We start from the raw sequence: 64,596 nt of genomic DNA, 5'->3' as shown, positions 1-64,596 counted from the left end.
CAACCGCACCACAAAAGGACCATTTGTGTCCAAGAGAGATTTTTCATTTTGTAGTGTCTTATATCTGTCTGACACCTGGAAAATATTTACTGTTAACTAGCTTTATTTGTCACCGACAGGAAAAGCAAAGCGAAAACACATTTATCATCCGCAGAAAGCAAAGTTCCATTGAGAACAAAACACTGGATATAAAAAGACAAACACTTTCAAACTGATAACTTTTAGATAGAGTGGACAAGTTTCGTGTGTGTGTGTGTGTGTGTGTGTGTGTGTGTGTGTGCATGTCAGTGTGAGTGTGATCCATATCCTGAAACAGAATTTAACTACTTCCTCATTTATTGTACATCCAAGAGTTTTCAACTATATAGTGTGGTATGCTGGTGATATATTTTTCTCATTGTCCACAAATTCCAAGACTAAAACCAACAATGAATTAATCCTTCTAACAAGTGTTGTATATAGCTTTCTCATCTGTGCCATAGACCTCCATTGTTATCCAACAACTATTAAAACCACATTAATGAGCCACATCACTGCACTGGCTCACATATTCCCTCATAACAATGAACACAGCCATTACAGTTTATTTTTAGGGAGAGGCTGCTTTGTTATCCCACATACATACATGGTGCTGCTGTTGTAAATACTCACTAAAGCATACATCAAATGTGTATTCATATACTGTTGAAAATAGTCCCTGACTAATGTACTATTTACTTCTGTTTGAGTAATTTTTGGTGAAAACTACAGTGCCCAGCTGTTTTAGGAAGCTACTTTTAAACCTTTAGCCTTTTTTTTTGTTCAGAAGTTTCACTTCTTTAAACCCCATTTTAAAGATTTACATCTTCAATATGAACAAATGGGCTTGCAGCTGAGTGCCACTGACAGGTTATAGGAAACAGTAAAGTATTGAAAGATGGACTAACACATTGTCATTTTGGCCATTTTATGGGATCTGTTCACTATAAGAAAAACATAGAATAATGTGAGGCTAATCCTCTCAGTACCTAAATGGCTAAGTGAGAGCTACATTTGCACTAAACAACATTTATACTATTGTGAAAGTTTCAGTCAAAAACTCTTGTTGTCAAGGCTGTTGCAGTATATAAACCTTTAACCTGGGTTAGTTAACACTGTATTTAAACAGTATACAATATTACAATATAATGTTGGCGTTGATGATGTAATGTGAATGTTGTTGTATGAAGAAGCAGCTAAATCCTTGATAGAAAGACTTGCACATCTATTGATTTGTGACATGAACTTTCCACTTACTACGGCATCAATAAAGGCCGTCACATGCATGGATTAATATGATACCCTGCATACAGGGGCATGTTAATCCGTTTTCTTATCAGTAATTATAGTTGAAAGTAATGAATGTTTGCTCAGTTTTCTCTCTGCACAGCACTTTAAACATGAAAAAGTGAAAGCCCCATTCAACATTCAATTATAAGATATGACACCCACTATAAGAAATGCAATGCTGAAAACAAACCTCACCCCTACGCACCTCATGCACGTGAAAACAAACCTCACTACTACTATAAAACATGTGGTACATTTCTCTTTTCACCAGTTGTTCATTCACTTCATCTCTCAGTGAGCACAGTTCAACTTTTCCAAATTCCAAGTCCAGACTTCTAGAGAGTGACTCCAGATAAATGAATAAAACAAGGCTCCAGAAAGTTGCATTGGTTTTTAGTAGATCATTGGAGCCCTTTCTTTTTGCAACATCAAAGGCAGCCGCAGCTCTTTGATGTGGCAGCATGCTGTTTAAGGTACAGAGTGAATGGAGAGATGTCAAGCTGCAAGGTGCCTCTGTAGTTTACGTTGAGTGCTGCAGAGAGCTGCAGATGAAAGGAGCAAACAGAGTTTGATAATGAATGTCCAACAAGTAGGACCCATCTCAGACAGCGCACACTCAGCGGGGTGCCCGCGCTAACCTTGAGCGCAGCACCCCAAACCTCGGGCAGACGCTGGAGACCAGACTCCTTCAACTTGGCTGCCCCTGAAAAAAGGAGGGCTCTCAGATGTGAGCTTTAATCTTCCTGTCAATTAAATCCTGATTGACACACACACCCATACACACATGGTCATGCACACGTGCTCCTCTCAACCAATTACCTCTAAAAGAGATGCCATGCACTTCCTCTCTTGAATACCTCTCTTTTTGGCTTGGAGAGGCCTTTTTAAATTATACACTGATCCCTCCAATGTATGAGTCAATTTGTGGTTTGAACATGTGCATAGCTATTGCTATATATAATAATCCTCTTACAGTTAATGTCTCCATTAATGAAATGAGGTAATATACCTTTATTTGTCAGCTTCTCATTACAGGTTGTTGATAATGTATAATTTACAGCTTATTTACTTGACACCATTAATAAAGTGCTTGTCATTGCTCTTTGAATTTTATAACCCACTGGTAATAAACATAAGATCCTTGCTTGTGATAAAGGCCTATATAAATAAATACACTGGTCAGAGAAATATTTCTTGCATTATATGTTAGGAGACTCTTGCTAAGTGTAAGTTTTGTTTAAATGTTCTTTATTCAAAAGATGAATGTATAGTCGTACCGACTGCAAAAGACTACACTCTATCACAGCACCACTCAAAACATGTTAAATCTTGAGTTTATTCCTTTTCTCTAGCTTACCACAAACACTGTATGAATCCCCTTCTTGACGCACTCTACATCTCTGACATCCAAATGTATTATTTTTTCCCAAAATTTCAACAATCTTGTGTTTTGCTTTGAAGATATGCAAATTCTTTTCTCTGAAAGCAATAAAAACACAATTTAAATCTATGAAATTTCTGGGTTACATTTCATATACTGTATGTGCAACAAAAACAAAAATCTATACCTAAACTAATACATAAAGTACAATAATGTCTCATTTGGATTAAATGATTATTTGTTTTGTTTATTATTACTTGTTGAAAGATAGATAAATTGACATGGGATGATTGGTTGTAAATCCTTATATACAGTTATTGTGTCTTATCAGATTTTTATGGTGTGCTGTGACTGTATGTGTTGTTGTGGGTTGTCATGTGCAATTTCCGTTGCAGGGGTAAAACAGTTGCTTTTGCTTTGTTTGATGGATATTGATGGGTGGATTCAGTGACATTTTACTCTGTGTGCAGTACAATTGTGTGTTCAGTTAAATTTCACAATATAAAGAAAAAAATGATTATTTCTGAGCAACAGGAGAATTGGTTATGCGTACCATCTTGCAAAATACATAGAAGATGAGAAGATGATTTGCTTCTGGGAGTTCTGTGTCTCTGGCAAACCAATCAGTACATGTACAGTACATCAGTGCACCTGGCCTGACTCTGAGCTCAACACATGTGCTTTTGATATCTGCCAAAGAAAGAATGCACAACGATGAATTCACTGGAGCCAAAGTATTCCGTCTCTGCTATGAGGGAGGGATGGATCCAGCACTGAACTGTACTGTTATTCATTGACATACAGGTTAAACTGACTTGGTGGATGAGGTTATTTAGTGCTGTGCAGCAGTTTTAGTGGAGTATTCAGAGCTGAACTGACTCCATATGGAGCAAGACTTAACTTTCATGCCCAATAAACTGCAAGCTGAGAGGGAGGTCCTCGAGGCCAAGTTTAAGTCAACCTATCTGTGCATCTATGGTGGAAAAATGAATACTGTCTCTTAACATAATCTTCTGTAAAATAATGAAAGGACTCTGAATCAGTCCAAAAGCCTGGACTTTGAAGTCTGTGTTGAGAACATACATAAAACAGCTTTAGGCAGCAGAGGTTGATGCCTATTAAAAAGTCAGACATTGGTCCAATCGAGGTTGAGCAGTTTGACCAGTCACTTGACCTTTGACCTTTTGCTATTACAATGCAAGGCATTACTTTTTTTCCCACTCGCATTCTGCGAAGACCTGCCCTTACTCTGCCTCTGATTGGCTCTGACCCTGATATTTTTACCCTAACCCTCACCATCTCACTCCTCGTGCCTAAACCTAAACAACCTAACCAACGAAGGCAAGGAGCACTAGCCAATCAGAGGCAGGGTAGGGTGGGTCTTCGCGTAATGTGGGTAGGAAAAAAAATAAGGCCAATGCAACACATGCAACGATATGATATCCTCTCAACATACACTGGATATGTGATTTATAGTAGTCTCAAAACATCTTATTCAAACTCATTTTCTTAGTCTCTAAATACTGCAGCTGGCTCTTTGGAGAAACAAGGTTAACAGCAACAAGACAGTCTATCCAAACATGTGTGTGAGTTGAGAAAATAATTTAGACTTTATTCAGTACTTATTTGTTAGTAATCGAGTCGTAGCTTTAATAATTTGTATAAAGAATTGGAACCTTTGTTCGGCCACATATGTCTCTTTGCTAGTTTACAGGTCCAAAGATCTCTTCAGATGCTTATATAGTTATCTGTACTTTCACACAAGTCATTAAGAATTCTGCTGCAAGAGAGGACAGAAATTGTCAAAGATGTCATTTGGGATTATATCTGTATTTTCTTATTGTCAATTTCTTACTTTCTTTCTTATCCATCCAAACTTGTCTGGACCCCTTGCTGTGATTTGGATGACAGGACACCACTTTGGCGCATCATGTAGGATGCCTGACAGAGAAGTCCAGTACACTGCCTTACACTCCTCTTGATAGAGTTGCCTGTTTTATAGACAAGAACAAGAGAAAAGAAGAAACTCACTTTAAAAAGTTTTATTCCAGTCTGTCTTTGATTACTCCTGCCTTTGTGTGTTTGAGGATTTTCCCCCACAGTGCACAGTGAAGAAGCACAATAAACTAATCATGGCGCTCAGGAGGGAGCTATAATTGCAATAATGGTAAATCATCTGACTGTCCAAAAAGTCATTCTTGCACTTACTTTATCTTGACATCAGAAAATGCAAGGGGAGTAAAAAGCAATCACAATGTGAGCTGTTTCCAGGGCTGTGTTTTACATGAACTGTTTGATGTCCATATCAGAAACACAACATGCTGGCTGCAGGTTCTCAGTTGCTACAATAGTAATAACACTGCAAAATTATTGCCATACCAAGTAATACCACTTTCTGTTTATTTCCAACAAACAATTCAAGCCATACTCATAACAGCTTGCAATCATCAAAGTATTGCCAATTAAACTTCTAACAATCAGTGGAAACATACAATATTGCTAAATTATCACTGTGTACTCTGCACAAAGAGAGAGAGAGAGGAAGTCCGCCTTAAAGGAATAAAGAGGGAAAAGAAAGTCTAACAGAAAGGGGAATGAAGACTTAATAAATGTGTCAAAAGAGAAGAAAATAAAAAGTGAACAAAGCAGTTTTGGTTTATTTATGCAATACTTCCATCAAGTGGTTGAATGACAAAATTGCAACCAGTAAGAGACTACCAACAGGAACCTGCAGTTTCCCCCACGAGTATACTTCCCAGCATATCTTCTGAATATGCAAAATGATCCAATTCTATTCCAAAGTCCAAGAACTTCTGCTTTTTAAAAACTAAATTTCCTCTTTATGGCACTGCCCATTGCTCTGAAAACCTCAGGCAAGAGGATGTGGTAATGTCATCACATCACAGTGAACAGGTGGTCCTAGCATACAGCAAACAATAACTTCCTCTTAACTGAGCCATCTTTGAAACATTGCTTTTGTTCTATTTTGAAATAATATGGGAAGTGCAGTGAGCTGCAGGTCAGTCCTGTTGGTGTTTGAGTTTTGTTAAAGTTTAATCATATTTGCTGTCAGAGTTTGGTTTCCATTTTATAGGGGGGTGTGGTAGCAAGTAGAGCAAGTTTCGCTTTTGGCTGTGGAATGAGGAAGAGGCAGTCTGAAATAGTGCAGTCTCTGCTCAAATGAGAGATAGCGAGAAGAAAGCTTTCCGATGGAGAGGAGGCTCTAACGTGAGTGACAATGACCATGCTGTGTATTATTTAATGTGTTTGTACATGTTTTAAAATGGTCAGTGTTTATGAATCAACAACACATCATATATGGTGTTAAATGTTGAGTAACAAAATAAGAATGAAACTACTGATGACTAGTGGCAGAATGATGATGTGGGTATTCACAGGTTGTGAAACTGGCAGCGGTGTAAATACGTGTTAGATGTTGCTGAGTATGGAAGCTGGCAGTCAGAAAGCATGTTTGCCCAGGAGCTGGTGCTGAAACAACGGGCAGAGATACTGCATTCATTGTGCAGCAGCGGATCAACTGAACATCTGGAAAGGGTTCTGGACATACTGCTGGCCCAAGGGGAGCTCATATGGGAGGAGTACCAGAACATACAGGTACAGGGTAGGGCACTGTACACCAATGTCAGACAGTTGCTCGACCTGGTGTGCATGAAGGGTGAGGACACCTGTGAGTTCTTCCTTGCTGCTATCAAAGAGGTCCTGCCCGAAGCACAGCGAGCTGGCATCTCCTTTTTAGGGTGCTGTTCAAATTTAGGAAAAAGAGAAGAATCTCAAAGCACATTGACCCAGACTCTTCTGACTCAAAGACCAAGCCTGGTCAGCAAGCTACAAGGCTGCATTGATGGTGCTCTAGACGCTCTGGTTGAATCAGGACACTTTGCCTCAGCAGACTGTGATGATGTGCTGTTACCTATACACACCCCCTCACAGCAGGTACTGTATATATCCTGAGTTTTATTCACATCATTAAACTGTGGCTTGACATTTCTGTTCTTTACCTATTCAGCTGTTTTGGAATGAAGCTAATGCTATGGTCTTTTCATTCCTTATATTGACAACTTGAGATTATACAGGAACTGAAGCTGTTACTGGTTTCAAATTATTCAGTCTACCAGAAGTCTTTTTTTTTGCTTAAAATAGATTTGATATTGTAATAAAATACATTTTACCCATGTTAATTATAAAGCAATAGTTCAACTTTTTTGGAAATTGCACTTATCCGTTAGTATTAGATTAGAAGATTAATACTACACTTAGAATACTATCTTCTCATCTATGTCTAGGAAAGAAAGCAAATAAGCATATTTCCAAAAATGTCAAACTTTTCCTGTAATAATGGATTTGTTGCCATTCACGTCAAGCAGGCAAGACGTTTGCTAGACCATGTCAGATCAAAAGGCGAGTCAGCAGCAAAGGTTGTACTGCACTACATTCAGGAATCAGGGTCCTCATTGAACCAAGAGAAATGGACCCCTCCCAAAGGTATGTCATTATCATAATCATGTTGAAAACTAATATAGTATGTAATTATACAGACAACACTAGGTAACAGAAGATTGTACATGCTGAACCTGATCACATACTTGCTTGAAAAATATGGAAGTGGTACAGCTCCAAAAATGAAACTTGGTTGAAAAGTGACGTGAAGATAATTGACAACGTAAAACATTTCCAATATTACAAAACACATACAAATATACAGCACATACAATTTTGCATTTATTGTAATGTATGTCACGTGTGCACTTTCTGCCACAGAGTTCTCAAAATATCAGAAGAAGCTCAGCAGTTCTGTATCTGCCCAGTCCTGCTTTCTCAGCAACTATGGAGGAACCAGCCATATGCCTCTGGATGAGATCTACACTGAAGGCCAACTGGAACTAGCCCATGACTGTACTGATCTTAGTGGAGCTTTGGACCTGGAGGACATAGTTGGCATGGTGGGTACAGTGAACAAGGAGGCAGACACGGTGCTAGTATCCGGCGAGGCAGGCAGTGGGAAGAGCACCTTACTCCAGAGGCTGCACTTGCTTTGGGCTCAGGGGGTGGCCCTCAAGGAATTTCTCCTCCTGTTTCCATTCAGCTGTCGCAGGTTGAACTCAGAGCAGAAGGAATTGTCTGTCCAAGAACTGCTGTTTCAGCATTGCTGCTGGCCTGATAAGGAGCAGGAGGAGATTTTCCAGTTTATCCTGGACCAGCCGCATCTCATCCTCTTCAGTTTTGATGGCCTGGATGAGCTCAAGCAGGGCTTTTCAGATGAGCGCAGGGTCTGCTGCCCTACCCTGCGTGCACCTGTTCATATACTGTTGTTCAACTTACTTCAGGGTTCCTTAATGAAGGGTGTAAGGAAAGTGGTAACAAGTCGCCCAGAGGCAGTAGGCCCACTGTTGAAGAAGCACCTTCGCAAAGAGGTCCTCCTGAAAGGCTTTTCCCCTACTGGCATTGACTATTTTGTAAAGAAGCATCACAGTGACCCCACAGTGGCAACTAAGGTTTTAGAGTCCCTACAGACAAACACAGCTTTGCTTGGACTTTGTCATAGTCCAGTCCTCTGCTGGATTGTCTCAGAGTGCCATAAGGAGCTGCTGGGCTGTGGAGAGGGCAGCCCACAAACCATAACAGATCTTTACTTTATGATCTTACAGCACTTTCTTCAGCACCAAAGCCCCACGAAGAGCACCATGGGGCTACACTGGCTACAGGAGCACATAAAAGCAGTCTTGCATCTAGGGCAGCTTGCTTTTGAAGGGATAGGAACCTCCTGTTACATCTTCACAGACACAGACCTGGAGACTTGTTACGTAACTGAAAAGGATATCTGCATAGGCTTTCTCATCCTGAGCAAAGATATGTCTTCCAACCACAGTAAACGGTATGAATTCCTTCATGTGACTGTGCAGTGTTTCTTTGCTGCTCTGTACATTGTTTTGTCAAGTAACATTAACCGTTCAACCATCCATAAGCTCTTTGAGTTGGAGGATATGAGGGAGACAGGCCTGAGTAGCACATGCCTCCTAGCCTGCTTGACCTCCATTGACCAACAAGAGCAGAGTTTAGAGGGGGAATCCATAGCAGCAGAAACACCAAATCTGCAAATCACAGCCACCTTTGTGTCTGGGCTACTGTCCCAGCGGTATCAAGACCTATGGCTCCACTGCTGTCCCAGTGCTATGATAGAGAAGAAGGTCAGGCAGGTGGTTAAATGTCTCTCCAAAGGCATGCATAAACACTTCAAATCTATCCCTCAACCTGTAGAAGGGGAGAAGAAGAGCATGCATGCAATGCCAGGCTTTATCTGGCTTATCAAATGCATCTATGAGATGCAGCAGAGCAAGATTGCTAAAGATGCTATGAGTAAGCTGGAGGTGGACCATCTGAAACTGACCTATTGTAACATTGGCCCTGTAGAGTGCACTGCACTAGCCTTTGTGCTCCAGCATTTAAGGAACCCTGTAGGCCTCCAGCTGGACAACAACTCTGTAGGCGACGTGGGTGTGGAGCAGCTTCTTCCCTGCATGCATATTTGTAATTCCCTGTAGTGAGTATGAAAAAGATTTAATTTCTTCTTTTGTTTATTTGGCCATGTATTCATTATAGTGAACAGAATTTCCCAAACAGCATTTACTGTAATGCAGAAAAATCCATGATATGCTTAAGTTTCCTGTTTTTGGGGGTTTCTACCTTCATCAGCCTCAGAAATAATAACGTCACAGATGAGGGGATTCACAAACTGATTGCCAAGGGTATCCAGTGTGAAAACTTCCAGAAAATTGCGTAAGTCTTTTAAAGATGATCAATAACACTATTGTGAAGTTACAAATGACATTTGATCAGTTACCATGCATAATCATTTTGTTTCCCTTTAGGCTCTTCAACAATAAGTTAACTGATGCTTGCACACAGCACTTTTCTCTTCTTCTGAAGACCAAGCAGAATTTTCTTGCTCTGAGGTTAGCACATAATTTTAGCACTTATCAGATGTGCTGCTTATATGGAACTTTATTTATACAGTACTAAGTTTGTGTAGTTTAAAGAGAATAGCAAATGACCTTCTCTATTTTCTTTCAGGCTTGGCAACAACAATATAACAGCAGAAGGAGCAAAGCAGCTGGCAGAAGGACTGAAATTCAACCATTCACTGCAGTATTTAGGGTAAGTTAAGTGTCTTTCTGCAGAATTCCATGCAATTTATTGATTATTCATTTTCATTTACTTATCCTTCTTTTTATTCCCAGGCTTTGGGGCAATAAGATAGGTGACACAGGAGCAGAGGCCCTTGCTAGTGCCCTAGAGGGCAGCAAAACTCTTGTGTGGCTCAGGTAATATTTTCTTAAAATACATGATAGGTACACTGAGGCATTGAGGAAAATGCATTACAAATAAAATATAAAAATATATGCTGTATAATGACCACTATCGGGGTTCTGTTACTTTCTAAATGTATATTGCTGCCCCAACAGTACATCTTACTGCAGATGTTGAATACTGTACTCAACAATGTATGTGAATCTAATTTCAATGTTATATAATGGCAGCTTGGTAGGCAATGGTGTAGGGAGTGCAGGAGCTTGTGCCCTCGCCAAAATGATCAAGAACAGTACGTCACTGGAAGAGCTTTGGTAAGACTTGGATCAGACATTCACAACAGTTTGTACTTGTATTTATGATGCACATGACATTTGTATAAGTGGCTGATTTGATGTTTGAGCACATATAGTAGTACTTACATTGCTCCACCCTCTCTCCACCCTCTTATTTCCTGTAAAAGGTTGACCGAAAACTGCATAACCAGATCAGGGGTAGAAGGTCTGATTCAAGCCCTAGAACACAATACTCATGTGAAGTCAGTGTGGTACGTATTTTACAATGAGTCATACACTCACAAATACAATGGTTCTAACTGTTTCTTCTTCTTGTGGTTTTACAGTAAGTATATGTGATCGAAGGTTGTTTATGTCCAAGACTTTGGGCAATACATTGTCCTACTGCTAGTTTCAGTGTCAAGAAAAACTTTTGCTGTGGACACCAAGTCCTGTTTCGGCTTAACTACAATGTTATTTTGGCTTCAAACTTTTCAAACTTGCTTTGCATTGTCATTGACTGAGTGTTTTCCTGTTACACTGCAGGTTGAAAAAGAATGAACTCAGTTTGGAGGAGATAGAGGAGATGACACAACGTGAATCAAGACTGATGTTCTGATTTTTGCATTCAAGCTAGGGACTGTGTAATCTTTTTATTTATTATTTGAAAATATATTGAAATGTGAAATGTAAAATGTTGCTTAAGTTTATTTCAGTTTGACGCTTAGAGAAACAAAATCTCATTTGTTCAGGTTTTGTCCAAATATACAAAACATATCAACCTATGTACGTCTTGTGTTTCTTTTCAAGGTGTAGGTGGTGATGAGATCAAATAACACCACACCATATATCACCACAACCACCACAACAACTACTACTATTACTAATAACTAGTACTACTAACAATATTACAATTTATAGAAAAATAAAAATAAGCAGTCAGTGGTGTACATTCCAGAAGGAAATATTGAATGTTTTGTTGCACTACAGCTATTTGACAGCTACAGTTATTATTTTGAGATTCACATTTCCATCCAAAACATAAGATCATAGAAATTATGACACATTGTGATATATTAAACCTCCCAACAATGAGGCTGTGGTAAATAGCTCTACCTAAACCAGTTGCAACAAAAAAGTCTGCTCACAGTGCATATGAAGGCCTCATTAATAATAATCCAACATAATCAATGTAATGTATAGTAGCATTACAGTATAACTCACAAATTTTATTTGTGATTCTTAAGTACATTTTGCTCATAATAGTACTTCTCAAGTTTTAAATATGTAAACATTTTAATGTTACTTTAGTATTATTACTACTTTTATTTAAGTATAAAACAGCATCCTCTGCCTTGGAAGCTACAATCCAACCTAACTATATGCTCTGCCATTCATGGGGGAAAACCCCACAGAGTGGGACTTGGTAATAGAAACAAGGGGCAGCCAATCAACGCTTGAGAACAAAGCTATTGACCAATGCCTGACCGGGGTTGTCATGACATCATGTATTCAGTTTAGTGAGGTCGTTCTCCTGTAAATAATATATCTCATCGCTGTAGCGTTACACTGTATGATTTCACGTATTTCCCGTGGAGAACAGGTTCATCTAAATGCTGTTAGCATACCGTAGAGGGTGGCAGTCCTCTGCCGGCCTGCTTTGCAGTTCATCAGCTGGCGAGGCTAACTTTAGCGTGATACTTCGCTGGTTAGGACGCTAGCATTAGCTAGCAATTGAGCTAATCAGAGGTTATCACAGGAGGAATCGTTATTGTTTTCAGAGGCCTGTATCTAATTAAGATGGACATTTGAAATGACAGTCACCTGTGACATCTAACTGAACCAACGCGTATCAAAGGTAAAGTATTCATGTCGTTGGCATTATACGTAAATGACTTACTGGTGCATTTTAGAGCACGGTACGTTAGCTACTTCCCTCTCTTAAAGGGCCTTTGACTGACAGCTTTTTCTGGATGATGACACACTGCATGTTCATTAAGACGAGTCATGTTATTGCTCTTTAGAGACGCCGGCTGGAATAATACAAACTGTATCAACATTGTGGTTGTCACCTCCCCCCCCCAAAAAACACCCCAAAAATAAATGTCTTATCAGGTCAGCGGCTAGCCCCTGTCAGGTGGAAATTACTTTCAGTTCTCTACCTGTGTTGTCTTGACGTTAACATGTTATTACGCTGACGTAATAGAATTCATTTATAAAACCACAATATGATAGTAAGGCTAATAACTGAAAAACAACCTTTCACTGTCACGCTAAACTAATGACGGATGTAGCGTGAGTTCTTGACTGTCGGATGGTTTATCATCATATCCGAGGTGTCATCAGGGGAAGTCCACTTCTCTAGTATGCGAGTCTTACCCCTGGGTGTCAGAATAAGTCAACTGTCTGCTCAACGTCTATTTTTGGAATATTCAAATCAGCAGATATGAATAGTTTCACATGAGGTCCTGCTTAAAAAACATGGGCATTGTACAGGGATGACTGGATATGAGAGAGGAGAATACACAGCTCAGACCATCAGGATCGATTACATTTAACATTAAGAATAATTTAAGCTTATGTCTGCTTTTACACAAATGAACCAAACATTTTGCCGGGTAGCTGGTTTCAGTCTGTGCTTAGGAATGAGATGTGCACTGTTACTAGCTTCAATACTATTTTTTGTAATGAATTGTGTATTCCTCCTACTTTATTTAAGTCTTTCCCGGTGTTGTACTTGTGCTTTATTTGTTGTGGTATGGAAACACTGTATTCACGACTGTAAAATTTCAAAACAAAACATACAAACGTTTACATATGTGCAGAAACATATGTGTGTATCCCACCTGATTCAAAAACAAAAAAATTCAATGGAAAGTAATGAGAATTAATTGTGTTGTGACTTTTTCACAATACCTTTTTGAGGAATATTGTATTTTAATTTATTAATCATTCTTGCTCTTATCTTTTCAGTTGTACATGTCTTGATATGAACTGGCTTGAATACATTTAAAAAAAAAAAAAAAATCAAATGTTATTCTTTACTACAGACCACAGGTCAAACTTGCCATGACATTGGACCTCCTGTCTAGCATGCAGCCATGAGCTCTGCCCTGTGGAGCCAGGAGAAGCCCAGTGGGGGCTTCAGGGAGGACTGGCGCTTCTACATGGTGGTGAAGGAGTGTACGGTGGAGAAGTCTCCCCAAAAGACCCTGAGGATCCCCCGAGGCAGTCTCGGCCAGGCTTGCCAGGAGCGCAACAGCTTGGGGCGCACACTCCCCCCCTGCAAGGGCAAGAAAAGTCTCCGCATTCTGGACCAGACCAACGTGGTGCTGAGCCTGGACGAGCGTGATGTCCTGGAGCTGGACGAGAAGCTGGCTGAGCTGCTGTTTCCTATTACCAACTGTGAGGAGCGATATGCCCTGCTCTGCAACAAGTCTAGGCTAGAGCGCGTCCGTGATATTGACTGTGGTTCGAAGGTGCGTGTCCAGCTGCGCTCAGGGGATGAGTCTCTGCCTGGTGTGGTCCGCTTCAAGGGCTCGCTGCTCCCTGACAGAGCCCTCTCTGGTATCTGGTTTGGAGTGGAACTGCTGGTGAGAACTCTTGTATTTTTTTTTTCTCTATTTAGGAGGACGTAAATGGTTAGATGCTTATTTTGTGTTTGGTCTGCATTCATTGAGCTCAGGTACAATAGACATAGCCTACAGTATAAACTTATACATTATATTAGGAAATGTACTCCTGATGTTTTTATACTCTTAATTATTATTGTTTGTTTTATTCTGCGGTGGCTCAAATTGCTGTGAGCTGGAATGAGCGAAAACCATGAAACTGGAAAAAACTGGAAACGATGTGCATGTGCTTCCCAAGAAATATTAACTCAATTGGCCAGATGGTGGCGCTATCCAGCTCAATACAAAAAAAGCCTCTTGGACCATAAAAGTTTGCCATGATGGAATTTTTTTTGCTAATTTTCATAATGTGAAAAACAGTAATGTGACATTTACTTCTTGGATTTTGACTCAATTAACGCCAAATTTGGTACACAGCATTGCGGGACTGCAATGTGTACCTGAAAACCCAGTGGACAGTGGGTGCTGAATTAAAGTGGCTCCTAATGTTACTTCATTTTTAAAATATCATCTATGATGCATGTCCTACACCCACGAAGAAAGCCTATTTTAAATTCATTTCATAATGAGTGTTGTTACGTTCAGAGGCTGTTGGGGAATGCTTTCAGGTCCTTCAGCGGACACGCTCCCAGCGTTTCAGGGCATCCCCATTGGCTATTCAGGAGGAAGCGTCAAATGTGGGACAAAAATATTTGTACTCATGAATTTGATTTGTAGCTATAATCTTGGGATTCACACATACAGTTGAGTTCTGTGTGACCTTTTTTCACCCACAAACAGGTGTGTAACAGCAAACTTGATGTGAAACTGCAAACCTTTATGCAAATCTTGTTTAAGCACACACATTGGAAATTATTTGTGCAAATCTTTTTCAGTTCTTCTCAAAATGTCATGCACAGCTGCAGATCTCCTTACGGATTCAAAAATGAAATCTATTTGTTTAGATATTTTTTACACATTCAAACATTTGAATGTATTCATACAAAATGTTTCTTTGACTTGACTATATACATGTTGACTTTAGCAGTTGTTTTGCTTCAAAACACTTGAATTATGTCCCGCAAATTTAAATTGTCTGGTCGATATCTGCCCTTTCATGAGCTAGAGACTGGCTACAAATATTTAGAGAAGGATGACACAAAGCTGCAGTGTCTTGACAGACATGTGGGTGAGCAGATAATGACAGCACATTCATTTCTATGCTGACTACTCCTTTAATCTCAGCATTTATGTAATTATCTGAGTGTCATGCCATTTGTTCTGTGCTGTATGTAAGCAACAAAATACAAAGGGTTGCTTATTGCAGCACAATGTTGTTTCTATTCTACTGAGTTCAGCTGTAGTCTTCTTGAGTGGGCTGATGGAGCTCAAACATTCAAACTGTAGCTCAATATAAAGGCTTCAGTTAGCACATGTACTCCAGATAAAATTCTGATTTTATGCCTCTTACCAAATAGAGATCTCTGTGTTCTTTTTTGTTAATATATGCCAGCAATTATAGTGACTTGGCACTTTTTCATATCTAAAGAACCTGCCTGTGAGAAAAGAAGCACAATATGTTACAGTATGTCTTGTGAGAGCATCTAGTGTGTACTCGAGATTTTTGAATGTATTTATCATCGCAGTAAGTCGTGTTCCTGCTGCAGCAATCGATCATATGCTCACACAGCTCTATGATGTTGACATCCCTTCCCTGAAGAATGCTGAGCAAGCAGCTTTCCTACCTGCCCTCCTTTTTATGACAATAAGTTGCTCATCTCTTGCTCCTCTTTGGTCTCTTTCTCTACATTTTTCTTTTTATTTTCCTCCACTTCTTTTTCCCAGGAGGAGGGCCGGGGCCAGGGCTTCACGGAGGGCTCCTACCAGGGCCGCCAACTTTTCCGCTGTGAGGATGAGTGCGGCGTGTTTGTGGCCTTGGACAAGCTTGAACTTTGGGAGGATGATGATGATGACAACCTGGGCGAGCTGGAAGTGGACCACGTTAAACTGGTGGACGAGGACCAGGACTTCCCACTGGAGATCAACTCCAGGGTCCTAGTGCAGACCAGAGAGGGACCTGAGAGAGGCACTATCATATTTTGTGACTTGCTGCCAGGCAATGAGAGCCTGGGCTACTACGTGGGAGTTGACATGGTAAGTAAGACTCCTCTCTAAATAGAGTCTTTGTATCCACAACCTAAACACTCCCCTCTATCTCTAGACAGGTGCTGGAATAAGTAGTAAATCATAATACTGATGCTGATAAACGGAAAATAATAGTTTTTTATCGAGCAACAATGTCCAACATTTGCTGCTTCTAGATTATCACATCAAATCATATAATTGTAAATTGAGTACCTTGAGGAGTTTTGCACTGATGTTTGCACAAAATAATTAATTTGAGTCACATTTGGCTCTGAGAAATTGATGGCTATTTCACAAAGTTTTTTGACATCATACAGACCAAACAATGTATCAATTATTTGAAAAAAAAAAAAAAAATTCAACAAATGAATTAATAAAGAAAATTATCCTTAATTGTGGCTGAAAGCAAAGTTAAGTGTCAACTTTAGGGCTCCTGCTGCTGTCAGTCAGTTAGTAGAAAATGAAGAAGGTGTAGATGGTGAAGGTGTTTTTCTACAAGCTTCCTGAGCATTTGTAAAACGACAATATGAACAGTTTCCCTAGAATACAGTTTATTGCTTGACTCTTGGTATTCAAGGCTTGTCTCATTTAAGTTTAAATCTGTAACTTCTTCATCATTTTATGTGATTTTCACGGTACAATTATCTGGATGTTAAAATTGACACATTTACTGTGGTTGTACTACAAAGAAAATCCATTTAATTTTGATATAAATAAAGAAAATTGAAGATGATGTTTGTCTCAGGATAAGTTTTTGATCTTCATAGAAGTCATCCTCATCTCAGCAGAGGGCGGCAACATGCAGAAAGTTACGGATGTCAGCCTAAACGCGCAGAGTCAAATGATCAGATTTAATGGGAATCTCAGGTTTTCTGTCATGACATGCTTGTTTTGTTTCTTTTTATGAACATTCATTTGTATGTTTAAGGGACACGCGTTGTTGCCTGGGATCACAGTAGCTGGTATCTATGACTACTGTTGTCAGGCGGGAGTGCTATTGTAGTCATAGAGAGATTGAAACACATAACTGAGGCATTTGACTGCTGATCGTTAGCAGCAGCACCAACAGCAGCAGCAGCAACAGCCCACTCAGTGCATCTGAGCCACCCACACAAAGGCAAGGCAGTCACGCGGGGAGTGAGGTAAAGACTTAGTGCTGTATGACCCAACAGCGTGGCAAGGGGCCAGCAGGCAGCTGAGGAGAGCCCACTGCTCTGCCTCACTCTGCGTCCAGCCTCGCCCTGCCTTCTCTCGCTGGTGGCACTGGCCTCACGCTTATTTTAGATTATCCCGCTGGAGCAGAATCCTGGATTACAAACTAGAGAAGAATAGCGTGGTTGTGCTTTGCAGAGAAAGTAGAGCTTTCAGGGGGGAAGGATTTCAGTTGGAAGGTCTGTTGTGTAGGTGAAGAAGATGAGATGAGCAATTAGGTTATAAGGAGGATCAAGCTCAAGTGTAATTTTTGGATTAAAGTGATAAGACAATACACCTTCACCTCCTTAATCACCACTACTTGGAGAAGGAGCTGCTGTGGCAGTCAGGCATTCGTGTGGCACCAGTTTTTACTACGATGAAGAACGTCTGAGAGGGTTATAAGGTTCTCATGTCTCCAACTCTTTCAGGACAATCCTATCGGGGACTGGGATGGTGTGTTCGACGGGAAGCTGCTGTGTAATTTTGCCAGTTTAGAGCACACTCGACTCGTCCCCATCTGTGACGTAATGCCAGGTGAGTCACCTACAGTAGTATCTGTCCCTGTTTTTATACCTTGTGTTTGTCATCAAAGCGTAGCGATTTTCCAAAAACCTTCAGCGTTCCTTCCCTTGGAACAGCTCTGAGCTCCTTCTGAGCATTCTGAGTTTGTATTTTGCTTGCAGCGGGAACAGAGAGCCTTTTGTGTTGATGTCTCACTTGTTTTTGAAAGTCAAGTGAGATACTCAGGCTCTTTGTTCTCCACATTGGCATATTGATTTGTTTATGTGTGCTACTGCCGCCTCTTTGACTATTCAGACTTGAAATCAGGAAATTTAGAGAATTGGGATTGGTAATTTTACGAACTTGTCATTTCCTTCCTTTTGCAATCTGTAGACAGGCTACATGAAGTGTACTTTGTCACTAAGTAGAGCTACTTAAGAGCTACTGTAAAATACTAGAAAGTTACAATCCTCATTTGTGAGTGTCAGCTTTATTTGCAAAGAGAGAGGCAAAAAAAAAAAAGTTCATCTCTTGTACATGGGGTTACATACTTGCATTTAAATACAATATCTTAAGCCTTGAACATTCCTCAAGCAACACACTATTTGTTGTCACTGGCTAGTTGTTGTAGGCCAGGTTATTACTTCACTAGCTGTAGCGCTACACACCATTACACATGGCAGATCACTTCAGCTACTGCGTCATGCATTTTGAAACCCTGTTGGCCATGTGTAAGAAAACTAAAATGAGAACTTCTGTTGGTTATTATAATCCATTCATCAGAATTTGCAAGATATGATCAGTGCTCTGGGATTTTGTTTTCTTTGACACTCATGTAGTGACAGATAGGGAAAGCAATAACTAAAATGATACAGGATCAATGTGAATTTATATACATTGCATGTGGGCGATGAAAGAGATACAGTATAGCCTAATAGAAAGTGTGGTGCATGGTAGTTTAAGGTAGACTGACAGGGGTGCTGTGCCTCTAATGTGGATGTATTTCTGGGCTGTACAGAATATTCCATGCAGGAACAAAGGCTGCAAAAGCACAGTTTTGCCCCCAGAGGCACCAACAGTGACAAGTCGTCCTCTGGCCAAAGCAAACCAAAGAGCAAAGGTACTGCACTGCTGTTATGATACAAACATAACTTACATCCCCTCAGCTTGATGGAGTTCTTCATTCTTAAAGGGGCATTCCAATCAAATTGTGTTGTTGTGGTTTTGCAAATATAAATAAAAAGTAGTTGAGATCCTTTTTTTTTCCTGAAAATGTCTTCACAAATTCTGATTGAGTCAGTTCAGATGATCCCTCTTAAGCAATTTCCTGATAGAAGATATCATTTCTGTGTTTCTTTTGTTACAGAAGAATATCTTGGTGAAATTTGTAATATTTTAGGGAAGCAAAGTGAAGAATAACAACCCATGAAACACTTTTGGTGGAAAGTCCCTTTAAAAGCGTAATAATAACGAAGAGTTTAACACCATTTTACACAAAATATGAGAAATTCCTGCTGCAGCTGCTTTGATTTGATGTGAATGGAATGTGCCACTATCCTGATTTCTTTTCTTGTGTTTCTTTTGTAGAGAAAACTTTGTAAAGTTTCTGATTAATTGACCTTTTCCTTAAGATTTTCAACCATTTTACTTCTCACTTGGCCTGCTCTTGAAACACAATGACAAAACATACTTGAACACACACACACACACACACACACACACACTTGCACACGTGCCGCATACGTTCTGCTTATCTCTGTGTCTTTTTTTCATGTACTTGTGTTATTTACAGGATTAGGTCATCAGTGTGGCAGTAGGAGCAAGTCTGAATTTTACTATACTTTAAATGGCAGCTCTGTTGATCCCCCAGTCCAGCCAAAATCCAAAAGCACATGGTACATTGATGAAGGTAAAATACGGGTACTTGTAGGATGTCAACCATCTTACCGGCAAGCTCCTGTTCACAACAAGCTACTCAGTGATCTATTTCGCTAAGGCACACTTTTCATAGGTGCTTTATATAGTTGAATGCACTAACATTGCCAGGATTAAGGGTTTCACTGTCATTGGGCTAACCCTGTGGTAAAAGATGTATGCACTCTGGTACTGTGGGTTACTCTAAAGAGAAGCGTCCTCCAAAACCAGCACATAATAGACTGTTAATAGTTGTAGAAGATGGTATAGTCATGTATGGAAACCTGTTCCTTCCACTCTCTAAAACATGTGGCACATAGTTTAAAAAATATTTTTTTGAATTGGTTTTACTCAGATGACTTAAGGTTTCTCATAATTGTAAAATACAAGGTCACAATAATTTTTCTCACAATATCTCACAAGTGAGGTACGTATTCTTAATATTTTATAATTTACATTAATACTTAATCTAGTATGAAGTGTAATTATGAGGTACAGTCTCTCACAATAGTTTTATGAGAAGTTTCAACAAGTTCAAAGTAACACATAAATATTATGTAACCAAGAGACCACCTGTCTGAATCACCTCATATACTATATATGGTGTATATTGCTTGTTTCAAAGTTTCTAATATCCTTTCAAGCAGCAACTAAATGGAGCTGTGCTGCTGAAACAGTGTCTTCACCATGCTAGATAATATAAAATACCACCAAAAACATCTGATCTGATGATCCACAAACAGAAATAAATTTCAGAAGGTTATAAAAGAGGTGTATTTTATACATACTGTATAAAGATGAGAAGTAAAGGGTTAATTACCTTGTTTATTCTTTTAAATTTCCTTTAAGTTGTAGGTATATGTCATTGTGAAATTGGGCATCCCCTCAAGTTGTGTCATACAAAATAAAAAGACTTGGATCAAAAAGAAGGGGGTTGCATATTTTTACACATGTCTCGCAGTAAGTGTGGAGTGACGCATTTATAGAAATGGACTTTTTTTTGTTCTGTAATATGGTTGACTCAAAATACTTCAGAAACCTGAGTGGATTTTCCTGGCGTGTGTCTCAGAATTCTGACATTTTACCTCCACAATTACGAGAAAACCTGAAGTCATAATAGGCTATATCATGAAAAATAGAAGATTGTCCACTGGATCTTTTTCTTTATTTAAACACATGGGAGAAACGGAGTTCTATACAAAATCTGTTTTAGACATAATATGTAGTATATAGGTCAGGTACTGTAATTACTGTATGCTGGGACAAAAAACCCTCTTGACTCTGCATAAGGAGGAGGACTGTTAACATAACTTGATATAACACTTTGGTAGCTGTAAGAAGTTACAACAGGCTTGAAGTAAATGTATGCCCCTAACAGAAAAAGTAGTAGTTTGTAACAGTAGCTTGCTGTAAAGACCTTTCCACTAGTCATGTCCTTCATCACCATTTTAGTGTTGAATTCCACCTGCATGGAGTAACTGGTGTTGTCTACGGCTTTTAATAATGCTGCGAACATCACTGCAGATTACGTCTTAACTGGCTGCTGGACACAGTTAAAAGATTTAAATTTCTCTGTTATACTATTTGCGGGCCAAAGCATTAGTAAAAGCCTTCATCTCTGGTGTCAGGGCTGACTAATTCAGTCAGCACGTTGTGTCATTGTTTTCGTATTTCCATTGGTGAAGGGATTGAAATTAGATTTTTGTTTAATGGAAATCCATTGTTCATTTCATCACTGATACATGTCAGTTGTGAAGAATTTGATGAGAAATAAAATCACAATGTTTCCTGTAGTCTAGAGGACGGGAGGCAGAGTGTCGCTAAGTGTGTTTTACATGTACACAGCATTATGAATGTTAACTCTTTACTCTGTTTATTGTCACATTATTGATAAGATTCATATCCTCATCATGAATAAATGCACAAATATGAATTTTCTTCAAAAGCTGTGTACTTGTAAAAAAAAATAACCGAAAAAGAAAAGGGGGTAAGTGCCTCAGTTTTATGGCAAATATGAAATAATCAAGCTCTAAAATGCTCATAATTAAAACTGCTTGTGTAAAAATTATTCTAGTGTTGCCATCAAGGCAAAAACAGGCTGCTTCAGTGCTTGCGATAGCATTTCAATACTAATGCATGTAAACTCTCTTTCCTGTTTGTATTGCAGAAATTAGGAGAGGTCTGTCACAAATAGGTGATGTGGTGTTTTCACAACTGCTTACTCATCTGTGAATGTGTATCACTTTCATCTTCTTCAGGGGGCATATTTCACAGTTTGAGTTATGGATTTTTTTTTTTCATGGTGCTTTTATTTCGGTCATGAAATCATCAGACTGGTCATCAAACTCATGTGGTTCTCTCAATGTGGGAATAGCGCAAGTTAGTCAGTAACTGTCTGTTTGGATAAACAAACTAAAAGGCGAATGTCACCCAGTTCAAGAATTCATGATATTTGTATGTGTAATGACAGTTTTGTTAGTAGTTGTGATCTGGCATCATTCTTTCTTAAAGTTAGAATTCAGAGAGAACTTGTGATGTCAGTGGGTTGTAAGTCAGAGGTGACTCAAACAATAAATGTTGTGATGGCTGTCCCCCTGTCATGAGATACTGAGTTGAGTTGTCACCACAGAATCACAAACAATTATGAATCCAAATTTAAAGATTTATCTGTAATGTTTTAATTAATATATTTATTATGACCATCTGTGTTAAATACAGCACATTTATCACAGAATGTTGATGGGGTTGTTGTGTCAATGCTAGTAAAGTCAACATTGTGATGACTAATGGGACCTAATTTCAGTGGCTTCTCTTTTCTGCAGAAGATATGAAATTCCAATATTTCCACATTTTGGTTCAAGGACAGCTTGCACATAAACAAAATAAAAACATGTTTACAGCAGTACCAGATATACAGATGTACAGTGACATCACAAAGTTCTCCAGTTTTTATTTTTAGCGAAGAATATTTCTGTATGGACTCAAATGCCCGGGTTCAAGGAATTCTTCTTTTGTGAATTCTTAAACAGGGTGGCACTCCCCTTCCACAAACACATTGTTTTAAATTGAATAATCAGTGTTTTGAAAGGTGTGATTTGTTCCACAAAGCACGTGTGCACAACCTGTCATACTCTATTTTGAAAGAAAGCTGATTCCAAATGTGATTTCTCTGAAAATTGTGAATTTGACACTGCATGAAGTGCACAGCAACACATTAAGTAGGAAATGAAGTCTGCATACCAGACATCACGCCTCGACTGAGGGCATTTTCACACTTAGGCCAAATACTTGAGCCTGGATGAAGACTTGTTCCATCAAGGGGTTCATCATAAAGAGTTTTTACACATAAGAATCTTTACGAGCTTTTGATAATTTTTTTAGCACTATGCACACAAGACTAGACTACTCCACAATTATCTTTTAAATATTTTCTTCTCTTTCAAATGTCAACAAGACAACTCATCTGTACTGCAGACCGCAACATCACTTCCCCAGCAGATGTGAATTCAAATTGTATGTAATTATAGTATGGACAATGTGACATGGCAAGTTAGAGCAATCATTTTAGTTCAGCTCAGTGAGTCCAAATCATATGAGATGTGCAGCACAGTGCCTTGACAGAGATGCATGTCAACCGATGCTCATCTACACTGGATGTGGTGGATACAGTGTGGCACATCAACTGGACCACAGAGCACAATATGAAGCATTATATCACATACAGATTCAGAATATTTTGTGTTGTTTCTAACCTGAAGAGTAAGTCTCTCCAACTCTAGCTAACTAGTAAATATGTTTTTAGATACCTTTTAGACTTTTACTTGAGATTTTTCTAGATATTTTTATACCTCAGCAATAAGTTTCTTCTCGCTGCTTGTGATGGCTATAACACCTTGCCAAATAGTAGTCAGAATGTGCCAATTGAGCAGCGAACCTCAAAGAAAAATTTTCTGGACTGTTAGCTGGAATTAACGCTGGAAAATACGACTTTACCAATCATGCCATTCATTGGCAAGAGGAATATGTCCTCATATTAGGTTCTAGTTGGCCCAAGAATGAAAATGTCCTGAAACACTGAGAAAATATTTTTTGGTAGATATCCTAAAAGATGTAAATGTGTGCAGGTCCTATTCTAGGATGGTGTTATTAAAGAGTAACTTAACACCAGCTGAAAATCTTGTTTTTGCTGATCTCTATTGATTGATGATCCCACATTGTTGCCCTGAAGTAGAAGTGTCCTCAGTATGTTCAGTACACTGTGACATCACTGTTATAAGTGCATGTAAATCAGAAGAGGTCAGTGAAACAGGGATTTTTAGCTTTCTGAAAATTACTCTTGAAGGACTGACATCTCTTTGTTGGTTAGTACGGTCTGCATGAAATGAAGGTTGAGTTTTGGTTTCTGGTTTCTCTTCTGCAGTTGGGGAAGACCCCGCCAAGTCACTTACTGACACGCCCCCAGACTTCAACCAGTCCTCGCCGCCCTCCCGGGCCCCGCCCTCTGCCTCGTTGTCCAGTGACAACAAGTTCCACTCTCTGCCCTTCAGCTTGAACCGGAAGACCGGGCCCATTGACAGCATGAGTCATGGGCCTCTCTCCCTGTCTGTGCAATCAGTGATGGGAGAGCAGCCCGAGCCCCCGTCACCTGCTGCCCCTCCCTCGCCGCGGCCGCCGACACCTCCCCGAGGACAACCAGGTCTGGAGGTGGGCTCTCTGGTGGAGGTGAAAGAGAATCCCCCACTGTGTGGTGTCATCCGTTGGGTGGGTCTGCCCCCTGGCCTGCTGGAGCCTTTGGCTGGGCTGGAGCTGGTGAGACAACACAGTAATGTAAACTTGGACGTTAGATTTAGGTTTCAGTAGCAGTAAGTGGGGGGAAAAAAATCACAGATACTGTATAATATTAGTGTTACAAGTAATATTATGTTAACTGTTCTGCTTCATGGTACTTCAATCCTTTGCTAGGCTGTGTTTGTTTGACATTTAAATAATAGTGCATGTGTGAGAATGGGCCCATCTCGGGCATTTCCGCTGATTCTTTTCTGTGCAGTTTTTCAAGCGTGAGTACTGCACTTTCCCTTATTTTCAACTGTTAATACCTATTGACAGCTTAAGCTCTCACCATAGGTTCAGGTAGGAACATGAAGTCATCAATGCCACCCAGGTGCCTGTTTCACCAAATGTGCATCGTGCAAGCTGTGACTTGAAACATGAGATCATTCCTCTCATGTTAAACTTGACACATTTAACTGATCTAAAAAAGCACCACACTTGGGACCCATGCATGAGCATGTGGGAGGATTGTGGGACTTGCAAATTTATCTGCAATTTTCAAGTGACAATCAAAAAAAAACTTGTGATACAGAGTGCTTGTATCATTTGCAATCTGCATGTAAGCAGTGCTGGCAAATTTCTTTTGTGAAATCAGATCAGCTGATAATCAGCAGATCTATAGGATTGGCAACTACACACAAATTCACATAAGAGTGTTTTATTTCAATTTCTGGCTTGATACATCTTACTGCTACCGCTGCTATTACAAGCTGAAATCGCTCCACTCATCACCACAGCCTTAGTCTATATTTATGTTGTTCAGCTATTTCTGTTTGCAACGCTAGTTTTGTTGTTGCTAGTTGCCAGTGACTATAATGTATTACAACCTGACCCACCTACTAACTCAGCCTTTGCTCAGTTCTGTATTTAACTACTATCACTACTGCTAACTCTCATCCACTTATGACCATCAAAACACCAGCAGCTGTTAAACTTTCTGACAAGTTTGTTTTGATCATTCACGCATTTGTGTCATAATGGACTTCTGGTTGTGAGTTGACCATGTTTCTCTCAGTGTTGAAACTCAGTCATAGAAGTCATATAACTGCTTGGGTTTGTTTGTAAGTTATTACCACATGATTTAATGCAGTTAAAATGCAGAAAAAACTCTGTTAAACTCAGTGTTATGATAACATTTAACTCATGATTGTTGGAATGCACATGTGCCAGTGTTGGCAGAAAGTAAAATACAACATATCCCTGCTAAGAGCCAGTTACACTGTTAAAAAAAAAGATCAATAAAGTCTGATTCAAAATACCTGATCAGGAAGTCCCAGGTTCTTGCTACTCAGCTCCTGAGATTTCATTTTTTTCCCCCTGTTGAAGGGTTTTTTTGGGGTGAGTTTTTCCTTATTGGAAGCGAGGGTCTAAGGATAGAGGATGTTGTATGCTGTGCAAGTTGCAAAGCCCACTGAGACAAATTTATAATTTGTGATACTGACTGACTTTCTCCTCCAGGAAGAAGAATGCCCTGGTTGCACAGATGGCACCTTCAAAGGTACGCGGTACTTTACCTGCCCTCCTAAAAAAGCCCTGTTTGTGAAGCTCAAGTGCTGCCGGCCCGACTCCCGCTTCCCATCCCTGCACCACTCCTCCAACCCTATAGAGCGTTGCAACTCCATTGGTGAGTCAGCAGAAGGAATAGGGATGATTATGACAGTAAAAGACATTAGAAAGGCTCCTTATTGTTCCCAAACGCTTGGTGTTTACAATTGTGCTCTCTGTGTTTATGCAGCATTTGGGGGTTACCTGAGTGAGGTAGTACATGAGAACACTCCTCCTCGCACAGAAAATGATGGTCTGGATGTCATGGTGGGAAAAAAGAAAGGCATCCAGGGCCACTACAACTCTTGCTACCTTGATTCAACCCTCTTCTGGTCAGTACTCTTTTAATCCAACAGTAAATACTTTCAGCTACAGTGAATGCCATTTTATAATATATGGTCTCAGGACTTTAGTCATATTGATTGATGTGCTTCCTCAGCCAGCGGTGCTGTGTTTGCCCAGAGGCAGAGGCTTATTAGTAAACTGTTTTGATTTTGACCACTGGCTCTGACAGGAGGGTGTGTTCCAGCTGTGAGTTGGCTGGTGGACAGTGGTGCATCTGTTGTTTCTGCCAACACTGCCAAAGGGCCTTTGAACAAAGCAGTCAGCCCAAACTACAGGAGATCCCATGCTTTAAATATGCTTCAACCAGTTTAGAGTTTTGAATTCTATCTTTAAATTTAATCAATCCAGAAGTAATAAAAAAGGCCGCCAAGTAAAATTAGGGAAATTCAAGCTACCAAAAGTATTTTTTACTTAACTGCACAATAAATAGAAACAAACTGCATTATATGCATCATGTGAAGGTTTACAATATTAATATTTTTGGATGACATATGTTTTTTTATTTGAATATAAAGTGACTATCAGCCAAGGATTCATCATTTAACTTAGATAAATTAGATAATAGATGCACTCATTTTAATCCCTCGGTTGTGTATTCTGCTCCGCAGTCTTTTCTCCTTCAGCTCAGTACTGGACACGGTTCTGCTGAGACCACGCTCAAAGACTGATGTGGAGTATTACAGAGAGACCCAAGAGCTGTTACGCACAGAGATAGTCAACCCTTTGCGCATGTGAGTTTGCAGCTACAGAGCTTTTGGGTTTTTGACCTTGACCATATTGTAGGTTTTCTCATCACCTGTTTTAGGCATGCATTTTTGACTTTTATTTTTTTTACAGAGATAAAAACTTCTTTCCTAGCCAGGACTTTTAAATAAGCGTTAACACATAATTTAAATTCAGATAGACAAAGCAAAACAGACCTTTGTGGTTTTGAATCCAGAATATTCTTGGTTGTATAATTTACTTCATCAAAGCCTGAATGTAACATCTGATGCAAATTGCTCTAGCAGAGCTAATGTCACTAAAACATGTGGCTGTTTAGCTAGCTTGTAACTTCCTTGGTCTTTGTCCTCCAGACACGGGTATGTGTGTGCCACTAAAGTGATGAAGCTAAGGAGGATCCTGGAAAAAGTAGAAGCTGCCTCTGGGTTTACCTCTGAAGAAAAAGGTAGGAGGATGAGACACATAATTCGGTTATTGGCCTTTCAACAGTTTTTCATAATTTTTCACTGTACTCATTATTATGAGTTTGTGCTTGTTTCAGCTTATTTGTACTGGTGTTTCTATAATGGCCAGGTCCCCTTGTGACTGTGAATTTTGAAGTGATTATTATTTTTATTATGAATAAACTGCTATACTGATAAATACAACTTAACTATTTAGAGATAAAACACACTCTTTAGAAACATATACTGCTGCAAGTCATGAGAAACAAAAGGAAACAAAAGCAAAAAACTATTTTAACATACATATACATTTAACATACACATACATTTAACATTCACATGAATTCTATTGATCAGTGTCCGCACTGTTTGGCAGCAGTTGTACAGGAATGTTGCCCCCAAGAGTCTCAAATGTCCTCTTGTGTTGCAGATCCTGAGGAATTCCTCAACATCCTTTTCCATCACATACTGAGGGTGGATCCATTGCTCAAACTAAGGTAAAGGCCAATTGTCTCTTGAAAAAAGTACAAAACCTCTTTGGCTACATCTAGTGGCCAAAGGCCCAAAAGAGATACAAACACAACCTTGAAATGTGTGTATTGTTCTTACTGAAACAGTTTGTTACATTGTTTTTATGCCTCTGTGCCGGCGACAGCCGTGGCCGGAGGCATTATGTTTTCGGGATGTCCGTCCGTCTGTCTGTCCTATTCACTCGTGAATGTGATATCTCAGGAACGCCTTGAGGGAATTTCTTCATATTTGGCACAAACGTCCACTTGGACTCAAGGATGAACTGATTAGGTCAAAGGTCAGGGTCACTGTGACCTCACTAAACACATTTTTGGCCATAACTCAAGAATTCATACACTAATTATGATAAAATTTCATACATTTTATCCTATTAGACATACATGTCTAATAGGATGTAATGATGACATTTATATCCAAAAGGTTAAAGGTCAACTTCACTCACCTCGAAAAAATGTGGTGATTGTATAGATCTTCTTTCTCTTCTTCTTTCTTTCTTCTTTGGGTTGAAGATGTGTTTGAAACACCCACGTTTCAGAATGTATTGCTTCTTTGCAGCAACATTCATATCTGAAGTATCGTCTACTGTCTTTGTTTTCTTTCAGAATCAGCTTTACTGGCCAAGCATGTGAACACATACAAGGAAAATACACTTAATATCTTTTATTAAATTCCCTCAAAGTCTTCACCACAGATATTATGAGTCTGGACAGACATAGATGTAAACTGTAACTTGACTGGTTGGCGGACGCATTCAACCGCAAGGCGATATTTCTAGTAATGTTTTAGCTGCCAGTTTTAAAGAGCAGAAGAAATGCTTGAAATACTTTAATGATACATTTATAACTTTTCATACATAAAACCATGTGTATTACGGTACTTTGGATACAGTAATGAACATATGTCTGGTTGCCACCCTTTAGCAGACTCTGCAAATATAATTATACACACATCACTGCTAAGCCACAGAAATTTACCAGACCTTCTCTAAATCTGTAATATGTAGATTTACACAGTCAGATAAAGTTTCACTTCTGCCGCAGTGATTACACTGAAGATTGAACAGCGGAGAGCGTGAGTACAGTGGTTTAACTGTAGGAGTTGTTTGGTCACAGTACGGAAATTCCCTTTATTGTCATGTTTAAGGATCTTTGCGATTCAGATGAGCAGAAAAAATGGCTCAGCGAGCTAGAGATCATCATTCCTATGTTGTGTACTACAGGGTTATGAAGTTGTACTTCCATAGTAATACTGCAGTGGGCCAAAAAAACCCAAGATAGGAATTTCCTCATTTAATAAGCATTAATTGCTTGTCTTAGTAATCTAAAAGATGCAAATATCACTGGTAGATACCACACTCAGTCCATTTGATATCTTGCTGTTTTTAAAACTTGAAAAGATAAATGAATACATTTTGTTCTCCAGGTCAGCGGGACAGAAGGTTCAAGACTGTTACTTTTACCAGATTTTCATGGACAAGAAAGATAAGGTTGGAGTTCCCACCATCCAGCAGCTCCTGGAGTGGTCCTTCATCAACAGCGACCTAAAGTTTGCGGAGGTGAATTTCATTTTGTTTAAACTTTTTAAAAAGCTGGTTAGCTTGGTCGAACGGTTGGTAATATTGTGGCTGGATTTGTCAGACTGAACTAGTAGATGATAGTTTGGTCCAGTCATTCAAGATTAACACTACATCACACAGAGTCACATAGTCTTTGAACCAGATCTGAGCATATTCCCAAAATGTAGACAATAGGTTGAGCTTTAAAATGACCTTTCATGAAACTATTTACCATTTACCATGTCTAATGTTTTCAGTTACATTTTAGTGGTAAGAACATTGTGTTTTAATTCAATAAAGTTAATCAAATTCAAAGACATTAGAAACAGAGTATACAATACGATGTCACCAGGACTTAATCACGTCAGTGAGAAATATTATTCCAACCTTTCTTTGTAACTTTGTAACTTTGTAACTTTTGTAACTAATTGTCATTAAAAATGAAGCCTTGTTATCCAACAAAAGCAGACAACAGACCTGAGGAGAATGTAAATGGACTGTGTGGTGTGTAGGATGAATTCAAATTCAGAAAAATAAGCTGAGTGTGCAAAGCAGGGTTCACTGATGGGTGGCTTTGAGGTCTAAGTCTTTAAGTTTCAGTGAAAACAATAGATACATTGTACAATCCTTAATGTCTCCAAAAGCACACCTGGGATGCTTTTAGCCTCTCCAGCATGTGGTGAAGGAATGGCTCCCCCCTTGTGATAATTGTTATTAACAATGGTAAAACCTGAAAGCACATGTGTAGTTTTAATAAGGGTACATACAGTAGGTATAATTGATCCTTATGTAAATCAGATTTAATTAAATCTATTTTGGCTGTTTCAATGATGGTGAGGAGATGGAAATGCTTTTTAGGTAAGACAGAAAGAAAGAGAGAAAGAGATCATACTATGTAGTGTCACCTCATGTAGTGGTCTAAATGTTGTGATTCAAAGGGAAGAGTAGTGAGTGCTTGCTCCCCACAGCTCCAAAAATCACAGGACTGTGTCCCAAACCGATAATCCCAAAAAGGATACTTCCCAGATCAAGCTTCCACTATTGATCAGTCACCTAATTTAAACAAGAAATGTAGAACATAGATTGCAGTATGAGACAGCTTACAATTTATATTCTTAATTTTATATCCTTATTTTCTTATCTTTAATTACCCTCAATAAAGTAACACATTTTGACAGACCAAGATTGTCTGTCATCACTATTTACTTTCAGACTTAATCGTTTAGGTCTGTAATGTGATGGATATCAAGTACATTGTGTAGACTCTGTTCTGGCAGCCACTTGGCTTCAGGTTTCATTTCCTGTGAGCTTTGCTGATATGTCCACACTGCTTTGTTGATGACTACATAGGCTTTCTCTTTCTCTGTTTTCTGACCCCCAGGCTCCCTCCTGCCTTATCATCCAGATGCCCCGCTTCGGCAAGGACTTCAAAATGTTCAACAAGATTTTCCCCTCACTAGAGTTAGACATCACAGACCTTCTTGAAGACAGTGAGTTGTGGCTAATAATTATTTTTTTCGTGTGTAAATGCGATGGGTTCTTGCCGATCAATGGTGATTCAGAGATCTGTCACATTTTGTAATGAAAATCCACTGTGTTGTCACTGCAAATCAGCTAAGATGAAGGAACCCTTTTTTCTTGTTTTCAAACCTGAGAAAGAACTACACTTCTGTGCAGCGTGTCAGCAATAATGAACATATGTGTTTTTACTATGCAGCTCCCAGGGAATGTCGAATCTGCGGTGGCCTGGCTCTCTACGAGTGCCGAGACTGTTATGAGGACGGGGATATCACCGCTGGCAAGATTAAACAGTTCTGTGAAAAGTGCAATACACAGGTAAACAACAGAGGGCATTGTTGCAACATTAGTTCAACAAAAACCAAGTTGTAAAAGTGTTGGTCAGAATGATCCATTTGGTGGCGCCAAATCCAAAGAAATGACACTGTTTTAATGCAAGTTATGTTGCAGAAGAGTGGCTTATATTGGGTTTATATCTGAATTGCCCATCTCGCAGTATGAATTATCAAATGTAGTTTAAAACTTTTATATTCTGCATTTTTTTTTTTACCTTAACAGGCCATGGTAACAAACAGTGAGCATGATAGTGTGTATCTGCTTGTATTTGATTTAGGTTCACCTCCACCCAAGACGAAAAGCCCATCGGCACGGCAAACTGTCTGTCCCCAAGGAGCTACAAGAAGGTACGGGGCGGCAGGGCAGTTTTCCCCGCCAGAGGATGGAGCTGTTCGCTGTGCTGTGCATCGAAACCAGTCACTACGTGGCCTTCGTCAAGTACGGCAGCGCAGATTCCGCCTGGCTCTTCTTTGACAGCATGGCTGACCGTGATGGTAGGTGTCATGGCTTTTTGATTTTGGGTTTGTTATGACATCAAACTGATCCTTGAAATGCAGCTGTTATCCAGGATATGCACAGGAATATTGTTTTTGTTACACTGGAGAAAGAATTTCACAGCACTTGGTGACACAGATGATATAATAGAGCCTCAGAAATCCAGTAGTAGACTACACTCCTTAATCACTACACAAAACAAACATACACTCTAAATTACTGTTTACACTTTGGACCAAAGTTGTGGTTTGTTACATTATATTGCTCTATAAGACTTACAGCATGACTTTTCTTCCTATGTCATCAAACATGACAGCCACAGCAACTGTAATAACTACTGCTGTAAATGTATTTCCAATCTGACCTGGATAAAACTGCTATTAGGGCTGAAACTATTTACATTTATTGTAATGAATCAGCCAATTATTTTTATGCTTAATTGTTTGAGCAGTGAAATGTCAGAAAAAACAGAAAATAAATTATATCATTTTAAAAAATGATTTATATGAGTGGTCCATTAAAGCTAACAAACTAGTTGCTGAGTATTTTTATGCCTCTGCACTGGCGACTTGCCGGAGGCGTTATGTTTTAGGGTTGTCTGTCCCATTCTCGTGAACACGATATCTTAGGAACGCCTGCAGGGAATTTCATTACATCTGGCACAAATGTCACCTTGGACTTGAGGACGAACTGATTAGTATTTGGTGGTCAAAGGTCAAGGTTACTGTGACCTCACAAAACACGTTTTTGGCCATAACTGTAATTATGACAAAGTTTCACACAAATGTCTAATAGGATAAAATAATGACGTGATGACATTTTATATCCAAAAGGTCAAAGGTCAACTTCACTGTGACATCATAATGTTCTGCAAAAACACTTTTCTGACCATTATTCAACTCCATAACTCAGGAACAGATCATATTTCACATTTGATCGGATACTGAATTGTTGACACTAATCTTCTGTGCTGCTGGGTTGAAGATGTGTGTGAAGCATCCACATTTTAGAATTTGAAGTTCCTCTGCAGCAACATTCATATCTGAAGCTTGTGCTCTATCAGAATCAGCTTTATAGGCCAAGTTTTCACTACAAATATTAGATGAGGCACACAACCGCTAGACGGTATTTCTGTTTTTGTCAATCAACTAATTGATTAATTGGCTCAAAAGTTTCAGCTTTAATTCCTTTTTGAATAATTATTTTTATCTATATTTATTTTTTGATAACATTTTAAGTACCAGTGTAAATAAGTGAGGATTCGATAATTAATTTGATATACATGTCTGCCATTGGCAACTTCTAGGGCACTGTGTTTTAACCTGATGCAGTATAAATTAATCATCTAGTATTTCAAACCCTGAGAATCACTTGTGACTATGATGTGGCTTCAGCTTTACTGTTTTATTATGTTGTTTGTAATAACTGTGCATGTGGCTCTGCAGGAGGGCAGAACGGTTTCAACATCCCCCAGGTGTCTCCCTGTCCAGAGGTGGAGGCCTACCTGAAAATGACCCCAGAGGAGCTGCACGCCCTGGATCCCAAGAGCATCCAGGGCCAGGCCCGACGGCTGCTGTGCGACGCCTACATGTGCATGTACCAGAGCCCTACCATGAGCCTGTACAAGTAGAATCCTCTCTCCATTCCCAGCCCTCCCCCCCCAGCCCCTCGGCCACTCCACCTACCCCTCCCTCAGGGCAGGAGATTCCCAGAAAGACCAAAAATGAAAAATAAACTAAAAGAAGAAAGGCTGCCTGCCAGCAGGGGTGCTGTCCAGAGTTAACCCTCTCCACCCCACCTCTCCTCAATGCCTGTCCATCTCGAAAGGTTGAGATGGAGAAGAGGGGGAGAAGCCTATTTGCACTGTGCATTAGTTGAAGTGTTGTGTTCTTCATGTAGTCCTATGTAGCTTCCCCGTGTCTGACAGCTGAGCGTTGGTGGTGGATGATGAAGCAAAGGGAGGCCTTATGAAGATTAACTCCCTTTTCAGGGAGGACGGAGGAGAAGATGAGTGGGAGGGTGTTCGTGTCGCCGCAACTGACAAAACATGTGCAACAAAAACAAGACAAGCTAGCGGGAGGACCTTGGCCACCTCATTTACCTTAAGAAAAGAGGAGTCCTGCTATTCTTAATCACTGTAAAAGACGGGAGCTTTCCATAACGCCACATTAAGGAATCAATGCAGTGCGCAAATCCTCATCCAACCTGTGTGTACTGTTCTAAAAACTTGTGTAAAATCTCTTAGTAGCATAGAGTTCTCCAGGTAGTAACATCAACAGTATAGATGTCAACCTACTGTGCAGTTGCATTAAGACCAGAGCATTCTGCTCTTTGTGAACCGGTTTGCATATTTTCCCATCACACTGTGTAAATGTCTTTACAGTATATGTTTTGCAGAAACAGATGTAGCCATTGTAAAAGTCTCACGTTTTACTGCACACTTGCTCAACCAATGCTGCACTTTTGCTCTATCCCCAAGTGGACCTATCAGGAAACATTTAGGTTTTGCTTATTTTTTTCCTCTCCCATTGGAAGTCACAGTGAGTGCTAATTTGTTGGTTGGGAGACATCAGAGTTTTGCGTTACAGAATACAAATTTGCTTCTCCTCTGTAGCTGTAAAGAATGGCCTGCATTGCTAATGCAGAGTAGATGCCAGATAAATGCATGAAGGGAGACTTGTACAATGGCTGCTGTTGTAAAGCCGGTCGGTGGAGCACTCCATGCATTCATAGGGTCAATGAGGTGAAATACTGGAAAAGTCTGGCGGTTCTTCTTTAAAGTAAGAGTGTGATGTGAAGAATTTCACATGCAGTGTTTGTTAGTCTCTGACTCATTGTGTTGATGACTAAATCTAAATTATATTTTATGTTTACGAAGCCTTCTCTCTGCCCGTCATGGCAGGTCTCATTTCCTTATGGGTGAAGAGGAGCAAGTATTGACTCTCGCTGCCTTTCATGAAGATGTGACATGCGACGTTTCCAGCCGTGCACCAGATAACAAAAAAGTTGTGATCAAATGTTATTATTTATTATATTCTAATCATATTAGAAACTCATATGTCGTCCCTTTTTTTTTTTTTTTTTTTCTAAGAAAATGAAATAGGGTTGATGATACTTTAAGGTTTGCATACCCTATGTTTGAAGTGAGTTATTTTAGTTTACGCTGTCTCATAGCAACTACTGAATGTTAATAGTGACACGTTGGACGGTGTAGAGTCAACAATGGATGGGTAATGAAGAGGCACAAGGCTGGTAACCTTGAGGCACCATGTATATGTATTTAAAAACAAAAATTAAATTAAAAATAAAAAACTTTATCCTTGATGCCATTGTATTCCAGTTTTAAAGAATACCATAAGTATACCAATCATACCCTGGATCGAGATATAAAGTACTTGACGGTTTTTATATATACATAACATAAAATTGGATAAAGATAACAAACTGCAGATGTTGGCGTCAGCATTATATATATTTTTCCTAAATCACAACTTAATCATGGATTTAGTTGTGAGTATAATATTTGTGTGTACGGGCGTTTTATAAATTTGGCTCCAGCTGACAACTTCCATTTTGCTCCGTGGTTGCTTCCACTGTCCCAGGGATTCTGACAGGGGACCGTCCTGTGTGAACTTTTTCTGCACTGCTGAAGCTTGTCACTGACTGGAGCGCATTCTCTATGAGAGAAGTCTCAGAACCAGAGGATGGGATTTTGATTTTTCTGTTGCATCTGTACAGTATAGACATATGTAACGGGTGGAAATTAATGTCAGTGATGTTCCTGTAAATGTTAACAAAATAAAGCCCATTTTGAAGGGTACACGGCATGTTGTGAGTAAATGTGAGAATGATGGCAGCATGGTGAGATGGCAGACCTTGTATACTTTGTGTATTTGTACTGTCATCTGCAGATTCTTTGGTGTGGGCTGGTGAGTTTTCAGATTGCCATCTCCTTGTCACAAACATTTATTCACAAAGGACAGTGAGAATAATATCAGGGTTTTTTTCAGCAGGTTGTGTGGCATCAAGAGAAATTCAATTATTTCACTGAAATAACACAGACTAAGGGTGAAAGATACTATGGACAGTAGGTAGTAAATTCTGCTACCCAATATTAAATGCTTTGTGTCTGGGGTCATTCCTGGACTGTAGTACTCAGTGAATTAGTGGATAAAAACACCCAGCCAAGTTGGATTGATTAACTAAAACTAAAATTGTGAAAGAAAGCTCATTTGCATGTGATGCAGGAATGTTCAAATCCTACATGCAATATATTGCTTTAAATTAAAAATCAACTTTTTCATCGTTTGGCCTATAATGTGTCAAAATAGTACAAAATTACCGTTCTAATTTGCCAAAGTTAAAGGTGACGCCTTCAGTTGTTTTCTTTTGTCCGACCAACAGTCCAAAATCAACATTAAATCTTCACATTTGAGAAGCTGAAACCTATTTTTTGGTAATTTTGCTTAAAGGACCACTGTGTTGGATTTAGTGGCATCTAGCGGTGAGGTTACAGATTGCAACCAACTGAATAGCCCTCCCCTCCAAGCATCTAGGGGAACCTACAGTGGCCCTGAAACTCACAAAAAACGCAAAAGGTCCTCTTTAGAGCCAGTGTTTGGTTTGCCTGTTCTGGGCTACTGTAGAAACATGGCGGTGCAACATAGTGGGCTCCATGGAAGAGGACCCGCTCCCTATGTAGATATAAAGGGCTCATTGTAAGGTAACAAAAACACAATTCTTATAGTCAGGTGACTATACACTAATTAAAACATACTTATGAATATTATATTCCATTTCTGCCAAGTCCGTTCCACTAGATGCCACTAAATTCTACACACTGCACCTTTAAATGACAAAAATAATTATTCAATTATCAATATGGTTGCTGATTAGTTTCCTGTTGATCGACTTATTGATTAATTGACTGATTATTGCAGCTCTAAATGAGAGATACAATCTGCAGCACCTAAAAGAAAAAAACTCTTTATCCCATCAAAAGTGAATGGGGCATTCGTTTTTAAAGAGCAACTTTACAGAAGCTGAAAATCTTTTTTTTTAAACTGGCTTTCAGTGGTTTAACTTCTCACCTTGCTGCAGTGATGTGGGAGTGGTCTCCAGGGTGTGTCAGTACGTCATGACATCACTGTTAGGTGTGGTTACAGGTGCACAAGCGCACTTCTGACCAAACCCAACAGACTTGAAACATTCAACTTGAGAATGCAGCGAAATAGAGCTTTTCACAATTAAGTTACTCTTTAAAATATGATGGTAAATTCCTAACTTACCGATCAATCTTAGATACCTGTATAAGACAATACACCAACTGTTCCTATATATTAAACTTACTTGAGCTTTAAACAAAATTAGGAATTGTTCAACTTTATTGTCATGTACAGTTTTGTCACACTGGTTTTCTGTTATGACAGTAAAAGCACTGTGTGTGTGCCTAAAAGCAGAGAGTTGCAGCAATGGTCACTCCTGAAAGAGATCTAAGGAATAGCTAAGACCTTATCAAAGTAGCATTCTCAATTGGTTCTCTAGTTACTTCTACTGAGTTAACTTCACTGCCCTTCAGCATGTGTCTATATTTGGTGCAACAAGTTTCACTGGAGACTGTTGTTCCCAGATTCTGATATAGATAGCACTGAAAAAGGGGATTGTTGTGTGCAACAACAGGGAGCTTGAAACGTACCTTAAACATGTTGAATACTACTGAGTGTTTCTGTAAAATTAACACCTTTTGTATACTGTATATCAATGGCAAAATGTGGTTAGTATAGCACAAACCTGTCAAGTCTCTCATTTTAGTGCCTGTGGTTGGCACGTTCCTTGAAGTGTAAATCTCTGATTATTACTCTGTTAAGGAAAATAAAAAGTGCATTTTAATGTGTTGTAAGCCATAACTCTAACCCTTACAGTGCTGTCAGCAAGAGGTGATGATCACACTCACCAGCATTAGAGGTGCAAGTGCTCAGAGAGAAGCAGAGCAACATGCAGAAGTAGTGGGTATACATTTTCAAGGAGATGCAATTGTGTATTGTTGTATGAAGAATTTATTATTATTATTATTATTATTATTATATAGTGGGATTTTGGTGACAGTAGCAGTAAATCCTTGTAAAACCTGGCTTTTTGGTGTGTTTTCAATGTTTGAAGTGTGCATTATCCACCCCGAGAAAGATCTGATTCTTCACTGATAGGATTACTATGATCAAGCCCAATTTAGGCTTCTGAAACGGCGATCATCCACTGACTTGTAAACATACAACACAATATGATCACAGCTTGTTATGCTTACAGAGGGATGAGAAAGATTAAGTTTAGTTTGTTTTGATCACTTGGTTGGCTTTAGTCTAGTATCTGCCCTATATGTTCAGATTAATTCTACATCCAGTGACCCAATTCCCCAGACAATCTCTGACAAAGCGATACCCTGGAATAAATCGGCATGTATTATACATGCATCTCCCCCACAGGAACCCTATTCCACACCTTACCCCGTTTAGTTTTCAGTCAAACTTGAAACCAGCTTAGCAAGCTGACTTCAGAAGTGCCAGATAAGTATTTGTCAACAGAACAGCTGGCACACAATGCCCTCTTGTAGCTTTATGCCACAGCATATGCCAGCCGCTCGTAGCGTGTGGTAATTTAGCCGGGGCTGGTTCTACAGGAACAGATGGGCTCAAGTATTGTTATTCTCGCTCCAGCTCAGGGCCCCTGGGGGGAATCACTAAATAAAATCAAAGCAGATGGACCTCTCTGGGCTAGGCTGTGTTTATGATAAACAGCCAGTACAACCAGTGTCCATCTAACACCTTAACCCCACCCTCCACACAAGCTCACAGGAAACAAGATTACAGTAGTTTAAGCTTACCTGCTGCACTGGGACTCAACTCTCCATTCACCAAAACAGCAGCCAAACCCAAACAGATAGAAGACAGGAAGTACATTATGACATAAAATATGCTGTGGAGAGTTTCAGTGATTTCTACCCACCACAACAAGTCATTTTTTACCCCTTTGACCTTAAACGGTAAAATTCTCTCACAACAGAAACTTATTTTGGTGCTGATTTTGAAACATCTGACTTCCCTGTTCTTTCACATTGACAGAGGACTGTTTTGTTCTTTTATAACCTTGCCAAGATTTCATTGTGGTGGTTCTCACACCCATTGCATGGACACAGGCCTTGGAAAATGTGTGGCAGTATGGTCATAGTAAACACCATCTCATAAGGTAATATGGTGTCTCCTGTTGTTATACAGTACATGGGAATGCAGAACAGTTCTCACCTAGCATTGAACTCTAAACCTACTTTCATTCCCATGGGAAAAGACAGCAATAAACAAAGAAATCCTATCAGTGCAGAAGGAAGGTAAATGTTTAAAGCCATTCAGACAACAGGAAAGCAGTGATTTCCGGCACTAAAGATGAAAAAGAGTTGAGCATGAACAGTTGTAAGCCAATCAGACCTAACTCAATATACCACTTAGGTGTTGTTTTAACTCCATCATGATAACCTGTTTTATTTAGTGTCTTCAAAGGTCAGTTTCTGATGAAGTCAAAGTAGTGTAATCAACCTAAATGTTTAAAGCCAAAAGTATTAACTCAGCAGTTACTCAGTCACTATAAGCTATCTTAAAATCTTTGTTTTAGTTTTTCTTCAGGCCTCAGCATACAGTTATTTTTCATCATTACCCAGATCTCTTTTCTTTCAACGGACACATGCTCCTCCAAAATTGCACTCAGTCAGTTATTTAGCCGATCTATCTCTTAAATTCATCAGTAGGGGGACATGAGTGCCTCTGGCTTGAATGTTGTCAAGACACAAAATTAGCATTTCTATCTCCTGTCATTGTCTCTTGCTTAAAAAAACTCTGAATGCATTAGCCAATAGCTTTAGTATAGGCCGTTCTAATATGACTTTTTTTTCAATACAAATTCAATTCGTACTTAGTTGACCAAGAAAGAACTTTTCCCATTGGTATTCTTAAATTAGTTTACAGTAATACCCCTCCTTCACCTCACTTTAACATTTTGAAAATGCTAATAAATTAATTGAACTTGCACTTTTATAGTAATTAAACCCCAAATTGTAAAGTTTCTCAATGACTTTGGATGCTGTAAAATTAATTGCCAAAAATTGTGACAATATTTGGTTCACCAGTGGGTATTTGTACTCATCTTAGTCCTTCTCAGACATTTTCAGAAAGGACCCTGGTCGCTTGGATGAAGAATTAATTGCCTCTAAAGCAACAGCTACCAGATGTTGTTGCTCCTAAGAGCTAGGTGTGGATAAATTGCATATGCAGAATGTGTGTAAAATATTTAAAGTTGTATCTTTCACTTAAGGTGTGAAGTGTTTTTATTGCCCATCACTGCTTTGAGTATGGCGAGAGGAAAGACCGGCGGCTCCCTTGGGCCTGCCATGCTGGAGCTCAGCACCTGTGGTGTTAAGACTACGGATGGTGAGGCTGAGTGTGAGACTTGGCATGGCAGTGTGTTGTGGTGGAGTATGGGTGGGTGTACGGGTGGGGTGATGGTGGGGGGTGGGGTTCATCCACCTGTTCGCCCTTTAATCCCCTCCAGGCTGCCACCTTTAACACTGCATTATTTACAGGTGCTCACTGGATGAAGACACAAGCTGCTGTCTACTTTAAATATGGATGACTGTGTGTGTGTGTGTGTGTGTGTGTGTGTGTGTACTCTGTATGTGTTTTACTGCTTGTGAAACAGACTTGGACCATGTCCACACTAATGTGGCTTTCAATTCACACTGAGACGTTTCACATCATGGAAAACTCTGTTTTTCAAAAACTGACTCCAAAGTGGATACGTTTGAAACTGCTGAGTTTGCATGATGTTATGACAAGTAAAACAGCCCTTTGAAAACTCTGGCATATGATTGTCATCTTGTCATCATTTTACAAACACGGCTGATGTGTTTACAAGTCACATCAATGTTAAGAACTGTCTGACACTTTGTTTTATGATCACTTATTTTGTGATTCAGTATTGCAAATTACACCACACAGTTATCCCCAAGTGCATCTATACATATGGGAAACATATATTTATTTATATACAACAGATAATTTATGCTCTTCAGGAAGATTTCTTGGAATATAGCCTTTTGGATGACATTTTATATCGCCACAGATGAATGATACTAGTCACCAGGTTAGCTTAGTAGCTAGCTAATGTACTACTCATGCTTTATTTTAAAATACATTGCAAAAGGATGACTTATCTGCATGTCATTGCTATCCAATGAAAGACATGTACCTCCAAATTTGGTAACTTCATTAGTTTGTCTGAAAAATGTTGAAAATTCACAAAGCTTAAAACAGACTCGTTTGTTTTAACTCATGAAAAGATGATGTTTTGAATATACATGGTTTTCACAAGATGAGATGATGTGTGTATGCATGCTATTTCCAGGTACTCTCTGCAGGCTTCATGAAGTAACAGTGGGAATTGAACCTATGATCTTCTCCTTATAGTTCTATGAGACCCACGACCAGCGATGTACATACAGTACCCTACATCAAACTCACTATAGTTTCCATTATAGATACTAGTTTCACTTATGAGCCATCGTGTGGGCAACACATATAGAAATTGGCTTCAGGCAGATACTAAATAACTTTTGTTTTAGTTATGTGTATTTTCATGAACTGCATACTATTATCCACTGTAATTGGTACAGAATGACTGTGAGGGTTAGGTTAAGCTAGTTCCTACTCTCTTCATCAATAACCTTTTATAATCTCCCTCAAAATTTCCACTCACAAACTATGCAACAATGATTTGATTGGACAGATGTGCTCAAAGCCGCTCAGTTGTCTGAGGCAAAGAATCATGTGCGGATCAAAGGCCAATTAAAGGATCACTCTGAAAGCACTTATTACTCTCAAAGTAGGAAGCTTATTTTTCAGCTCAGTTTAATAAAGGCGATACGCTCACACAACAGCGAAGTCCTACTCCCATCTCAGTATCAGTGAGCAGCTCTGGACTTTTACTGTGTCTGCCTTGGGACATGTTCATTATCATTAAATTGTATTATAATGTCATAAACTTAAATCTATACATGTGTCATTAAATACAATGGTTAAACATTAAAATTCATTCATTGAAATCTTCCAGATCTTATAGTTTGCAATAAAACAAATGAAGGGAAACAGTTTACTCGTTCCCAGATGACCATGCTATTACATCACTTGTTTTTTTATTTTTTTTAATTTTTTTTTATCAGGATTCCTACTTGGTACAGAATCTGTCTCTTGGAAAAATGACTCTCTGCTGCCTGCTGGATGGACGAGGTACACCCTGTACAGATAAATGCATAAACACTCCTTGTACACACACAAAGGCATCAAGCAGGCATTTCATTAGACCATTGTGTGATATGGCAGGCCGCTGCTGTGAATGTATTTATTAGTTTGCGATACATGCCTTTTCCTGTTGTTCCCGGGGCACTGGATAATGCTGGTTTTGTTCACGGCCCAGTGTGAACGGCGCCTCGGCTGCCAGCTGTCAGGGCTGATACCGTCTCATTTGGATTCCCAGCCTGCTTGTTGAATGGCTAATTAGATTTGCCATTTTCAATCCACTGATTGCTATACATAGTGGGACAAAGGAGCTGACAGCATGTAGCATTCAAATCCAACTGTAACAATTAATAACTGCGGTAATTAACATGTGTGTTGGACACCATTGATTATGACATTACCTGCAGAACGGATGGCCTGGGCTCTGCCATTTCATTAAGGAGCACAGATATAGATTGTTATTAATAAACTGCTCTCTGCAGCTGAGAGGAGGTTATTAATTACACAAATTAGCGGGTGCAAGGGTAATCAAGTTAAAGCGATTTCGTTCACAATAATTGATCTAATTTTTACTGACCATTCCTGTTGGATTGTGTCACATGCCCCCGTGTGAAGAGAAATCACCTCATTAACAAAAGTTTAATCCTAATCATAGTTCTTGGTCTGCCTGGCTTTAAGGTCATATCTGAATGTCAGAACCATTTGAAATTGATTGGTGTTAAATTGAATCAATGTCATGTTTAGAGAAAACAATAACAACTAATGGATGGGGCAAGCCAGCCCCAAAACAAACAGGTTTATTGGGAGGTGTGGGATACTGTTTGTGTGTGTGTGTGTGTGTGTGTGCAGAGGGAGGTTGAGCTCGGTCTGCCACTTTCATAATTCATTATGTCCATAGTAAGAGAAATGTCAGGATCTGGGCAATTAGCAGCAGCTGCAGGGACCTGTTGGTTGGTGGTGGTGGTGGTGGGGGGGCTTACTGGGGAAGAGACAGAGACGGAGAAGAAACAACTACAGTGAGACTGATTGAACTCTTACAAATACAGTTTCACATTTTGTTTTACAGTTTAACAACAGTTTTACTTATAATTCAAAAATGGCACAAACAGTATGCCTACTAGACGTTCCATTTAATACAGAGAACTCAATGTTACATCCATTTTGTATCATAATACAAGGCAATTATTCATACAGGAGCTCAGAGCAGATGTCAACAGAACAATGTACTTATACACAAACTGTAGTTAAGCCATCATTCAGTAAATCTACAGATCAGACAGGCAGAATATATATAAAAAAGTTAGTCACAAAGCTTTGTAAACAACTGTCAGAGGTGAGATTTTTTTTTTTTTTGCTTGTTTGTTTTTTGATCCAACTGATGTAGCAGACATTTGACATTTGGCATCAGTTTTAGTTGACTATAGGCCACAACACAACCCACAAGTCCCTTTCTTTTTACTTGGCTTTTCTGTTTCAGGTGACGGGCAAGCTGCCAGCAGAAACAAATCCTCTTGATCCTTACAAAGCTGCAAAACATGGAGGGGGAAATGGCCACTCTCAGTGGTTCTGATGGGCTCGCATCGTAGCTGATAATAAAACCTGCATCTCCCCACCTCACAACACAATGCCTCAACCTCTTTGCACATCAACAAATACACATCAGATTTCTATTTCCCCTCCACCTGGCAAAACAGCAGCCACTTTCATCATCCGGAGCGTGTGAAATTTCACACTCATTTTTCACAACACATCTTTTAATATGCACTGCTCCTTTTTTCTTCCTCTCCCCTCCCGCATATGAGATCCTTCCATTCTTGGCTGCCAACACTGAAGATGCAGCCAATCATCTCTGAGCGATGGCAGTTACAATTTTCTGTGAACAATTTGCTCCCTTAAGAGGAAAATTGCGTTCAATATAAGCTCCCTTTGAAAGACAACAACAATAAAAAGATACAACTGTAATACCGTTGCCTCTGTCAGCACTTGGCCGGGACAGCTTCAGCAGGAACGTATGACTGGGGGATGAGGTGCTTACAAGTCAGCCTTGTAATATCAGCATCTGTGTGAAACAGTCCTGGCAAATGAATCCCACTTTGAACATAACAGCTTGGCATCACATGAAAATGACTGCCATGAGCAATGGTTGTCAGATATGCTCTTGCCATTGTGATGGTGAATTGTCATTTATTATATGTTGTGCCTGCCTCTGTCAGGTCCTGTTGACTGTGTGTATTGATTTGCAAGAGCACAGAGGTACAGAGGTCACTTTGATCAACACTCTGCAACACGCGAGAATCACGCCGAGCTGACATTCCATTACCTGAGACAAAAAGGACTCAAAACAAAGAATATGTTAAGGAACACTGGACTTCAATACAGCAATATGACTATAATTAACAGAGAAATGGATGGCTTATGTTGAAACAGCTAGAGGCTCTCTGCTCCCAGAGGCTATTGTGCACTGGAGACAAGTGTGTTGTCTCCTTGATATTACATGTTTGACCTTTTGGCTCTATCTCTCTCCTAGAGGCCTTGTTGCATTTCCTTAGCTTCTTCAAATCAAATATTGTCCTTTGAGGTGCTTTAAAAAATCAGGGCTGTGATTGAACCCATATAGGTACAGACTAAAAACACTATTTTAATTTGCTTACCTAAAAAACACCTCTACATTCTCAGCAACTTCTATAAGATGAAACACAACAGTGAAAAAGTCTGATCTGAAATAATTTCAAAAATTTTCCATACTTCATTGTATGTATTTAAAGCAAATGAATATCTTCATGGCAGTAAAACATTCAGTAAGTCTGTCCCTTTTTTGAATTCTTTGTTGTGGTATAATAACAGCTGCAACACTGCAGTTTTTCTTTTTCCAAGGTCAATAACATACTACATTTACAAGGTTTTTATGTTTTTCTTGCACAAGATCCCTCGTGCAAACAGACAGTTTAAAAAGAGAGGGATTAATGGGGTCATCTTTATTTTGAAGTCATTCATTATTAAAAACACATTTAAAATCTAGGAAATGGCATACCCGGCGTCATCGTCACTAAGGCTTTATCAACTGTGGGACCACCATGGTGTAATTAAAATCTCACCAGATTGGAGTTTATCTGGGATCTAAGAAGGTCATGTTAAAGGAAAAGCCAAAATCATTATAAAATTAATACCTCTTACTATAGATGATTAAAAAAATATTTAAGAAACAAGAGCAAATATTTTACAGGTATATTGGTTTAAATGATGTGGCCCTGTCTATATAAAATGGAGGGGGTCATAGGATTTTTTTTGGAGTGAGTTGGGGGTTGGGACCCCGAGGCAAAGATAATACAAACAATTCAGGTTTGTACACAGCAAAAAAAAAACTTACAATCTTTATGGTCGTAATAAACCCATTTAAAACCAATGATGCAGTTTTTAAAAGGGCATGTTTGTTAATCTGAAATCCTAGAAACATAATTAAGGACCTGTACTACTGACCTGACAGCAGCAATATGCTTTTATTTAAAGCTGTAGGCAATAATTAGGGATGCGAGCGTAGGTGTTTAGTTTGACTGCTTTGCTGCAGATGAATCGTGTATGTCAGTGCTGTGGTTTGAGCGAGAGCCTGGTTGACTGGCGTTATTGCGTGGGCCAGCCCTGCTGCTGTCTGTCGTGCCTGTCAAAGTCATGAGAGGATCACTTTATCATCGTTTGTCTGCTGTGTCTGATGCTATTGAGTAGGAGGCAGCCCTTAGGGAAATGGGGGCTGGCTGCTGTATTTGCTGTATGCTCCGTTTTTACTTAGTTGCTAGCTTGGTTTCATCAGGATTATTGTTCTAGCCTGTCAAATTGCTTGGTAAGGTTTGTTACATGGCTCGTAAAAACCAACAGTCTGGCCTCATGTGGTATTACTCAGTATGACGGCTTGTCAAGGCCTCAATAGCACTATAACAAAGCTGCTCTGTAAGGCCTGAACAGCTAGATGTATGGCTGCTATTACACACACAATCAAATAATATGACCATACAGCTCTCAAGCAGCTCAAAGATGCTTCTCACAGAACATACAGAATAACACAATATTTGTACCATGAATGAATCAATAATAAAACATGATTTACATCTAAACCCGACTTTAAAAAAAAGAAAAAGCTAAGTTTAAACTGAGTGTGAATAAAAGTTGCGTAACTGCTGGTCTGAGTGGAAAATTGCATGACTTGTTGTGTAGGTTGTATAATGGGAGGGGGCTCAGATGAATGTGAAGTTGGTTTTAAATGCAGGTCATAATAATCATTGGGTAATACTGAATAATTAAAAAAACTAAATAAAAACTCAGATTTTAATTTTACAGATGAAAATGAAGTTGGTTTGGATTTTTTTTATCTATACTTGGACAGTTTGGCCTTTTGACATGGTCCCTAACTTCAGCTTGCCAGTTTCCTGTACAGTCAAGTTGTGGGGCTCCAATATTGGAACATGAAGTAAAAATAACCAACAACATCACTCAAGCTTTATCTAACACTTCACAACAAATATGGTAGCCTATTTGCTTACATTTAGTCAAATCTGCATTATATATAGCCGTGCTACTTTCACTGGATCCCCAAAATGTTGTTAGAAAAGAGCTGTATTATCATTTTTTAAGACAGCCACACAGAGAGAAGTGTAGGGTATACGAGCAGATGGACAAACACGACTTGAATCCATCTCAGCTTATAAAGCTCTGTAACGAGGCCAAAGACAGTCTCTCACCATCACCAGCAGATGATATGAGCAGTGCCCGCCATATGAAAACATGACACAACATCGGGAGCTCATTAGTGCAACATTATGATGCTGAGAAGCAAATTACATGGGCTATGAGCCTATAAGCACAGGAAATCACAGTATTATTCCAATGCATTACACTCAAGTGAAATTGATGTAGCTTCCTGTGAAATTGAATAGTCATGCTGCGGCCCAGTGAAATGAGGTTAATGAGTTCTGACTGGTATTAACATTAGCAGACCGTGTCAGCTGAAACAGACCAGTTTGCATGACTCAGACAAACTTCTGCTTGTTTTTGAAAGATTATCATGAATGGCTCAGTGGGTATTATGAACTAAACGGCCAATGGCAGTCTTAGTTGAACGATACGGATGATTCAGAGTCAGTTAACACACATGTACCATTACCAGTAAGCCAACATGTCAGCTGGCTGTACAGATTCTTTGTTATTCACCATTGCACATCCATTACACCAATTAAAATGTCATATCTACAACTTTGAAATTAATTTTAGTGAATTTTCAAAGCATACAGGGAAAATAAGTTCTCTACTAATGTCACTTAAGAGAAGACAAACTGCCACCAAAAGGATAGCAGGCTGAATCCCTGGACATGCTATGTATCTTGGTATGATAAATGGGATTAGCATTAGAGCAAAAATCCTTTTCTCACTAAATAATTATCTACAGAAAGGTCTGAGAGTGGGCATTGCAGTGCATGTGTGCACCCAATATGATAACACTTAGTGATACTGAGTTCTCTGAATGGTGAAGCCTCCTCACAGTTATTATCAGAAGTTTGAGTGAAGAAGCATCTGCGTACATCCATCCCAGCAAAGACACTGCATGTATTACACACTGCTCTGGGGTAATCCACAATGCAAAATTGATTAATATTTGCTTTCAAAATGACACGGCTTGATGCATGGGGGCTCTCCACATGTAAATGAACACTTTAAAGGAGATGAATAGCCTCAACGGAGGATTGTAAAGTTCAAGCAGCAGATTTGCATATTTATATTACAAGTTACTGATAATAAGCAGGGCAGGAAGAAGTAAATGCAATCCGTTTGTCAATGTACAATTCCCACATTGCAAAAACTAGGTTCTTATTAGCTTCTGTGAACTGATATGTTCAATTACTTGCCACAATAGCTCTGCTGAAGATGTATTGTACTGCGTTTTGACTTTATAATACAATTTAGATGAAGACAGAGACATGAGACGATTGATAATTCATTTAAGATGCCACACCGAACACGGTGAAAGAAAATAAATCTCATCTCAGCAGCATTATGTTATTTCTCACTAAAGCTGTTTCTGAAAATGAGTATAAAATGAATTTCACAGCCAATTGTATAGCATTTATAAAGTATCGAAAGTGCTTGAACTTATTTCTTTGTCGTGTACTAGTTGACAACTTATATTTTTGTACTGATGCGAAATCAGCGATTCAGTCTAACCAGCTATGACAGTATTCTCTGCAGTCATGACTTTCTTTTGGAGCGTCACACTTTGCCTTCAGCATGGATTTCCTGTTGATGAGGAGAGATACAAAGACTGGACACCACAAGAGAGACAAACTGCTGTTATGTTTTGTGAAGGCAGAAAACAGGAGGCTTGTGGTGTCCAGTTGTGTCCAGGATGATGTCACTTTTCTCTCCTCAGCAAAGCATTATTCCAGTATTTCCAGTACGCTGTTGTCTGTGCTGTTGCTTCCTTGGTCTGCAGGAGGAGGCAGCCAAGAACATCAGTGGTTTTTAAATGCCAGTTGTTTGGTTCAGCTTGAGAAAAAGTAAAACTAATGTTGATCAAAATAAAAAGGCTACTGCTACAATTACAACCGTCACAATCATTAGTAATGCTAATAGTATTAATACTATACTACTGGTAATATCTGCATGAAATCGGGATTATCCAGTGAGTAGTCATTCATTATGCTGTGTAACAGTGAAGAGAGAAATACTAATACTTCTGGACTAACTAAAATTGCAATAACATCATCACAAAATTCATAGACTTAAGGTATAAAAAGAAAACATGGAAATAAAAACAAATATGGCATGGTGCCTTGTCTCAAAGACAAAATGCTTTCAGGAAATTGACTGTTTGAAAAATGTGTTTCTGCTGTTTTTTAGCTACACTAGCAGCATGGTTACATGATGTTGGTTGGTTGGTTGATTGGTCTAGCTGTCGGATGGATTGCAATTAAATTTTTCTCATTGGGCATTCATGCCCCCCAGAGGATGAATTTACTGAAGGGATCACTAAAATCAGTAGGACTTTTTTTCTAGCATCATCATAAGGTTGATGACGGACTGTCACTTCCTCTTAAGATGAATCAAAATAACTTTGGTGATCTTTTCACTTTTCACCGAGCACCGTCATCAGGTCAAAATTTTAATTATTTAATCTTTACTTGCCTTCTTGCAAAACTAATGGCATTCCCATCATCCTCAGCTGTGTTTGTGTTTGGTGCTAACATGCTCATTAGGATATTATTGTGTCATTTTGAGCATGTTAACATACAGATGTTATCATTTAGCCCAAAGATATTAACAGCGTCACAGAGCTGCTAGCATGACTGTAGACTCTTGGCGCTGTAAACGTAAAAGGTCACAGGTGTTACAGATCTGATCAGTCTGATCGCCGGCTGTGATTGGCCACCGCAGCATGACGTCGGGTTGCGTTTCTCCAAAAATTGACTCTGGACCAACTTTCTCGCCGCAGACTGGTGCGGCGCTGCTACGGCCTAAACGCACAACCACCATTCAAATGAATGGGATGACTGGCGTTTTTGCCGCAACGCCTGATATGGTCTGAATACGGCCTAAAAATGCTGTTAGGAAGATTTTCTCCCTCAACAACTACAACTGAAGTGCCAAGTTGTTTGTATTGTACTAAACAAAGCACTGAGCCTCAGTGGTTCCAGCAAATGTGGTTCATTGTTCCAAAATGTTAAGTAGGTAGGTGAATGCAGTTTCAACTAGCGTCGTGTTCACAATATGTTCACAGTGAACTTCTTTGTTTTAATAGGAATAAAAACAGCTTGTTTGCCAACCAGAGCTTAGTGGTCCTTTATACAGATATAAAGTACTATAATAGCTGGTATCAGATACCTTCATGACTTCAATAGCTGGTGTGATGTGAGGAATGGGAGAGAACATATGTTGCATGAAGCCAATGGATGAGAAAGATGATACTGCCAAAACAAAACACAATATATGAGTAATCTAATATGTGCCATATGTTGACCATACATATAGGACCACCTCTCTTTGCTGAAGTGAAAAATGAAATCAAATATCACAAATGAGGAGAGGCCATTAAATTAAGATGATAGTGACTAACCGTAGTGTAACACACACCATCCTTTGAATGGGACATTTTTGTGTTTGGCTGACACTGAATATCTCAAGTTGGTTTTTCCCCCCTTCTCTTTTTCATCAGGTGAATTGCCCCTATTGAGCTCCTTAACAAATCATTATAGTGTGGTGCTTGGAGAGGGCCTAGCCAGGACTGCAGGTGTTAAAACGCACTTGGCTCAGCCAGCAGGCCAGACCAGCAGGAGAGTCAGCCAGCTCTCTTCCCCACATCCTCCACCCCTTCACGCTGTAAGAAAATTCCAAGTCTGCTTGCACAAACACATATGCTGCACACACTCATTTTATTTACTTAACAGTAGCCTTAAACCTTAACCGTATAACCATCTCTACTACAGTACATGCCTGATCTTAATCTTAACCCTTAACTTTAAACCTAAAATACAGTATACAACTAGCTCCTAAAGAAGTGTAGACTGGCAAATTATCCTTGACTTTGACACACACACACACACACACACACACACACAGTTCATAAGTGGGTGGCCAACACCTTTTGAAAGTGCTTAGTACAGTATTAAACATGTTTCCTACTATAACACCAAGTGGACATTTAGTCAAGTACACATTCACTCTCAGTATCTAATAAGAATGTTAGTTTTGCCAATGAACTGGACATAAAAATATAACAGCAGACAGATGCAGATTTAATTTAATTTAATACAATTGCTGTGACTATTGGAGAATGAAATATTTTTGTTGGTGCATTCATGAAGCTTATGTGGGCAACGACAGACAACAGCCAAGCCCTTGTGCTACAGCCGAACCATAAATCTCCATCAGAGTAACAAGAAGAGACAGGAACCAATTTGTGAGATTTATGTTTTTATTCCTCTCAAATATGAACCAAGAACAGACATATCTGTGAAGTGATGATGATAACCCTAAATCTAATCAGAGTGGAAAATGAATTTTAACAGGCTTGTCGTTACAATTTAAGTCTTATAAGGAGCTACTCCTTCTGTCACGTTAATTCAATTCCTGATCACGATGATCTCTACAGAAAGCAGAAACTTCTGAACCATAAAGAGGGGCTTTAAGGGCAAGCGTTGCATGTTTGAGAGGGAGAGATATGTCCTGTAATTGAATAATAAACAATGTCTAAATTGCATTATAGTCATCCAGAGTAATTGGATTAGAGGAAAAATGCAAGTAAACCACATAATAATAACATATAAAGAAATGGATTGAGAGCAGTATGCTGGTCATTGATGGGACAGGAAAGGTCTGTGCTGCACACTGCTGCAGCTCTCTCAATGTGCCATTTTCAGCCTGCCTTGTCTACAAAAGAGGTTTCACAGCCAGCCGAATGAACATGGACAAGCTCGCTCACACATGTATGCAAACATAAGTCACACTCTAACTGTAAATAAAAACATACAAAATGAAGTGTCAACTTCAAGTTCTGCGCTTGAAAGACTGTTCCTTCACAGGCTCTGATGCCAGTTTAAGCTAATGTCACTGTAGCAGAATCCTTGATATATTTATTCTTGTGATGTCAAGAGAGGAGTATTAGAAAATTGTGTTACACACAAAACAGTCTCTGACCTCATTAATGAAGTACATGTCTTGTGAAAAAAAGAAGAAAAAAAAGAAAGAGGAAGTGTGTTTCCAAAAAAAAAGGAAAATCACAAAACCATAAAACAATGTTAATGTATTGAGGTGGAAGAAAATGTGAGGTGCTCAATCCAATCATTACACTTGGGGAGTCATACAAATGTGGTGGAAATAAACCAATGAGGGAATGCACGAATTTAGGTTTCAGAAAAACTATTAATTTACCCAAGTCAAGGAAAGTCAACTGCTAGGATATTTTCACACTTTCTGAAGAGGAGTCGGAATCGTCGACATGCAGCCTTCAAACCAGTTGAAAACTGTGAAATGCTACATGAGTGACATGGGTACATTTATATAGCCGTAGCAGCATTCTAATACAAAATAATTTTGTATTATCTTCATGGATACAAGTATATTGGATATTCTAAGACCTCCATCCTTGAGTTTAAAAGCTGATGTGATTCTGTGACCTTTATCTTGCTCATTGGAACCTCTTATATGTACACAAACTTATTACTTACCTACACATACACACACATATATATTGCACACAGCCGCATGCACCCTCACCCCTTCACCACAGACACACCATTTTTCCCACTGGAGGAATTAAGCGAGACATCCTGAAAGAGTGAATACCTCAGCTCGGCTCACCCAGCATGCCTTGTCGTGCATGGCGTAATCTGATAATATCAATCATAATTGTGTTAGATGTAATCCATCTGACTTTCAGTTTGTCGGGGTCAGGGTAGGAAGCAAGGCCCCACTTGCCATCAATTATCAGACATAAGAGAGTAGTGGATGGAGCTCTCCTTTATAAATAATATGGTGGGGCCCCGGCGCTGCCGATCGATGCTGTACAGTTCCACTGTCATGGCTTTAATGGCAGCTGGCTTTCTTGGCTGTGTGGATCAATAGCGTGTCTCCTCAGGGCTCAGTCTGGGTCCAGGTCACGCCTGGTGACGGGGACGTAAATGACACCTCTGTTGTGATTGGAAAAATGCAAGCCTTTTGGGTTATTTAGTCCCACTACAGGGTGCTCTGACTTTTTCCAGTGCCTAGAGGGAACACCTGTTGAGATGAGTCAGACCTTCCTCTGATGATCTGCTGCCAAATTCTTCCAAAATATGAAGAAATAAGGAATTTTTCCATTTAAAAAAAACGCTGGCCATGTGTATTTGTTTCCACTACTAAAGAGCATCTTCGTGTGTGTAAGTGTACTAATGTTAATCTCCTTTACCTTTATATTTGACTGATCACAGTATCTTCCCATTTACCCATGCAAGCAAACTTCACAGTGTTCTGAGTAAAGTACAAGGTCACAGGAAAAAAAGTATGCATGTATGTCAATATTTCTTCAGAAAAAAAAAAAAAAAGAAATCCTCAAACTGCAGACTTTTATTCCCTGTGTTCCCAGGGTGTGTAAACAAGAAAAGTGAGCTCTTTAAATTCCCAACAGGGTGGTTTGAAGTGATGTCTAATTGAAAAACATGAAGAGGTACAGCTGCTCAGTCTGAATGTCAATGGAAGCAAGAATGACAGGCAGCACAGCAGGCAACCAGGCCAAGATTGCTCGGCCAACTTACGAGACACATAAACAAACACACACAAAACGAGTTAACATGGAGACACAGGCACAAAGCCAAACTAGGTGGTATCAACAACAACAAAAAAGTACAGACGAATAAAACCAAGAAGAAGGAAAAGATGGCTTCAAAGAAACACAAGAATAGAGGTTAAGAAAAATAAACCTTGAAAACCTGAAACAATTCATTTCTGCTGCACACACAGAGTGTTCTTCCTGTAAAACAAAACAGATATAAATCATCAAAATCAGGCTAGAGGAGATGAAGCAAAAATACAATATTTAGTATCAGGAAAACATGTTCTTAGATATCAGTGTCACATGTAAAATGCTGTAAGAACATCTCCAGGGTGAACAGATAGACATGAGATAAGACTTGTTTGTGTCACCGAGAGGTCACAGAGCTGACACAAATCTGTGTCCTTGTCCATTTTTTGTGTGGGAAGTGGCCTGACAGTGAGGCCTGAGGGTGTGAGTGAGAAACTACATTTGTAATTAACAGAGATATGGGTCAGTAGGCAACGGAGGCCTTGTCTACCAGTTGGCCCGTAGTGTTGTTCTTTTTCCTCCCTCGCTGTTTTACAGGGGGATAAAAGGAGATGTGAGAGTCTCATCTTCCAACATACAACATACATTTCTGTTTCATTTTGGCTAAAGAAACACCCTGATGTGAATGAATCAACCTGCGGTGAAGCACTCAGGATGGGGAGGAGCTCCTCAGAGCATGTCTGACTTTGATGTTAACACAATCCTTCTCTATAAAACTGTGCTGGATAACTTGTGTTCTCAGTTCAAATGCTTACACAAAATAATACTATTCAAGCCGCTGCACAGTTAATACATTTATACTGATGCCGGACTAGCTTCATTACACAGGTGTTACACTGTAAAGGACAAAGCAAAGTCATCAGATACTTGAAGTTCAGCTCCCATTCTGTGACTTGACTATGTTGTGTAGACATGACATGTGGTAAGACTTCCTCGACTGATTGCTTTTTCAGTGATACAATACTTGGAACAAAGTACAAGCTTGACACTGTTCACAGTCAGTGGTCTACATCAAAGAGAACATGCCGTAAAGAGCTCTCAGGGCCTTGGTCACACTAGAGGCAAGACTCAGGTACAATTCCAGTGCAATTTTCCCAAAAGCTTCTTTCACTGAAAAAAAGAAGAAACGTGTAAATAAAGTTTAAATCAGCCTCCACCACGAGGCTGTGTTCATTGTCCGTAGACCTCTTTCCCAGAGGAGTAATTGAGTGTAGAGGGTCGGTGATGCTGGAAGAAAAAGAGAGTGTGTTTCTGCTCTGCTGCTGCCATCGGCCACTCAGGGCCCGGGCTGTCCCCGGAACTAATGGAGCTTCCTCTGGGCAGCTTTTCCCCTCAGATAGGCACAGCTGGGGGAGATCTACCATCCAGAGCTGGGGTTACACTGCCCTCCACACCCAGCTGCCGCCTCCTCCCTCCTGCTCCTATACCTCCCAGGTCCTGCTGTGCCACTGCTGGGCCTTAGCCTTCAGTCTGCTGCACAGAACTCACTCCTAACAGAAGGGGAGGTGAGCGTGGGAGTTCCAGACGTGGGTGGACCACCGTGATGAGTACTGTCAGGCTCATATCTGCCCTCAGAGGATACAGAACGATGGGCGGCTGCCTTGCTTGCCCATTTTTACATAGCAGGTCCCCCCCACAGGCCAAGAGACAGGCATGCTTAAATAACACGGCCATCTAACGAGGGCAATGAAGCCGGCTGTGTGTGCTGGACCAGGGGGTGGTCGGCCTTTTGATATGCCTCTGTGGAGCAGCCCTGTGGGCTTGCTCAGCCCTCCACCTCTCTGACATTTTACATGGCCTGGGAGACAAGTCCGGGAAAAAAGAACCTGTGTCATAAAAACGTTACAACAGTGCTGTGAAGCAGGCACACAGGAGTGTTTGATGTTTTCACCCTGCATTCTTTGTCAACCAAAAAAAGATGTCCACTTGACTCTGTACCAGCTGCTTGTCCATAACTTTGCTCATTTAACTCAACTTTACTAACCTCTGAAATATGAGTGCTCTATTATTTGGTATAACCTAATATTGAAATGCTAACCCTTTCAGTAAATTATACTTTGTTTAAATAGAAATATATCGACATACTTCACTCAATTTAAAACTGTCACAAAACAAAGGAAAGTTTTGCCAAGTGTTGTATGTCTGCAGCAGCGATCTTTCGTTAACAATACAGGGGAGCAAGAACTCTCCTCCCACTTTGTGTGTGACGGATGGTGCGTGTGTGTGAGCAGGTTATAAAAAAGTGTACTTCCACACCGTGGAACTTGTAAAACATAGCGAGGGCTACACCCTCTGCAGCCACACAGCAGGATCCAATTAGGACTCTTATCTACTAATTATGTCCCTTACACATCTGCATTCCAGAATTTAAAAAAAGCCTGCTGTCCTCTCCCGCTAACAAGCTCTCGAATTAATGAGATTGCTCTGTAATTGAACCTCTTCATGGGTCCCTTGGCAGAGAAAATACGCTAAGTTAAATTTGTATTAACAGAGCATCAATCATAGCTGATCAAACGATAAACAGTGTTGATGATCACAGGCGCAAAGTGGTTGCACCTTTATGTAAATGTGCTGTCCACCTTGGAGCAGAGGCACATGCAGCTAGGAGGACAGAGGCGCTGGGGGAGATGGGAGAGAGGAAACTTGTCCCACACTTGGCCACTGTGGGGCACTGTGCTCTAGATCACAAACTAATCAGACAGGGCTCATGAAGACACAAACACATCCATTATGTACATGTTTGTGTGTTGTAAAGACGCACACACGTACTTTTACACACACATACACATATAGCTATTAATGGAAGTTTTTTTTATTGTCTTTGGATATGGTGCTTCCGGACTGAGCTGAAATACATCCTTTCATGGCGAAGTTAACAGAAAACATACTCAACACACTAGTGGTGTTATTTCTTTTCTATTTTTTGCCCCTAGTAGGATATCAGACCATATACATAGTTTCTATGTATAAATACGATAAAGACAGAACATTTTGGTATACTGTAGATCAATCTCAGTACACTTTTAAAATAAAAATAAAAATCCCACATTGCATCTTGAATGTTTTCCATATGTGATTATATATTTGGACATAATCATTACATTAAAATATTAATCTTAATTCATAGGCGATAGAGCTGAAGTCATAAGAGGGTTTTTGTTTCCTACATGTTAATGCATGTTTGTGCCTTATAACAGAAATTTGATCTCTGGTTAAACAAAGTCACTAGTTTCAGTACAACGAAAAGGAGTAGAGTTCATTCAGTTTCCATGAACATTTATTCCATGAATGTAGATGAAATCAAACAGACCTTGGGTAGTTTGACCTCTATGAGCAGATTCTAGTAGCCCTGTACTATGCACAACAACATGAGCTTACATAAGACTTTTGATATTTCAGTAAATACTAAAATGACAACAAATATTGCAGCTATATACGATGGAACTGAATTTCTTCACAAGACCAATATATTCTATTTCATATGGAAAATGTCATTATCTTCCATAACAGTTGCTTTTACACAGATATACTATGATCCACATTGACTTTAAATGATCCTAACAGCAGAACAAGATTTAATTTCCAGATTCCCCTTACAAACAATCACACTTTCTGGTATTTCAATTTCATTCTAACCACAAAGCTACTTTCTGCATACAAAGATATTGTGCTTTCCCAGCCAAACTGTCCGTTTCAAGATTATTTTGAGAACACAGTCATGCAGTCAAGTGTTCTCAGAGTTTAACAGGTGCTTGAGACTTAAGAGAGGGAGACATGCTTATAGTGTGGAGGTTAGCACAGGTATGTAGAGTAGAGTCCCGGCAGCCAGCGCTGGAAAAATACCATGAAAAAACAGATGGAACATATCCATCACTTTGCACACCATTAAACAGTATGCTTTCCTCCAAACACTGTGATAGTATGTTGTACTTTTTCAAGTAAAGATGGGAAATAGGATGATTGTGTTTATGGAAAAAATGTTGATCATGCAAAACATGTAGTGAAAAGATTCTTTCAACAGTATTCAAATCCTTACTGAATCATTGTTTTTCATGGCCCTGATATTCAAAACACTGCAAACTGTACAATGTGAGGACATTTTCCTGGAACACAACTGATCAATATAACAGCATAAGGAGAATTTATAATCATTAACAAAACTGTCTTCTCAAATGATTTTATGTGAGAAGAAAGTTGCTTTTTTGTTTTTGATATGATATGGTGCCTCCCTCTTACTGCCGTGATATTTTGCTGTGAGAAGGAACTTGGCAATTAATAACTGTTAATAGATGTGATCCCTGACCTGGACTTTGTGTCACTGATAGTCCACCATGTCTCACCTATGACTGAATGAGGAAGACAACAAATCTGGAGGTGAATGGAAGGGACAGAGGCTTTCTTGTGAGGCTGAGCTCACTTTATTAGCATTGATTCGCTTTTTATGTATTTTGTCACAGCTAATGCTATCGATCAGGGCTGCCACTAGCCATGCCCCCTTTAAAACTTTAACAAATTTTTTTTGTGTGTCTGCAATTTGGCCTCAAAAGTGTCTGATGTCCTTTTAGAGGCATTAATCATCCTTGGAGTGAGATTGTGCTTCTATCACAAAAGTGGCACAGTGGAAGTCTCAGTTTAAAGCATGTTCTATTGGGCTATGTCTTCTTTGTGTATTTGGAAAGCACTGAATTTTTCAGCTTTGAGATGGCCTAATTAAAGGTTTCTTCCCAAGTTTAAATAAGGAATAGTTTACAGCGGCTCCTTCAATACTAATGGACTGTACAGGTATTTTTAACACAGCACTTTAAGTTCTCACAAACAATAAAAGATAAGGTCAGTTGATTCCCATTTCTATTCAAATACACATCCTCCATCTCATGCTGCATGTTTGTGATATAACCTTGTTAATGTGGTTATAAAGCACACAGCTATGGAGTACCAGCTCTGGCACCAACGAAGGGGGTGAGATAAAGTGCTCTTTCTGTGAGAAGAGAAGAAATGAAAGGAAAGGAGTTGAGTTTAAAGATTTGTAGCTAGTGTCAGTGTCAGCTCTCCTCTCCTCCCTGCGGCCCAGAATGTTGACAGTACAAGCCAAGAACAGCAGCCAGGGATCAAGAGGAGTTCACATGTACCCTCCATCTCAAACAGGATCCCCACTGAGGAGTAGAATAGCAATTAGCATGCTAAAGGTAGCACTAATGCGCGACCATCTTTGAACCCCCTCCGTACCAATCTGCCCATTACGAGTCTCGGTAATAGGCAGATTGGTTCTGTGTTTATACAGCATAATCGAGCATGTGGAGTTTAGAGAGCAGATTTTGGAGGGTAATTTGTGTTAAACTGAGGGTCAGAGAGTCAGTCAGGAGTGATCTGAAATGGAACATCACATGTAGCCACATTAAAGTGATTTATTAACTCATTCAAAGAGACCATAGTGAATACTGCAGTAGACAAGATGCAGTAGGTAATATACAAAACTGTTTGAATCTTTAACATTCCTTTTCCATAGCTATTGTGTTCATGAGCTTTATGAACTTATGAAGAGAAATATATTTTAAGTGTTTTCCGAGGTCATGCCCACACTTAAGTCTAATCCATTTTTAAAAAACCAAGGTAGAATTAAAAATGGTGTTAACGTGTCAAATGTGGTTATGTCCACACAAGTGTCTCAGATTGTTTTGTGAAAGTTTACTGTCCACATTAAAACATTGCAGGTAAGAATGGTCTCAATCTTCTCTTAGCTTAATGTCAGGTGGCAAATAACAGCAGCAGATGGTTGAATGGATGGATTACTCTCACAAAGATGGTTGGAAACTCTGTTTATTGCTTATTTTGTGTTCTGTTATGGCCATACACACATTAAAATGTCATTTTTATTACATAGCTTTCTGTCTCTGTTGTCAGTCGACTTCTGCTGCTAAGTAAATCCTGGCCAGCTACACTTACAACCTTGTTCAAATCACTATTTGATATGTCTGCAGTTGTCTGACAGTATAAATATTCAGATATGGCAATGACAACAACCGTATCATGCTATCAAACATAATCACACACAAAACAAGTGAGCACTGAGTGTCTACCACAAGAGCATTGACAATCATATATCACCCTTTTTCAAAAGTTTTAAGTTTTCACACTACAAGATGATGCCATTTCTTTCAAAATTAATCCGCTCTAGATAAATTCCATTTCCAGTGGTGGGAAATTCCAGCTTAGAGTGGAAGGAAGCTGAAAACTCATAGAAGAGGATGCGTTTTCAGATGTGTGTGTATTACAGTGGATATGGGACTGAGTCTCCCGTGTGCAGATCAGAGCTGCACATCAGAGTGTGTGTGTGCTGAGACGAGCTCAAGCGCTCCTCATCAGCTTATGGTAATGTTGTGAACAGTGTGACTGCTCCAATAGAAAGCCAGCTGACAGCCAGTGACATGGCCTGCCTGTCACCTGACACCTGCCAATAGAGGGGGAGGGCCACACGGGCACGCACGCACACACACATATATATAAACACACGCACACATACACACACCTGATAATCATTGAATTATACACAGCACGCCTCTTTCACTAACCTCTCCTCTCCCGGGACCCAGCTGTTCATGAAATACCTCCCAGTAAGACAGTGGGGATAGAGGAGAGGGGCAGCTGGGGGAGGCTGGAGGGTGGGGTGTAGAACGAGGTGGAGAAAAGGCATAAAAAAAAAAACATCACGCCTCACTGGCTCCCAATACCATGCACATTTTTAAGAGATCCAAAGTGAAAAGATACAATTTCACTCAATGAGGCATGCTGCAAAGGCAGGCACAAAGGAGACAAGATAGTGCAATCTAGAGGTCACTGACACCGCTGCTGCTGTAATTACTACACTTCCTTTAATACTTCTGCAATGCAACTGTTCTCCCACCCCCATCACCCTCCCAACCACCCCGACACACACACACACACACACACACACACCTCTTCCAGATGAACATGAACATATCAGTAAGATCACTGCAGCTCACTGTTACAGCTGCATTGTGTGTCCTCATTCTCTGAGGATCAGGCTTTTTAATGTGCTGATCTTGTTGATATTAGATGACAAAGAGCAGGTTTCTGACCCTTCACCCTAACCCCTGGATGCTGCAAGAGAACATGCTCCATATCCTCACTTCTCACTCCGCTGACTGTCAATAGGTGAATAAGATACATAATAATAGCTGCTCTTTTGTAACATGACTATGGCATTAAACTTCAGGCCACAGTTGATCAAGAGTATCACAGTTGAAATAGGTAAACCAAGCCTGAGGACACACTAACTCAAATAGACATAAAAGCTATTGCAGATCTGTGGGTTTTGTCTGGTCTCCGCTGAAACTTTAAAGTCTATTATTTGGCCTTATTCAGTGTTTGTTCAAAGTATAGGTCTACCACAACTTTCCCTTTAAGTACAGGGTTCCTGCCAGATTAATCTGGAACAGTTTTCTATTGCGATTCAGGTTCAAATTTGCAATTTTCAAACAGGAAAGTAATGGTGGAATCTAAAGGGATTCAAAGAGCATCTTCTGTTTGTACACTACTCGACACTTTATCATTTTTCAAATCAAAGTTGTGTCCCACAAGAGAAATTCAAGGGGTGAGCGGGAATGAATCACATCAAAAAGCAGTGTATTTGTCTTGGGTTAAGTTTTGATGTGTGTGCTTGTGTTGCTGTTTTAAAGGATTGCAAACTGGGTAAAGGAAAGGGCTGCAGTCAACAAAAGGCATTATATACCGTGCCCAGCCAACCACTTAAGATATCTTTGAAGATGAATCAATCACTATATTATAGTGAAAGTCCACAAGGTGCCTGGCTCATGATCGAACACTGCGTCTGCACTTCATAGCAGTCTACAGGGCATTGATGCTCTGATTGATCGCAGAATGGAAGTGACTGGAAAGAAGAAAAGGATTACGCTTGTCAAACGCAGTCAATACACCAGGCCGGTGGTCAAATGTTTGCAGTAAATCTCAAATAGTGTCTGCAAAGCTAAAAAGGAAAAACAGGCCAAAAAAAAAAAAAAAATTCATTTGCTCAGAGGACCATCCTCTTGCATCCCCACTAAAACTGACAGGCCTGCAAATATGCAGTGGGATGAGTAGCCTAAGGCTTTAGAAGATTAGCAATGCTTTAAACATCAAAACAGCTCTTCTATCATCTCAAGAGGGACCCGCTATCTAAAACTGAACAGATTCAACTCAGACCAAAGAATATACTGCTTCATACACAATCAATGTGCATTATTGTTTCACGTCTGCACGATTGTGATTTCAAACTTTTTTTTTTTCATGATTCTTTGCCTTACACCACAGGTTCAGTTTGTGTCTCTTGACAGCACTGGTATTAAGTGTTTCCCCATTTGAAGAAATTATACGCAAAAGTCAAAGCATCAAATCCCAGCATTGGCATGAGGATATTGGAAACAGGTAACAATGATATCTGCACATCAAGCCCAGCTTAGCAGGGCTGCTATTGGGCTTAGTGTATTCAATGCACCAATAGCTCGAGTGTTATTTACAGAGGGTTTTTCTTTTATGGAAAAATCAAGACATGATTGATTCAGGTTAAAGTGACTGCAAGCCAGCACCAAGCAGCATTTCAGTGCTCAGGTTAACAGAAAACACTAACTTCCATAAAGTGCTATGGAGATAAATCACTGTTATCCTGACAGTGCTGACAGCAGTTTAAGCAGCGGCAATCATCGGAAGCACCTCGGGAGCCCCTGCACTGCATTTTGCAAAATGTCATTGGGGGTTGATGGAAGGGGAGGAGACGGGTGGGCTGTAAGGAAGATTTGGGGAGGGAGGAGGGGGGGGACTCAGAGAGATGGCCATATCAACCACCCATCAGTGTGCAGGTGCTTTACATAAACATCCCAGAGCAGTAAGCAAATTCTGTTGACGAATAAAGGTAATAAAAGAGAGAGGGGTTGGTGGGGCGACCAGTCCCCGGTGTATTCCCCTCGCATTGCGCGTTCACTCACTCACCAGCTCACCCGAGTGAGATTATGGTGTTTGCTTTTATCTGTCAGAGATCAATATTTCAAACGTCCGATAAAAGAGAAAATTGAACTGGGAATAGACTGAAGTGCTGTAAAAGTACAAAGCACAATTATCAAAAAGCACTTAAACTGCCTAATAGGATACACATATTAAAAATGCTCAAATGGATGTCTCACGGCCATAATGAGAGCTGATTCTGGTTTCCCATCCCCAGTAGCCTCACTGCTGTCTTTTGATCACAACACAGTGCCCTTCTGGATGCAGTCACAGTGGTCAATGAATTCTAGGTCGTATATGGACCCCTAGAGGCTGTGCTCACTGTGTTTTAACACGGCACCATTAGGTGTGATTGGGCCTTTATGGTAAGTGCATTACAGATTTAAACTTTGCGTGAGAATGCTAACTGTGGGGACACAAGGACATATGAGAAGCATTGAAAAACAAACAGAAAAGGATGTGAGTCCATAACCCTGTTTTGTTAGAGGAACTTTACCCAGTTTACTCTGTGTAATGGTCACTATGCTGCCAAGAACTCTACTTCACATTATACAGCGTGGCATCAGACTGTTATGGTTCTGAGTAGGTCAGCAGATAAAACTGGCCATCTGCAGGATTGAGAATTCCATTCCCAGTGTAACTCAACGGGAAGAGCATGGCACTAATACTAGTTTAGGTCATTTAAACCGGTGTTAGTATTAAAAAAAACACCCTGGATAAAAATCTGAACACTCACTGTGCTGTATAAAATCTTACCTTTGACTTGGCTCCTCTCCCTACCTACTGTAGCAGCACCTTGTATAGCATTTCTCTATCTGACACTATTTTTAAAGATTTTGTATGGTGGCTCAGAAGTGCAAAACCCCAAATTTTAGAGAAATAAATCAGTCTAACAAAAATCATAACATATCATTAAACACAACAGCCATTTATAAAACACAATGACTTAACTTAATTTGTTTTCTGAAATGCTGTTGTGTTTAGCTTCTCTCCATCCATATTTACAACCAGATAAATGTCAAAGCCCACCCAGAATTGATAACATTGATAAACAAATCAATATGAATATATGAAATTAAATTTAAAAAGCCACAGAAGCCATCAGGTCAACAGGAAGATCCATAAATTCACAAATCCAATAAACTGACACTATTTCTAAGGCTTACTAACAATGCTCAGGGTTCATGATGAGCTGGCGAAACACTGACTTTCGACCCCAAAATGGGTCCAAAAATGAACCCATTTTAACATTTAACTGACCAACTTTCTTTATATTGCTTAAGTTATATATAATGTTTTGCAATGTATGGCCTAATTAATGGGAAACTTCATCCAAAAATCTCCCACTCTCTGCATAGCCTCAAATGCCTTATTCCAAATGTGGTAACCATGTAATGCAGCTGATGTCCCACTCTTTTTAAAAACAGCAATAGGATATCAACTCATCTGTAAAAACATCTCCAACTCTTTGGAGATTCATTTAGGTTCGCTTAGGTATCTAGTTATTTGCTCAGTATGTCCCAGACAGTTTTGTATTTTCACCAATCTCAGAACCCATCAGCTATCTGTCTGATGACAGTTTAGCCTCTGGGGGCAGCGGCCAATATTCCTCTTCCTCTTCTGTGTGCCGGTCATTGTTTACAATCTGAACACAATTTGAGACAGTCCAAACAACATTTTGGCTAATCTCTATAAACAGATATATGCATATGAATGCAGATAAATTAACAAACTGGTTACCTGTATGGAACCAAAGCCCGCTCAAATATGATTGATCAATACTACTTGGACTAAAAATGTACTACAAACAGTAACCAAAATGCTTCTGGTACCAAAATCTTATCCCATTGCCTACAGATTTTGCATTCATATGCAAATATATGTTTATCGAGATTACATTTTCACAAAATTGTGTTAAATAAGTCACCACAGATGTGTTAAGAGAACTAGATAT

The 64,596-nt window shown here is 39.6% G+C and overlaps 2 protein-coding genes across 5 annotated transcripts; both read left to right on the top strand.

The window, feature by feature from the left end:
• Positions 1-5,598: 5,598 nt before the first annotated feature.
• Positions 5,599-11,067, top strand: nod2 (nucleotide-binding oligomerization domain containing 2). 2 transcript variants are annotated; one of them, XM_067595048.1, is made up of 11 exons: positions 5,599-5,917; positions 6,088-6,643; positions 7,075-7,192; positions 7,469-9,248; positions 9,401-9,484; positions 9,577-9,660; positions 9,779-9,862; positions 9,946-10,029; positions 10,246-10,329; positions 10,479-10,562; positions 10,837-11,067. In XM_067595048.1, the coding sequence occupies exons 2-11, from the start codon at positions 6,158-6,160 to the stop codon at positions 10,907-10,909; spliced, it is 2,961 nt and encodes a 986-aa protein (XP_067451149.1). In that variant the 5' UTR covers positions 5,599-5,917; positions 6,088-6,157; the 3' UTR covers positions 10,910-11,067. The 2 variants fall into 2 exon arrangements, with proteins under 2 accessions (XP_067451149.1, XP_067451155.1); XM_067595054.1 differs by lacking the exon at positions 5,599-5,917 and having other exon boundaries at positions 5,926-6,643.
• Positions 11,068-11,797: 730 nt separating this feature from the next.
• On the top strand, positions 11,798-37,865 carry cyld (cylindromatosis (turban tumor syndrome)). 3 transcript variants are annotated; one of them, XM_067595015.1, is made up of 17 exons: positions 11,798-12,148; positions 13,341-13,883; positions 15,747-16,055; positions 17,669-17,774; positions 18,760-18,861; positions 19,534-19,650; positions 24,076-24,464; positions 25,944-26,109; positions 26,221-26,362; positions 26,984-27,106; positions 27,452-27,543; positions 27,972-28,038; positions 29,495-29,627; positions 31,009-31,117; positions 31,345-31,463; positions 31,759-31,975; positions 33,422-37,865. In XM_067595015.1, the coding sequence occupies exons 2-17, from the start codon at positions 13,392-13,394 to the stop codon at positions 33,604-33,606; spliced, it is 2,868 nt and encodes a 955-aa protein (XP_067451116.1). In that variant the 5' UTR covers positions 11,798-12,148; positions 13,341-13,391; the 3' UTR covers positions 33,607-37,865. The 3 variants fall into 3 exon arrangements, with proteins under 3 accessions (XP_067451116.1, XP_067451125.1, XP_067451135.1); XM_067595024.1 differs by lacking the exon at positions 19,534-19,650; XM_067595034.1 differs by lacking the exons at positions 18,760-18,861; positions 19,534-19,650.
• The last annotated feature ends 26,731 nt before the right edge of the window (positions 37,866-64,596 follow it).

Source organism: Thunnus thynnus, chromosome 1 (assembly GCF_963924715.1).
Source record: "Thunnus thynnus chromosome 1, fThuThy2.1, whole genome shotgun sequence".
NCBI classification, from domain to species: Eukaryota; Metazoa; Chordata; class Actinopteri; order Scombriformes; family Scombridae; genus Thunnus; species Thunnus thynnus.
This window is presented reverse-complemented; position numbering and strand designations above follow the sequence as displayed.

Excerpts from the sequence above, each read along its gene's own strand:
- nod2 (XM_067595048.1), top strand. The coding sequence starts at position 6,158 with ATGTTTGCCCAGGAGCTGGTGCTGAAACAACGGGCAGAGATACTGCAT. Across the intron at positions 9,863-9,945 it reads CATTCACTGCAGTATTTAGG|GCTTTGGGGCAATAAGATAG; the intron begins GTAAGTTAAGTG and ends TTTTATTCCCAG. Across the intron at positions 10,563-10,836 it reads ACTCATGTGAAGTCAGTGTG|GTTGAAAAAGAATGAACTCA; the intron begins GTACGTATTTTA and ends GTTACACTGCAG.
- cyld (XM_067595015.1), top strand. The coding sequence starts at position 13,392 with ATGAGCTCTGCCCTGTGGAGCCAGGAGAAGCCCAGTGGGGGCTTCAGG. Across the intron at positions 31,118-31,344 it reads CACAGACCTTCTTGAAGACA|CTCCCAGGGAATGTCGAATC; the intron begins GTGAGTTGTGGC and ends TTTACTATGCAG. Across the intron at positions 31,976-33,421 it reads CAGCATGGCTGACCGTGATG|GAGGGCAGAACGGTTTCAAC; the intron begins GTAGGTGTCATG and ends GTGGCTCTGCAG.